This window comes from Lepisosteus oculatus, chromosome 9 (assembly GCF_040954835.1).
Source record: "Lepisosteus oculatus isolate fLepOcu1 chromosome 9, fLepOcu1.hap2, whole genome shotgun sequence".
In the NCBI taxonomy this organism is placed as follows: Eukaryota; Metazoa; Chordata; class Actinopteri; order Semionotiformes; family Lepisosteidae; genus Lepisosteus; species Lepisosteus oculatus.
The window spans coordinates 13,074,852-13,146,940 of NC_090704.1; the positions used below are offsets into that span (position 1 = coordinate 13,074,852).

The window sequence follows — 72,089 nt, forward strand, 5'->3', positions numbered from 1 at the left end:
TCGCAGCATTCACGCTCGCCACACATGAGGATTATTAGGAGGCCATGATTGGTAAGGGGAAATTTGGCCAGGAAGCCAGGGTTATACCCCTACCCTTTTCGAGAAACACCCTGGTATTTTTTAATGACCAAAGAGAGTCAGGACCTCGGTTTTACATCTCATCTGAAAGATGGCACCTGTTTACAGTATAGTGTCCCCATCACTATACCGGGGCATTAGGTCCGCAGGGTAAGCGCCCCCTGTTGGCCCCACTAAAAACTCTTAGCAGCAACCTTAGTTTTTCCCAGGAGGTCTCCCATCCAGGTACTGACCAGGGTCACACCTGCTTAGTTTCAGTGGGTTGCCAGTTCTGAGTTGCAGAGTGATATGGCTACTGACCATATGTTAAATTTGACATTCGTAACAACATGCAAATTAGGGGCAAATAAAGAATGTTATCCAGGTGTCTTAACTTAATCAACATATTTTTTTCGCTTTTTGTTTATTCAAGGAGAATTTGAATTTTCTGCCCTTGATTTCCCAAGCCCTATGACGTTAAGGCATGAAATGTTAAGCAAGTGAAACAGTGTGAACAATATGAAAAAGCAAGAAACTTTTAAATTAACACGTATGACAATTGAATGTAAAATGACAAATAAAACACAAAGTTGGAATACGTAAAAAAACAAAAACAATATAATATACCCAATCGTTATTATGTGGCATTTAGTGTGCACTAAAATTAAATGGTCATTTTTTTCTTTAAATGTTTAAACATTTTAAGTTATAAAAATAGTCCTCGGTCATCTTTCTTTTTTCAGCTATAGACCTGTTGACTAAAGGTTGTGTTGCAGCTTAATAAGAGATCATGAAAACACCAGACTGATTACATGTAAAAGTAAGCCATTTACTGTAGCTCACTTCACTCATTGTGTTATGAGTGGATCATTTATCATTTAATTTTTGAGATTTTTTATCATCCACACTTGAACCTGTATCATGAAAAATGTAAAACTCGGTCATATAATTAATTGTTTTTTATTTCTTTTATAAAAATATTTGATTTTGGTTGAACCAGGAACTTGGAAATGTTTCAAAAAGCTTATCTTAACAAATGTAATCATGCATTGAAAAGCCAATTTAAAGCTGCATGGCTTTTCTATTGGGTTCTTTATTTAAGCTGCATTTATAGAGGTTGCTTTGTATAACTATGGCTGAATGTCAGTATTCTCAGTATTTCAAGTAGATGTAAATTGTAAGCTCCAGATACTTGAGTCATAAATTACAAGAATCAGCGAGGGCCATAATGTGAACCCAGGACCTTTGATGCATAAGTGATTTCTGTACCATACTGTTGTTTCAAAATGCTGACTTTTTTCTGAAGAACAAAAAGCTCATTAAAATTGTATTTAGAGTACATGCCTTGTTACGCTGCAATTCCTTGGCATTTCAGAGTAAATAACAAAAGAAGGCTGGAATCCACTCTACACAGCAGTCCATGGCCTGTAGAAAATTGGTGTCAGTTCCTCAAATTAGGGAACATGCACTGAATTAAAATGAAATATTTTTTTCTTGATTATTTCTCCAGGGTGGCATGGTGGCTCAGTGGTTAACATTGCTGTCTTGCAACACTAGGGCCATGGGTTTCATTCTTGGGTCATGTGGAGTTTGTATATTATCCTTGTGCTCACATTGTTTTCCTCCACATGCCCTGGTTTCCTCCTACAGTCCAAAGACATATTGGTAGGTTACTTGGCTTCTGGGAAAATGTGGCCCTATTCCAGAACACAGTATACAACAGTTACATTTTTAGGAACATTTTAAAAGTACATTGCTTAAATCAAGGGTGTCCCTTAGGGTCTGAAGAGCCCCAATCTAGTTTCTATGTGTACATTTAAATAATGAATAACATTATTTTAAGAAGCAATTCCTTCTTCTGAGAAAATATTTGTTTTTGAGTACTGGAAAGCATTCTGTATTAAATAACTCAATTTAATGAATCACTAGCTTCATTGATCACAAATAATTCCAAGTCTTTAAAATGAATTATTTAACAGTTACTTACTAGATTTGCAGAATGGGCTACTCCAGGATTCAGGGTTGGATGCCTCTGGATTAAACTCTAAAAAGATCTTTTCCCTTTATGAATAGTAATTATAGGCAATTGCTATTCAGAAATTTACACTGACGTTATAATCAAACACACATACACATGTTCAATTACACCACAGAGGAACAAAACGAACATCTAGACATTTTCATTATCATACATATAGTATAGATAGATAATACTTTATTAATCCTGTAGGAAAATTGATGTGTTACAGCAGTCCAGCCCAAGACAAGCAAAACAGACATCAGAATAGTTATAAAACAAAAGACAACAAAATAAATAAATACATGTGTGCAAAATGTGCTGATCATAGTCACTGTAAAAACAATAAAATATGTGCAAAATGTGCATAGGTTTATACAGACTGATTGTCCAAAAAGTCCAAAAAGTACAATGGAGCAAACATGCTGTCCATAGACGAGCAAATGAAGGGCTAACAGTCCTAGCCTAGGGCAGCGTTATACACCCTGACAGCCGCCGGGAGGAAAGACATGCGGAAACGTTCCCATTAACACCGTAGCTGGAGCAGTCTGTTGCTAAAAGTGCTCCGCTGCCCAGTAACAGTCCCATGAAGTTGTTCATGATGGCTGTGAGCTTGGTCAGCATTCTCCTCTCAGCCACCACCTCCATGGGGTCAAGGCTCATCCCCAACACAGTGCCAGCCTTCTTGATAAGTTTATTGAGCCTATTTGCATCTTTTGTCATGATGCTGCTGCCCCAGCACACAACAGCGTAGAAGATGGCCGCCGCCATCACTGATTCATAAAAAATGTGTAGCAGTGTTCCACACACACCAAAGGATCTGAGTCTCCTAAGAAAATAGAGTTGGCTCTGACCCTTCTTGTACAGGGCATCAGTGTTACCAGACCACTCCAGCTTACCATCCAGGTGTACCCCTAAGTACTTGTAGGAATGTACGGCCTCTATGTCCTCACCCTGGATGGAAACAGGGTTCAGCGGAGACTTATTCCTTCGAATGTCGAAGATCATTTCTTTGGTCTTGCTGGTGTTAAGCTGGAGATGGTTAAGATGACACCACTCCACAAAATTGGTAATCAAGCTCCTGGTGCTGTACTCACCAGGGTTCTGAGGTGGTCCAGTACAAGCCTTTCCAGAGTTTTCATTAGGTGTGATGTAAGTGCCACTGGTCTGTAGTCATTCAAGACTTTAGGGTGCCCGTTTTTGGGTTGAAGATGTACTGTAGCACTGAACCCAGTTGGTCCGCACAGATCTTTAGCACCCTGGAGCTGACACCATCAGGACCCGCTGCCTTCCCTGCATGGAGTCTCCTCAACTCCCTTCTGACCTGGTCAGCTGTGTTGTATAGGCCGAGGAGGGCAGGGGAAATGGAGTAGGAGTAGGAGGGATCACATGATGGGGTGACTGAGGACATGAAGATGGTGTCTGGGGTGAAGGCCTGTGAGGTGAATGAACAGTGGACCCTGTATCGAATCTGTTAAAGAAAAGATTCAGCTCATTGGCCCTCTCCAGGCCTTCCCCACTCTGTTGGCCGCCGGACAACTTGTATCCGGAGATCTTCCTCATGCCATTCCACACTTCTCTCACATTGCTTTCCCTCAGCCTGTCCTCCATTTTCCTCCCATAAGCCACCTTGCTCTCCCTAACTCTCACCTTCAGCTCCTTGTCATCTGCCTGGAAAGCCCTCTTTTTCCTATTTAGAATGGCCTTCAGATCACTGGTAACCCAGGGTTTATTATTGGAGAAGCAGCGCACTTTCCCGGTTGGCACTGCACTGTCAACACAGAAGTTTATGTAGTCAGTGATGCAGTGGGTAAGACCATCAATGTCATCTCCATAAGGCTCACAGAGTACCTCCCAGTCCGTTGTTTCAAAACAGTCCATCAGCGCATCATTAGCTTCAGCTGACAATCTTCTCACTGTCCTGGTGGTTACTGGTTGCTGTAGTACAAGAGGCTTGTACAGAGATAAGAGGTGAACATGGTTGTGGTCAGATCTACCAAGGTGGGGGGTGTGATGTGGTGCTTTAAGGATTCTTGACATTAGCATACAGCAAGTCCAAAGTTGTTATCTCTAGTAGGGCATTTAACAAACTGACTAAAAGTAGGCAGTATATTATCCAATAAGATAAAACTGGCTTCTGTTTAGCCAGTTTCAGGCACTACCCAAAGCATTCAGGATCCCCTGGTTTCAATCACGCCAGGATCCCCTGTTTTTTCACCTATTTGACTCTATCATGGTTGAAAAAAAAGAGAAAGGTGGAATCATCATCCATCTAACTAACTGTGATTCCTGCCTTCATTGCTATAGGGGATATCATAGATCACATCCAAATTAGTATTGCAAAAGCCCAATTGCTTTTCTCTCTATACCACTGAGTCATTGATTACCAATGGGCATTTCCCTATCAATTCTATTTACACACCACCATTGTACATTCACTGATAACCACCTTGTCAGCTGTTGCTTTTGTGATACTGGGGTAAAGATCTTAGGCTATGATTTAAAACAAAAGGGGATCCATTGTTTTAATAAACTTTGAGATCTGTTTGGGTTTTACAGCATTTTCAGAGTGCTGCTGTAGATCACTGGATTGTGGTATAAATATCCTTTACCTTTTCCTGTTGCTGTCCTGTTTGTTTGGAATTTCCGCTGATCTTATCTCCCTCGTGAACTCCACACCTGTCCATTCAGACGACTGGGCACTCGCAAGTACTGTACAGCCGGAGATGTCAATCAGCTGCTAAACGTTGCAGAACAAATTGGAACAAGAAACACTTGATTTATAAGACAGTTCTTTATACCCCGTTTGAAACAGAACTTATAAAACTAAGCAGAACATTAGAACAAATAGATCAGATTAAAGAGACCTTGTACTGTATACATTTTAAAAGAAATAACATAATTTCCCAACTACAGAAGGCCTTCCTTTTATTGCATAGGAAAGCAATAAAAGGTAGGTCTTCTGTGGTCAGAAACACAAACAAAACACAAAACCCCACAAAAATAAGGAGCGATGCAGGACTACTTTCTGAATGAGATTCCAGTTCATTTCAGGCCACTCACATAGATACACTTAAGAAACACCAATTCTTTGAAAGTCATGTCTCCTGTTCATGGTTTTAAATGAACTTTCCTTTAGTTTCCATTCCTGTCCCCTGACTCAAGCTGACTTTGTCAATGCCTTTGAGGATATTGAATACATTAATCATGTCCCATTGTAGTCATCTCTGACACTACACTGTCAAGGGAAAAGGATATTAGCATCCCCTCCCTATGTAGACATGTTAATTGAATATAATTGGTCAAAAGTCAAGTAAGCAGAGAGAATCAGCTAACATCTGAACTTCTTCGTGTACCACAGAAAAAGAAAGTACTGTACTGTACTTCCCCATGTGATACCATATCTCTGTGTGTGATGCAGTAGGTGTTAATGTTCACACCTTATTTCCTGTCAAAGATTGGAAATAATTACACATTAAGCAGTCCTTTTTTAAGAAAATTGATTACCTGCGCTGCTTGCTATGAAACTGATGTCAGTTTCTGAAGCTTATTCTTCTTGCATTATTCACTTTTGAGCATATCTGTCCAAATACGCAGTTCAAAATATTTAACTACCATGGTTTCCCATCATACATGGATTCTTATCACTGCAAGGTCCAATGCATTAGTCCCAATTCAAATTGTCTTAAAAAATAACCAAGCATTTCACACATCTGTTTTCTGGTTTATGCTGCAAGTAGCTGTGGAAAAACACAAATTGCCCTGATGCTCCACATTCTGATTTTCATGGACACTTCTGAGCAATACATTTTTCTTTGATTGTGTCTCAGCTTTAAGATGCACAACTGTCAAGACAAAAAATTCATATAAATAAAATAATCCAATATAAATATAAATAACAAATATATGATTGGAAAATCCTCAATAAAGTTTATTAAATAAAACACAATTACTTTTATTGAATGGTTGCTGCATTCCTCTGGGAAATGAACCGTAAAGACAAATCTAAACATCAGTTGTTCTTTTACAATGAAAAAATAAATTATTTGAAATATGTGTGAATTTTATTGCCATTACGCTTAATCTAGATCATGTTCCAATGTCAAATACATTTAATAGAGCCAAAAAAATATAAAACTGGCACCTTGGCATCCTTTATCAAGAAGTGTAGACGTTACTTTTATTTTGGATGATGGCTTTAACACTTAAGAGTCAGCATGTCTCAATCTTTGAACAAATTTAGTTTTCTCTTATCTTATCTTAGTTTATCTTAATTTATCTTAGAACTTTGAGATTTCACTGCCTGCAGCAGATGTTAGTCACTTAACAAACTAAAAACATTAAAGCCCTATGCTATGTTAAATGAGACAGAATGATATTTTCAAAGACAGCATATGTAAATAAATGTGTCGAGATGATGATAAATACTGCATATACTGCAATGCACTTTCTGTTGTTTTATACTGTACCTAATATGTTACAGTATGTTTAGTTTATTTCTTTGTTCTTTTTCCATTAAATATGACATAAATATGAACTTTTAATAATAATATACTACTTAGATCTGATGTATTCCATTAGCAATATATGTGTTCCATTAGCAAATTAAATTCTTAAGTAACTTGAACAAAAAAGAGTTATAGAATAGAAAAAAAAGCAACCAAATCAAAATAAATAAACATTCCAAGGAAATATGCTTTATTATTATCAGTCTCAGGACTAGGAAAATCCCTTTATAATAATTCCAAACTCACAATTTAGTAAACAATGTTTGCCATGCCTACACACTAAAGTTCAGAATGCTAAATAGATTGCAGTTTTCTTGAATCTGAATACCTAAGCAATCAGAATATACATTACAATTGTAATCATCATAGTTCTTTGATGATATTATTTGCAGTAATTCCCCCTTCTTATAATGGCAACATACTGTACATTGCTTCCCCAATCAATAGGAGACTGGACATCTTATAAATTCTTCATAATAATCATATTTTCTCTTTAGCTTATTAACCAGAAGTTAGGTACAGAATTTTTAAAGAACAAAAACAAATGTCTTAACCCAGTGTTTGCCAGCATGCTCACTAAGATTCTCTTTGTGATCACTCTTTAGTTTTTATTAGTGCTGCCAAAGGTATTAGTTTTCCATCAGTACAATATGGCACTGCCCACTATAAAAGCCAATCAGCTATGTAAGTATGTAGTATGTACTATGTAGTATGTTGCAAGTTAAATATACAAATGAAATGATATTTTTGAAGTTTATTAATGGAAATATTTTACAAAATAGTAAAACTATACTAGTGAATAATGAATATACTTTATGTTGGATTTTGTGTTGTGTACTACCATGCCTTCATAAAAGGCCACAATAAGATGGATAATTCTTATTAAATGTCACAGGGTGATAAAAGTGGGAATAGGGCAGCAGCTTGAGAGCTATGTTTACTTGAGATGCAGATGCTGCCATTCAGAATACTTTCGCATCACTGCGCATGGTAATGCCGAACTGGTTTTTATTTTTTCATATAATCTAATGCAGGATTGCACTGTTGGAAAACCACCAGGTTTATTAAGGAATTAAGGAAATTAAGGAATGCTTAATTTAGCTTCTGTGCAACGTAAGTAAATCTTATTTTAATCTTACAATTTAATTTGTATTAACCCATTGGTGCTTTCAGAAAACGAGTCATATATACAGTAGTAATACTAACAGATTTTTTTCATTAAATACAGTATACAGAATTATTCATTTCTGAGGTATAATTAGTAATTAGAAAACATAATTTATTTTATGTTTTTAGGTAAAATGTATATAGTGTATTTATAAACATATTGCATTTAAAATCAATTATACAATCAGTGTGCTGCATTTATGTACAGACTCATACTGCAGTTAATTTATTTGTATAAATGCAAAATCCCAATTGTATTATATTTGTTTTTTTGTCTTTGTCCCCCTTGTGTCATTGTTAGGAGTCAAAATAAATAATAAGGCCTACACAGGACCTGTAGAACAACATTATTAGCATGTCTAGTTGAAACACTATGAAATATTTGTTGAAATTCAGAAAATAAATCCCCTTGTCCCTAGCTTCTAGGTAAAACCAAACAAGATATACTGTAACTGATTAGTGGTCGCAAAGCTCATGGAAACACTTTTGCACTATTGTCCATTACAATTTCTATTGGGGATCTACGCTATCAGATATCACAGAGAAGAATGTATTTTTTTATAAAGTGTGCTCATGAGACCCTGGTACGTTCTTCTAACGTTAGGAGCATAGGATGCTCCAACAAGTAGTAGACCAGAAGGACTGATAGGGACAAGCAAAAGGTTGTATTTTTGTTATAAGTACAACTAAGACCTAAATAATTCCAGGATGATATGTTCAAATAGTTTTTCCTAGTTAAGGTGTATATAAGTCAGATCTTAATTTAGCCCAGAGAGTATTTTTTTGAATGACAATGTGCACTTCTAGTTATGATACTGATAGGCAGAAAACTCAACCATATGGTGCAAATTCAACCCAGAAAGATAAGAGACCATATGGGCCTTTTCCATCTGATGTCATTTTTGTTTGTTGTAATGAACAGTTCTATCCGGACCCCATGCGGATGACACGATCCAGGGAAAAGTGAAGAAAACACGGGGGGAAAAGCCATGTAGGATACGGGGATGAAAACAGGGGGCATGTCCTTGGTGCGCTGGTGTTCAGGGGAGGTGTGGCCGACGCAAACAATCCAGGAAGAAGTCCAAAGGAGAATCCAAAAACAGACCAAAAGTCCATGGCCAGGTGATCCATCCAAAACAGGAGATTAAAAACAGGAACCAGGTCAGAACCGGCAGGGGAAACGGGAACAGAAAATGAAACCTTAACAGGACCAGGCGCTTCTAGGACCCGGACTCGCCTGGTGCGGAAACCAGAGCAGAGCCCGGATTAACATCAGCGCCTGGCTTTTAAGGGCGGCTGGAAGGAGGCTAGGACAAGGGGCAGGTGCACAAAATCAGGTCATAAGTGAAAGAGCCGGAGTGCCCTTAAGAGGGAGGGACTGCAATCGTGACATTTGTTTAATATTTTTAAAGAACATCAACAGTTGCTGAAATACAACAGCAGTCATAATGTGATTTTTCAAAAGTCATACTCATATTCATATTTTATTAAGGCCAAACAGAAAAGGCAAGAATTCTTATATTTATATTTCTTTTACATTAATTTAGAATAGTTCAAAATGAGTTCTAATGAGTCTCTTGACACCCAAATAAAACAAGCAATTATTCTTTTGAAAAAATGTAACAGCTTGAGTTGACTTATCACACAGATTATGATGAAGCAGTAAGGCCCCATAATGTCACGGAAAACACAAACGTTCTTTGCATTTTTGATGCAACTACACGGTAGCATAGAGCACAGTGGCTGATTAAGCTGAGTTCTGAACCAGGTAGCACGACGGTAGAACTGTTGGCATTACTGCTTTGTAGGATTGGGTGCTTGGGTTCTATTCCAGACCTTGGGTGATATCTGCATGGTGTTAGTATGTTCTCTCCACAGTTCTCCCCAGATTAATTGACTCCTGGAAAATGTATGTGTGGTCCCTGTGATGTATCCCGATTTATACCTGTTACTTGCAAAGATAGGCTCTGGTTCTCTCACAGCCCTATATTTGATAAAGTGGCTAAAATTTATTCTGGTTACAAAAAAGATCAGTTGAAAGATAGATACTGTATATACACTGTATATGTGTATATTTAATAATAAAGCTGCAATTCTTTATTTGCATCATTTAGAGACTAAGAACCAATGTACAGTATTTGGTGTTTTGCCATGGTATATTGGAAAAAAGGAGATAATTTGTAGTGCATGACAATGACAATTGACAGGGAGCCAATTTTTTAAAACTAGTATTACTAGATTTCTCTGTTAAAATACCCAATGGAGGGAAAGCTCTACCTGAAATCTTACTGCTCAGAATCAGTTAGTAAGAGGGTCAGGATCTACAGGTCTTGAATTAGTCCTACAATAGGACCTTCTGACCTTAGACTCAAATTACACTCCCCCATAGTTTAATTAGGACATCACTGATGGGTTAACCTGAGTTTCACTGGGAGAGGTCAAAAGGCTATACAGGTCTTTCTCATCAAATTTCCTGAGGGAAATGAAAGGAGGTTATTTTGATGAATGGGTAGGTTAGGAAGGCTATAGTGAACAGACCTTTTATTTTTATTGAGGTCAGACAATTAAATTGGGCTGCAATGTCTATGAAGACCTGACTTACAAACTGCGCTGTCAGTCGTATTCTGGAGACATGGGGTTTGTTTTCAGTTCATCAACAAGCAACAAATATCTCACATTCAGAAAGAAAGAGATAATCCATACCTCCAAATTGTTTCATACCCCTGATGAAATAGAAAAAAGAATTCTAAAATATTATAAAGTAATATCAAAAGCATTGTCATACAAGTATAAGTCCAGGAAATGTCACATTTACCCATACACTTGTAGTTTTGTAAATCCTCCTGTGAAAGATATTACACTGACAAGATGCCAGCTGTAGTGTTCTATGATGTTTTGGCACATTAGAAGAGAACTTTATGAAGATTCTTCTTTGTCATACTGGAGAATACCCATGCTTGGCCAATCTTGAGCTTCCTGAAAGAAAGAACCTGTTGTCTATCCAAAATGTCCTCATATACAGGTAGAGCTAGAGGAGTTTATTTGCTATGTGCAATGAGATTCTTGTTTGTGCCATTCTCTCAGGACATAAACAGTTTAACAGATAAGACCACAAAATGTAGACAGTACATTACACAATAAACAAACAGAACAATAAATATGTGGTAGCCAAGGCAAAAGTGAAGAGTGAAGAGTTGTGTTGAATTTTGAGGCATTGCATAGTTAGCTGTTAAGGAGCACATTGACATAAGGTAGAAGCTGTTCTTGATGGTGCAGTACCACCGGCAAGAGCGCAGGATACTGCGCCATTTTGAACAGTCTGTGATGGGATCAACCATGTCGACTATTTTGACTATTTTTGCCATCATTTTGTTTAGTTGATCTTTTATGATTGTGATACAAATGGGAGAGTTTTTTGCATAATATGATGCTCACTTCTGAGGTGAGCTGGGATTACATTGGACATCTAGGGCTCAAAGTATACCAGTGAATTGTCCAGATTCCATTAGAAGAATGGGACAGAATTCCACAAGAAGGCATTTTTGTACCCATGTATTTGTATCTGTATTGCAGATGTATTGTAGATGCTTGAATTGCTTCTAGTTGTAGCCACACACTACTAGTCCATGACTTTCAAAGATAAACCTCTGTTGATCAATGCTTTGATGATTAATACTTAATATAATGAATTAAATTATCCTTGTTATCCATGTCATATCTGTTCAATATGATGGAGTCTGTTAGCAGAATCTGTATGTTACTTTGTACCCATATACAGTTGTAGTAGGAGCTGTGAACTCCTGCTGAATTCACATGCTAAACTCTAACCTTCACAATTGCTTTAGCTCAGATGCTTCTCCCCCTCTGTACTAAACTCCCATCTTCTGTACCAAACTCCCTGATAAGGAAGGAATGTTTCTTGAGAAAGTACCTCAAAGACAGGAGAGGGGGGGTGTAGAGAAAAGTGTACATGAGCTGTGTAGAGCCATATCCCCTTTGAACAACTAAAACAATAATCCTTATTGCATTGTTCCTTGTATGCATACAATAAAGCTTGGTTTGACGAATGGACACCTCAGGCTTCAATCTCTTGGTTTCTACAAATAAAATGTCACCCAATAGAAAAGGAATAGGATAGAGATAGGAACTTCTTGTGGTTTGAAGTGATATATTTCTTTTGATGCACAGTGTATACAGCATCACAAATTTATGGTTTGGCTGATTGCAATTATAAATAAGGAACATAAAGAAATTAATATATATGCTTTTGGCAATGCAAGATGAATGTATTCAATTTTAGAAGATTTCGTTCCTCACATTGTAATTGAGGCCTAAGGCATTATCCTAATGACTCATTGTGTTTGAGTAATAACAGACCAGTTTTAATATCCCAGCACATTCAAATACTTAATAGCTATGCACATACTTGTTGTGGCATGTTGCCACTGGCTTAACATTTTCTTGTATTTATCATTAAGGTTAGAGATTATGTAAAATTATTACATGATTCTAATCATTTAATTATGTTTCATACTATTTTCCAAAGGGAACTGTCAAAAAGAGGTGTGTGCCATTAAACCAAATAATATAAGCTTTCTGATAGTAAAGCATAATCTTTTCTTTAGACATTGTTTTCAAAATAAAATCTATCATCATTTGTTCCCTGATATTGAAGCCTTCCTTGATTCCTTGATAGTCAGGACTGTGAAGTTCTAAAACAACAACAACAACAATAAAATGACAAAAAAATGCATTTTATGTGGTTAGAATGTAGTTCATTGGTTATATAGGTTGTTTTAAACATTTATAGAGCAAAATAATTAGTAATTAACATTTCAGACTTGGAAAAATCACAACAAGAGAACAGGATGAATATACAAATCTTTTCCAGATCTTTTCTTTTGTTTTTATTAAAGGATGAAAAACAATGTTTTCAGACAGCATGGACTTCAGACAGCATTTATTGACCCTGTATTGCCTGTCAACTTCCAAAGAATGTAAAAACAACATAAGTATCAGGAGCATATGCTAATTGGTCATCTCATAAATGTCAATAATAAAAAATAAATTCTGTATCCCTGTGGTACTATCTATGATGAGTGCTTTTCAATGGCGTGTGAGGTCTGCGAACAGTAAGTAAGTGGAATACATCATTTCCTTTTGTCATGCTTCTAGCTTAATTAAAATAGAAACTTCTGTTCTGTTCTGTTCCACACTGTTACACACCTAATTATCAGACAATGCTAGCTAGTGTTGTGGAGCAATTACACTGTACATTTTCCTGACTCCTTTCTGTCATAAAATAATAAGCTGCAGAATCTCACTAGTGTCTTGGAGTGTTGATAATGGTGGGATGTGAAGGTCAGGTTTAGCTCTATTTTTAGAGACTTACCAATATCCTTCAAAAGCAATCTTTCCGTTATGTATTGTAACTTTGGACCCGCTAGTATGTCTGCAATTTTGCAAGATAGTTAGTCATTTATTCCTGACTTAGGTGGCTTTAGATTAAACAACTTGAAGGATGAAATAAAATAAGATAACTCGAATTCCATTACCTTTGAATTCCATTACATTACATTTCACAATTGGAAAATGAGAGAGATCCCATTTCAGCTAACCCATTCACATTTTTAAAACCACTAAAAGCATTTTGATGTGACTGTCATTAGAATTTTGCATAAAATATTTTGAATCAACATTTCTCACACCAAAGAAAATAGAAAAATGTGTCAATATTCCTTAATTCTTTGTTAAAACATAATGACTGATGTTTGATACTGATAAAAAGAAAACTACAGGTATATGGCATTGTTAATAGAAAACTATTCTGCAGCTCATGAAATACAAAATTGGTTTCACATAATAGCATGTTTCATTAGAATCCCATTAAAATCCATATCAGAGCACTTTTCCAGAACTTTATTACTAATATTGCGTTTCCACTCAATGCTAATTCTTCTGCAAGGACCTGTGGGGCATGTAGGGGTTTTATGCATTTACTGGGACAATTATTAATTGTAGCCGCAAATCATAAAATAATTATTGATGGCTATTATAAAATCTACCTTGCGGAACAACTCAGCAATGCAAACATACGGATAGTAATACACAAGAATACATTTATTAACACATAAAATGTGCATATAAACATAACAGATCTTATAGTGAGTCTTAGCAGGAAACAAAAGGTATATATTCAATCACGAATAGTATACTTAATACCAAGAGATACATACATTCAGTATACCATTCATTTATACCATTTCCTTAATGAGCTTTTTGATTACAAATTCTACACTAGATACTCAAAAGTACATCACTCATATGAATGAAATTGACATCAACTGGGATTGAGGTAACAATTGAATTCTTGAGCTGCAATGTAGAATGTTGAATACTCATCCAATTTATGTGGATTCAGATCTCCTGCAGACACAAGGGAACAACAACAGGCTAGTGCTGCATCCAGTCATCATCCTCTGGCTCAGTGCCAGCCTGTCCTGGTGCGGCTGGAGGTGTGGGAGAAGGAGGGAGAGATTCCTGCTGCGGTCCACTGGCAGAGACACTCTGAAGACTGGCTGAACTAACAGAGTTTGTGCACAAGAAAAGTGACTGCGGGTCCGAGCAAGTCAAACTCTTTATACGGGAAGAAGACCGGTTCATTCCCGATGTAGCGCTAGTCCTGAATCCTGAGATTCAGCTGTCGACAGTTCCGACCATAGTTCAGTCATTGATCAGGCAAACACTCATGGTGGGTTACCGGTGGTTCACGAGGCTTGCTGCTGGGCTAACCTCAGGCGGATCCTTTGGTTACGCATGGGCGACCTCCGGTCTCGACTCTTAGAAGAAGGTCCTGGCACTCAGATCTACTGGCCGTCATGTGATTGTCCGAGCTGAGTCTGAGAACATCCTGGAGGGGCACCCTCTGGGCCTTGTGCTGCCTCTTTTATCTGGAGGAACTACGGTCATTCATTGGTTGAAAGTTTCACAGGCATTCGAGACCCACATGAGGTTACCCTGCTCTACCAGTTCCCGATTGGCTGATCAAGGTGGAGGATGAGTAACAATGCTCTCTGACCTTAGGGTTGTGAACAACTTGGGATGAGACTCTCCTTTGGAATCTCCCAGACAGAAAGGTGCCGGAGATGACCATTCATTAATGTGGCTGGGGAATCTCACCCCTGGGAGTTGTTCCTTATCAGAAAACTCTATCAAACAGAACAACACCTTAAATCTGAACCACATGGAATGGCCTCTCTGTGTTTAGCACTACAGACATTAGGGAGAAAGAGACTGTCGGGGGGACAGCAAACTTAATTCCTGTATTATTTATAAGAATGCCGCAGTGCTACAGGCATGTAGCAGGTCATAAGATAAAAGACTATGATGAGTGGCTGTGTTCAAAGGAGCCCGACCTCTTTGACTTGAGGCACAAGGGTTGTACCTATATGGCAAAACATAAAGAAACAGTTGTCAGTTCCAAATTGGGTAGGTAAAAAATAATATACAAGGAATTGTAAGGACAAATCTCACAATAGTGTGGCATTTAATCAAAGATTTTTCCCAGAATTAATGTGTCCTGCAGAATGTTGATACTGTATGGACTTCACCTCAAATTAAAGTTTTGTCACGCCTGTAAAACGTTTTTTCTTGATGTTTTCAATGTCTTATTCCTGTGCAGTGGCAGCCCATCTGGGGTACAGTCCTGTGCTGCCTCATCAGGGAAACCAGAATAGGTTTTTGCCAGATTAACCAATGTGCTTTGAATATGGAAATTACCTTTTATTATTTTTTTCATAAACTGCAAACCCAGAAAAGATGTACCTACTTGAATAAAATATGTGGAGGTAGCTCTGTTTCAGTTTGTGCTTGTATCTGTTAATTGAAACCTTATAATTCTTTCCCATGTTTTCAGAAAACCAATAAACATACAGTACAACATCTTTACAACAGAATTAATAGATTATAGAAAGCTGTGCAGCTGCTGCTGTTTAAAAATACATATTCTCTCCTTACCTGAATGGCCTTAATAACAGAATGCAATGGCAGATTGCTAAACAAAAAAGTATGGTACTTTCCCTGAGCTATATATATAGATGGTGGAGCACAATTTAAATAATCTATTTGCACATAATCCTGTGCTCTGCAGGCAGTTCTTGATGATGATGATGGTTTTATATGATCAAACTGTGAGTGTTCTCATTTATTTCTTCTTAACCATGACCTAACAAATTAAAATAGAACTAACACTGTATAGTTACAGTAAGTTAAGTTACATGAAGCATACTTGATAAAGTTCTTGCAAGATTAAGCACAAAGCAGTACTCAAGACCCCTATTCTGATATGAAAACAAATTCTTTCCAGAAAGGTAATGCTGATTTATTAATTTATTTAACCTGGCATCATAGGTATTTTCTGAATGGTTTATCGAATGATAGTTTGTATGCATGTAAATTAACACATGGAATAATTTTCTAATTTGTCAATTTATGAATAGATGAAGTATGTTGGACAAAACCAAAAATAAATACAAAGTATTAAATGAACATTTGCTTCTATTAAGAAATGACTGAATTAAATAACATAATGAAAAAATGAACAAGTGTGATTGAGGGTTTTTAAGAATACATTTTCTTATAGTTTTAGTCAATAGTGTAATTTAGTTTTATTTCTTTATCAAGGTTTTTTCTTTAGTTCCTTGCAATCTCGTTTTCTGAAAGGCAATTTATGAAAAGAAAATTTGATGTGTAATAAGATTGCACAACATGTCTAAACTATCAAGACTGATTTTTGGAAAACATTAATTTAATGCTCAAACACAATTACCACTGACACTGATTTTATTGATGTTGAAAACCAAGGGTCATTCAGTGCCTTAGTCAATAACAGTTCTGTGTTGTGTAATTAGTCCGATAAACAGACTGTAGCCAAAATTTGCATATTTTGCATATCCTGCGGTAATGTTTAAAAGACAGTGGTGTAGTTCAAAAGGCCTACCTACAAATATTTCCTTTTATTAGTATGATTTTACTTCACTTTTCTTCTTAATAATCACATCATTGTGGAAAACAAAGTTTCAAACAAAAGTGTAACATTATAACAATACATGAACTATCTATGAATTAAACATGACATTACACACAAGATGGTTCCTGTTGGAAGACATTGGAAAAGATTAGAAATAATACAGTTTGATCTTCAGTAAAAACCTTAGTACAAATTGATATTTCAGTAAAAATGTAATACTGTACATAAGTTTACATTATGTATAGCAAATTTAACAGCTGCAGAGGAAAGATGGGACAAATAAAATGAAGAAGCATAAAATTGCATGCAGGATTCTGCCATATGCTACAATGGGCATTCGACAAAACAGAGATTATGCAACATAAGAATTATCAGATATTTTTTTTCATTTGGTATATTATTTGTATTTAAGTTTGATTTTGTTTTCAGTAGGGGTAGTGTATAATACACACATTTGTTGTGTGCCAACAGCTCCACCTTGTGAAAGCAACAGTCTCTGCTGAAAATAGTTTGGAGGTACAGTACATACTTCACTAACAAGCACTTGATATTTACTCTGCAAGGTAACAATATTTGTGCATATACACTTCTTGCTCCAGGCATTGGTGCTATGGCAAGTATTCTAGAAACAGACATAAGCTGTATGTTGTGATGCAGTGTAGTCTAAGACTGAATAATATAAATATTGTTGTAACTGCCTCAAAATGCCTATGTATTCAAGTGACCTTTGTTTCTCCTTTAAAATACCTATAGTAGAATATTATCTGTAAATACATTTTGGTCTGCGGAGTTGATATGAAATAAAGTAAGATTCTATGGTCTTCAGATTTACAATTGTAAAGTAAAACAGATAACAATTCTTTATTATAGTTGCTCACGATAATTTCTTGAGTCTAAGCAGTGCTTTGAGCCACAATACCATCAATACAAGCCTTATAACTCCTCATCACTGGAGAAAAATGTTAAGAACTGCCTTACTTTAGGTTTGTTATGTTGAAGTAGGTGTAGAAATATTGACATTATCTTTATAAGCATGTGACAGTTTTTCCTTGTACATTATCAACAATTAAAAAGTATTCTCAGTAGCAAATCAGGTATTTTCTCAACAAACTTATCTTCATTTGCCAAACACTATAATCACACTTCCTTTGTGTTTTATTAACTTTCTAAAATACCACTCAATTCTATAAGTAAATAACATTCTCAATGATGTGGTACAGTATATAACAGCTTGAACAAAAATCTTCAAAGGGATCTTGAAAAAGTAAAACTGATGGAACACCTTTCATATGCACTCTTTTTATATTTATGATTTATTTTTAGTTGTGAGACTGTCAGCCCCTTTCGTTACATCACACAATATTCTTGTGTTTTGTCATGTTTTTCACATTATGTGAAGCATGTTTTAACTATATAAATGCATGCTGGTACCCATATTATATTCAAACTATACTAAGGTAAGGCACTGACATTTATACATTATGTACAGTTTAATAAAATATCTTTTTTTCTACTGCATAATACTATTTCTAAAAAAAATGCATTAGAGTATGCAGTACGTAGAATATGTAATCGTCTCAAAAAGTGGAAGTGAAGGACGGTCAACTTGAAAGACACTCATTAAAATCATTATTGAAAATCACTTTTTCCAATTCATATAATTTATTCTTAAGCCTATGTAATAAAAGGTGTAATTGGTGTTTGACTTTTGTGCTGCTGTACTGCCTGTTTTAGATTCCTATTATTTTCTCAATTTTGATTACTGTAGCCAAGCTATGATTTTTCATAACATACAATTGCTATACCAAATTAAATGCTTCTGGAGGGGGAAAAAAGACAAATTACCACATTGCAGCTATCAATAAGGGAGCTGGAAATTTGTAACTGCTATTTACCCTAATGAAAGAATTCCTGTAATGAGCTTATAAATATTGCTAAAAAATGTCAAGCTTGAAAAAAACAGTGACCATTATACCATAAATAAGCTATATCATTTTAAATGTTATTTAGCATACAAATACAACTTTCTAAATCTGAAAAGTACCCTAATATGACACTCAGAAGCACAGTAATTAAACACTGGAAAACACATAATTCTTTACTACCGATTAAGTATAGGAAAAATAAATCAAATAGTATGGATTTACTAAAAACAAACATTGTGTTTGAATCAACCTTTGATTGATCTTCTTCACCAGTTACAGTACCTAAAACACAAACCTGGAATTAATTCATAAGTACTACCAGGATATTTGACTATTTGGATAATGCATTAGTTACACAGTTTTTAAAGTCACTTGTGACAAAGCGATAGCATTAGCTATAATATCACAAGGCAATATCACTCCTATTTTTTGTAGAAGAGTTAGCTTAATCATTGGTTTGGTGTTCTGACAAACTGTATCTTTTGGAAAAGTTCCCTGCTATTACAACAATGCTATACTGTAATTCAGTTTTTTTTAATGTCACTCTTGTGCCATTGCTTAAGCTTGTTTTTTTTTCCATAAACCATAAGATAATTGTTATGTGCAGTTACCTGCTTAGATCAGATGACATGTGACATATTTTAAAATGCCAGTAAAATACTAAAAAAAAACATTTTGTGAATGGAGTATAGTAAAACAGAGTACCTTCAAAATATAATGTACTGATCATGTGTTGAGCTCTGGCCAAGTCTATTAATTATCAAAATTAAAACTGCACAGTGTTCAGGCAATTCTAAGGTCACAGAACACTATTCACATTATAGCATAATTCATACAGCTTTATTCTTCAAACCATATAACCCAACGTACTTTGCAATATAAACTAAAAGAGTTACTGGCAACTCATCACAGCATAGAATGCACCAACTGAAAATAAATGTTTTCAATTTTGATTGAAAACATTACATTGTGTCAGCATTCTTTGTGTAATTTTGAGTTAAGAGGACAGAGATATTATATAATTAATACACCAACAACTACTTTGATTTTAGGTGCTCAACAAACTAGCTCCCCAAAACAAAATCAAAACATAGGAAATTATGAGAGTTTCAGAAATTACAAAGGCCCAGAATTTTGAAGGACCTGATGTACACTCATTCATGGATTAATTAAATTACATATTTAGGGTACTTTAGATGCTCTATTGGGGTTTTTTCAAAATCCCAAATTCCTTGAACAGCTTGAATGAAATACTGATATTGCCAATAAATGCTTCTATAGTGTATTTATATACAGTCTTTGAAATTTTAAGGGAGAGAGGCAGTTGAAGAGTTTACTAACGAGTCCCTAATTTTGTAATACAAGTTCAAGGAAAATACTTTATTGCCATAACAACCCATTGCATGGAATTTGGTTTGGTGAGCTCATACAATTAATGACATACAGCACAATAAAAATATACAACACATACACTTTTTTTTTAATCCAATAGTTTTATATTCTTACAGTATGTTCATTACATTTTATTCTGCCCCAAAGCATTTTTTTTAAACATTACACAAATAGCACTATCATGAAGGTCATATAATCGACGGCAGGCGGAGCGACGTGCTGGTCGGAGTATTCTCCGTCGCATTTAATGGCAACGTCAGCTCAAAGATTTGCTTCAAACCACCAAATGGAGACGGGCGTGCCGACAAGCGGACCCTGCTGATGCGGGATTAATGCTAGGATGAGAGAGAGAGATGAAGGTCATGTCATATTCCATCTCCATGTGGAATGTCATAGATAGTTACAGCACAACAATTCGTATTGTTTGCCATAGTATTTTAAATCAAATCACAGTACTGTACATTATTATGTGTAATGTCAGATGTGAATGATAAATGCACACATATGTACTCTCAAAAACTATAATTATAAATCATAAACATGTTTTTTCTTACACCTACCATGAGTAAAAAAGGGAACAAGGTAGACTCAGCGACAGCCATTTGCCCAGTGCACCCTTATCTTGAGATTATAATGTGATAGTGTCACTCAGAACACTCAGTATTGGCAAAAAAACAAAACAAACATTTGTCCTCCGGGCTATTCACTGCTTTTACAACTTTTAGTAATTTGTTTCCTGACCAGAAGAAGTCAGATCCAAACTATGAAATAGTTCAAATTGATTTACAAGTAATTACATTTTTTTATCATCTTTAAGTTGACTTTGAAAGGCAATATTATACGTTCTTAATGAAGGATAATCTAATGTCATAAGATAATTCTAACATACTGTAGTTGCATTATAAATCTGAAAGATTAAAGACTTGCACTTAGGAATTCCAAAACATAAAAGAAATCTGCATTTTCTAATAAATATTTTGTACCTAACAAATGTATTCCTGTGTATCTAAATCAAATGAAATAAAGGGGCTTTTATCCATGCATTTGATGGAAAAACAGGTAGATAGACTATCATTATATTTATGAACTAAAGACCTTAAATTCCTCCTTGAACTTATCTCCACTTTCCAAACATAATCAGAGGCTATTATAACGTGACCACTTGAAAGAAAAAGCTCTGTTATAGAGTGGATGGAATAGCATTGCCATGAAAATATTTTCTCCAAACATCTAAATCATCCCAGAGGCTTCAGAAAAAATGAATTGCTGGAATAATTTACAAATAAGTGGGTGGGCTTACCCCACTTTGGTCCTCTGTGTATATGGATTTTTTACTATGATGAGACCAGGAGAACCCTTCCTTACACCATATCTAATTGGACCATCGAAAAACCTGACAATTCAACAGGTATGTTCATATAAGTTCATAAGTGCTACTAGAAAATCTGAAAACTTCCTTTTATAAGAAAGTGCTTCATTTCGAATAATTAAATAATTAAACTTGCTTTCTTAATTTCATTTAGTTTTTATAATGTCAGTATAGTGTTGCTTGCAGAGTTTACCTATTTACAGAATTGACTTTAGCAAAAGTAATACAAAATTTGTAAATGTCAAAGGAGTGTTTAGGCTGTTATTGTGTAACAACATTTTCCAGTTTTGCATTGTGCATTATTGGTTCTAGGGTTCTAATAAAATGTTCTCACAAGAGAAACACAGACTGAAATAAAAACATAGAAAAGACTGAAACAAGGGGAGTTCATTTATTTAGCCCTTTTTGTAGTTAATGCAGCAATTTTTTCAAATCAAATGTTTGAATTTTTTATGATCCCTTGGTGTTGTAATGATTTCAATGTTTTGTTTTATTTCTTCTGTTTTGTAAAATGTTTCATTACATTAAATCAGCATATATTATTAATGCCCACCCATCTCCCTTTCCTTCAGGATCTGGTATTGCCCCACACAGTACAGTAAGATGTTAAAAATTGAAAATAAACATTACAAAACTAATTAAAAAAAACAGTCTCATCTGGTTTCTCTGAAATTATTGATCCACAATGCTAAAATGCTAGGTTTTCTATTGATACAGTATAAATATATATTCATGATATCACAAACATGCACAGATGTTGGTTTTCAAAACCCAGCCATCTGTTTTTTAACAATTGTACTGTACTACAAACATTAGATGTTGCTATGCTTTTTATCTCAAAGGGATGTTGTTCCGTTCATCTGACTACCATTTTTCCCGCAGATTCTAATTCATATGTTCTCCAATAAGCGTAGCTTTTGTTGTTTTTAAAAGTAATGTAGCATATCCAGGAGCAGTAAGGATACTGTAAGTTGCCAATCTTAAAAAAAATCATCTGTCTAGAGGAGTAGGACTTATTTATATATTTATAAAGCCATCTGGAGGCTCCTGGTTTGTTTACTTATATTCAAATATGTTCTGTATAAATATTAAAATGTATATATTCTATGCAGTTATATATTATATTATTATATATTATATTTTGTTTTACTTCTTTTGAAAATATTCAACACAAAATTGAAAATAAGATGTACACCTACATACATTAAGCTTCGTTTTTTCAAAACTTTCTCAATTTTTTTTCTCGCAAAAACTGATTTTGCAGATGTTCATTATTTTATTGCTAAACATTAAATTTATTTAATTTCATCTCTAGGTTTCCAGACAAGTATACCCAGTATGGACCTACACCAACTTCCTGCTGTTGATCCCCATTTTCTTGATGACAGACTACCTAAGATACAAGCCTGTTATTGTTTTACAAGGACTGGGGTATGTGGTGTGCTGGCTTTTGCTTTTATTTGGACCAGGAGTTGAAGCCGCCCAGTTTGCAGTGTTCAGCTATGGCATTGCAACAGCATCGGAAGTGGGATATTTCTCCTACATATACAGTGTTGTCAGCTTGGAGCATTACCAGAAAGTAACCAGTTACTGCAGAAGCACAACACTAGTGGGTTATGCTGTGGGATCAGTTTTAGGTCAGCTGCTCGTTTCCTTAGGAAATGTGTCCTTCTATTGTCTGAACGTCATCACTGTAATTTCACTTGCTATAGCATTCTTTATCTCTTTTCTGCTGCCTATGCCTCAGCGAAGTTTACTTTTTCATGAAAACCATCTTGCAACCAACCACAGCATCGATATTGTGCCAGCTGTCCCCTTAGACTCTGGGAATGTTTCATCCAGCTGTATAATCTCTGATGAAAGGAAGAGAGATAGAAGCAGCTTTTTGAATGGAATTTATCAGCTATGGGTGGATTGTAAAGAATGCTATTCATCAACAAAGCTCATTCCCTTCTCCTTATGGTGGGCTATGGGAACATGTGGTTATTTTCAAGTTATAAGTTATGTGCAAGTTCTCTGGTCCCTCAAACAGCCATCAAAGAATTTTACCATTTACAATGGTGGTGTTGATGCATTTGCTACATTTTCAGGTAAGTAATTGCTTTTTGCTAAGAGAACAAAATCAATTTTATTTTATTACAAAAGAGCTGCATACAGAATATGTGAAAACATACAGAAATATACAGAAACTGTGAAAACGTAAACAATTTCCAAGGTATCTGAATTGTTACTAGTCTATGAGATCCTTAAACAAATAGTCTAGTTGAACATAAAATAGCCTTTTGATTTGTTTCCTGAAATGTAATAAATGTAATTTAAATATAAAGAAATATGAGGGCAGAAAGATCTTTCAAAGTTTCTTAATAAAAAAAATATTTGTATTTGTATTTTAATAAATTTAAATATTAAAAAAATTAAAAAGGCAGCAAGGTGGGCCCCTGAGTTCATTTCTAGGGTGCTATCTGCATGGAGTTTATATTGTATGTTCTCCCCATGTTAATGTAGGTTTCCTCCCACAGCCCACAAACATACTAGAGAGTTAATTGACTTGTTAGAAAACTGACCCTGGTGTGATTGTGTGCATGTCTGTTTATGTCTGTCTGCCCTGTGATGGACAGAAGTCCCGCCAGTGTATACCCTGCCTTGTGCCTTAACCCTCCCCTGCAGCCCTAATATGGATTACACGGCTACAAAATGAATGGATAAAGTTTTAAAATAATAAAAAAGTATATGTTTTTAGTGATGTAGTTCTAATAAAAATTAAAGCAATATATTAAGACATCATTGGTGCCCCTAAATTTTAAATCTAAAAATCCATATAGTATGTTAAAGTTCTTAGATCTTGATAATACTGTACTTTATTTTGTACTTTGAATAATCTCATTGTAATCATTCTATTAATTTATTCTCAACTGAACTAGGACAATATATTGAATGCTGTATGTCCATAACATATTTTGTGATATGTAATATTTTTTGATTTATGTAGGCAATAAAAACTGGCTATGCATTAAATGATCAAAGAAGCATTTCTGCTTTGCATTAGACTGAAAAGACCCTAGGGAGTCACATGGCAGTTTTTTTGTTAGAAAGTGAAGTCCTATCCATTTATTTAGAGATCTGTGGATACGTACTACTGTACAACTGATTTCTAAAAGCAGGCTGAGTGTGGGGTTCATATTCATATTTTTTATTTTACTGAAAATAAGTTTGCTGTTTTCTTTCAACTCACAGGTGCTGCAGCCTCCCTTGCAGTTGGTCATATAAGTTTTAGTTGGTCCATTTGGGGAGAGCTCATGTTGGGCTTATTTTCAGCTGTGAGTGCCGGTGCGGTTTACCTGATGGATCTTACTGCAGACATCTGGGTTTGCTATACTTGTTATGTGGTGTTTAAATCATCATACATGCAGCTAATAACAATTTGCACGTAAGATAACATTATGAATTAATAGTGTTATGTACCTCACTAAGGGATTGTTTATATTTTCCAAGTTAACATGTCTTGTGAACGGTGCCTTTTTGCTTCCAAGACCTTTAAGAAATAGTTAATGTGCAAAATTCGGACATTATCTGCCTTAGTGTGTACTAAGTAATATTATCAGTGGCTTATAAATAATGAAAACATACTGTATAAATTGCAATACAACTATCAGAATGGTGATCTGTGTCAATGTGAACAGAGAAGAATTCTGTTTTAAAATGTTTTTGTTAAAAGTAGTTAATGATTTTTAAATAAACTTTTAGCTACAAGTCTTTAAAATGAGATCCAGCTCCAAAACATACGAGGCATAAAAGATTTTAATCTTCACTTTATTACTTAGTAAATTACAGAACAGTATTTAGTTGCATGTTTCAGATTCATGTAAAAAGACTTTTGACTTTTAATACTAAATAATATGATTTTAATATATGTACAATAGCTTCATTTTCAATTAGACAAACAAAGAATTTAATAAAATATTTCATATGAAACTCATTATACAGTAGGATACCTCAAATTCATTTTAAAACCCCCTGGAGACACATCCTGTTCATACTGTGGTATGCCCATTGCATTTTGAGACATCCCAAAATAACTAATAGATTTTGTTTTAGATAAAGATATTTCATTAATATTAATTCAAAACAGATAACGTTTTATTTTAAAGTTTGAAATGTTCAAATATCATTAACTTGATAATGTCAAATTATTCTTATTAATTTTAAAGTTGACATTAATATCTAAAATTATTCAGAGATAGCTCTAAATAGATTAAATGTACTGAAAATTCACATTTTAGTTTTCAGATTGCAAAGACTCTCAGTAAGGAACGTTATGCCTTAATGTTTGGGATCAACACCTTTGTAGCAGTGACCCTCCAATCCATACTCACTGCAATTGTGATCAATACAAAAAGCCTCCATTTAACCATCACTTCTCAGGTAAGTCAATTAAATTAAGTAAACATAACAATATAATATTTTAGATATTATGGAAACTCACATTAAATTAATTAAGGCAAACATGCATTAACTCTCTTGTTATATGACAGCACTTCTTTGTGTAATTAAAAGGCATGATTAAAGCATAATCATTAAAGTAAAATAAACGTAATTTATTTTAGTTAACCAAAATAAGATACAATTTTAAATCTATACAGATATTTGTGTTTTGATTATTCCAATTCAATGTGTTTAATTAGAGATTTTGGTTTGGTTTTCACAGTAATATTTCTTCAATCTGATTTTCATAACTAATTAATGTTCCATTTTATATCTGCATGATGTACAGTAATAATAAAAAATTACTTTTCAAGATTATTTTTATAATCTAATACATAACAGACTTGTTTTTACCTTTGTTTATTTATTTTTCAGTATTTCGTCTATGGCACATATTTTGCAGCTGTTGCTTTGGTTTTCCTTACCAGAGGAATCTACTCTGTGTTTTATGTGAAATGCAGGATGGCAGAAGAAAATATCACTGGTGATACAATTAGTCAAAGAAATACCACTATACCTGGATAGTGGATATGTATTACCTGGATATGTATTAAATGTGAAAGTACAGAGTTTCTTTTAATCAGAAAATAGTCTTTTCGTGATTACAGTTATTCAATGACATTTGGTTTCACAGTTTTATCAGTATATTTTCCTCAAGTATATTATTTTTAACCAAAGAATGCTAACCTCATTTGTTTCTCAGACTAGAACTAATATTTGATTTTGCAGTTCATTTTGTGATTGAAAACATTGTGATCACAGAGAACTGTAATTTCTTCAAATGGTCACCAGAGGCTGCTCAAACTTTTTTTTTTCCCACACACTTTATCATTAATAATTATATTAACATATGGAAACCTTTTTATTTTATCATCTTCTTTTTTCATTACATTATAACAAAATAAGTGTTGGAACATTTTTTCCCCAAATCAGCCTGGCAAAGGTTTACAAAGCCAGTAACTTGTAATTATATCAAATACAATTGTATGCATGTTATTGATTTAAAAGGATAATATTACTGTTGTTACTTTTATAATATTTAAGATACAGTACTTACTCTAATACATGACAATTTTTTTCCCTAATGCCTGGATTAATTGTTCCTATGAAATAAATAAATCTTATAGACTATATGGTATTTTCATGAAAGCATACTGTATCTGATAATATACCCATTGTAAGGAGCATAAATTATTGACTTTAACTACATTGGCGGCATAGTGGTTAGCATTGCTGCTTCACAGCACTGGGGTTCTGGGTTCAAACCCTGGAGTGCCTTCCATGTGGAGTTTGTATATTCTTTCCATGTTTGCATGGGTTTCCTCCAGGTGCTCCACTTAAGACGGCTTCACACTACACGACTTTTCCTAGGATTTTCAGTCGTAGCCTTCATTTACATAATCAGGGCAGTTGTATAGTGTGACACCCTCAGCGATTTAGTCATAGCACTCTTAACAGCCACTACGACTCTCTGCGACTCGCTATGATAAAATCAAACTGGTCGTAGGGGTGGGCTCTTGTGTCTGCGACAGTCAACAGCCAGTGAGCACTTAACTGGAAGTACAATGCATACAATGCGGCTGCAAGGCAAGGGAAGAAGGAAAGCAAGTGTTTTGGACTGTGCAAATGGAAGATAGGCTCATAGACCTTTGGAGCCAACATAGATGTCTGTTCGATGTTTCGTGTTTGTCGTTTCGTGCTTGTTGTGTGTTTACTTCCGAGCGGTGCTTCTCCTCTTATTCCTGTGTGCTCGAAATTGTTTGGCTGCCAAAATGAGGTGACCTTGCAGTACTTTCGAGGCGCAATATGAGATTTCAAACCGTGATGAAAAGTCATGAGAGAATCGTGTAATTAGTCACCCCCTGCAATTCCAAGTCATATAATTTGACACCCTCTAGGACAGAAAAGGCAGCGAGATTCAGCAATTGCAGTAGTTAAATTTGACATGCTCTCCGAGTCGTGTCATGTCGAGTTCTGTAGTGTGACAAAGGCTTTAGCTGGTAGGTTAATTGGTTTCTGGGGAAAGCATACGATATACACTGTGAGTGTTTATGTCTGTGTGCACTTCAGTGTACAGGCCTCCCATCCAGGGTGTAACCTGCCTTGTACCCATTGCATGCCGGGATAGGCTTCAGCTTTTCCACAACCCTGTTTTTGATAAAGCATTCAGAAAAATCAATGGATGGATAGATAGACTGGGATACATGAAACGTCATCTACTGTATGTTTGTAGTAAAAATATTTCATGAATTTCATGTCCTGATACTTCCATATGAGGCAAAACAATAAAATGTAATTCATATGATTTAGGATTTTCCATCTTTCTTTCTGTGTCACTTCTGCTTGTAAAAGAAATAAATAAAAAACAAACATCATTTCAGTGGAAATAATTCCTTATTGCTTTAAAAACATGAGTAATAAAGACAAACTGCTGTGCTTCTTGGAACTTGACATTAAAATAGCTTGTACACCAGGAAAGCTTTTTATATCGTTCTCACAGTACGTTCTCACAGAACAGTAGGGAATGATGCTGTAAATTAGTATCCTCAGTAGCACAAATGGTTTGCAGTGATTGAAAGCTTTAAATATCAAAACATTTAAGCTCTGTACTGGATTTGTTTTTTCCATGAACACATCTGGCTTTTTAGATCAGTAAGTTTGCAGGGCCTGTTCATTTCACAGAAAATGTATGACAAAACCAAACTATTTTTGGAAATATCATAGAGACCATTAAGTGATTCAAGTGTCTTCGAGTAAGCAGATTTTTTTACTCATTATTTGTCACCATATAGCAAGGTAGTTAAAAATGTTTTTTTGTACTTAAAACAGACTTTTTCATGAGAAAATAAAAATAAATATTCCAGCATATTATATTTTCTCGATATAGGCTAAGAGCCAATAATAACTAAAGAAATAATAATGAAAATGGGATGATATAGATATATATATATTGATGGTATCTGTCTGTTCTCATTATATTTGTGTCTATTTGTGCCTTGAGCTGCAGTTTCTTGCTACCTCCCAAAAAGGCTGTCTTGGTTTGGTTGTTTATCCAATTATTTGGCAGCCCTGTGATTACATTTATAAAGATTTAATAGCATGAATAATAGTACTTTATTTGTCAGTATAACAGCCTTCAGTAGTTCAGGTGGGTAGCTGCATCAGCATGCGTGGGCTGCAAATGAACTATAGGTTGAGAATCCCTTATAATTCCTGGGACCGAAAGTGTTGTGGATTTAGGATTTTTATATTTGCATCTATAAAATGGGACAGCTGGGATGGGACGCAAGTCTAAACATGATATCCATTTACATTTCGTAATATAGCTTATACATATACCCTGAATGAAGTTTTATATACATTTTAAATATTTTTTAAACATAATACCATCAGAAAGGTAGGATATCAGTCTCCACCTACAATGTCATGTTTTGATTTAAAGGTTACAGTACATGTATGCCATTTGTATTTTATTTTTTACTATACAGGTATTAAGTTTTATGTAAGATATAAAAACAATGCATTGAATATGATTACAGGTAAATAAAATGAAAGCTGAAAAAAGTCAGCATTTTATTTTTAAAGTAATGTACAAGTAATGATGCTAGTTACACTCATACATGGAGGTGAAATTCAGATCTCACGTAAAAATAACGTTTTGTACTTACTGTGCAAAAAAACAAAATAAAACACAATGATCACTGCTGACAAACTTGAAGATAAATGCAGCCCCAGACATTACAACTACATCAGGTCCGAGAAACTTGAGGGAGAGGGTACATCATCGATGACATCACTGTGAGCTGGAAAGTTCGTTATCAGTATCAACCTATGAGATCTTCATTTTTCACTCTATGTAAAGTTTTTCTCTTTTTCATTAACTTTTGTTCATCACTTTCAGCATAGAACTTTAACAGTTTGTTCTTTTGTTTCTTCAGGTCATAGATAGCAGTTGTTCCAACACCAAACTCCTAAGTCAGACGCTTCACACTTACACCACTGTCAGGTTTTTTCAACAACAACAGCATTAAAAAAAACTTTCAGATTTTAGAGGTTTTCAGATTTGGGAATTTCGGATAAAGGATTTTCAACCTGTAGTAATAGGTTTTTTCCATGATGAAAAGAGAAGAAACAAAACACAACATTTCGGCTGTGGAGCCTTCTTCAGGTGTGAGCCTTTATTCAAGGTGGCTGCTGAGGTACAGTATTGTGGCAAAAGGAATATCTTCTTTCTTGCATTTCCCAATCACTACACAAATTCATAAGAACATGGCCTCGGTATTTTTCCCAATTTTAGTGCCAAATCTGATTTTTCCATAACTTTAGGAATCTTTCCTAGAAGACAGTCATTGTAGGGTTAGGGTTAGTTAACTTTAACCATTTTAATCACATTTCTCCATGTAAACATTGTTATGTACTGTATGTATATCCTTTTTAAGCGTGATTCAATAATTCTATTTAAAATATATTGTGAATAAGGTTTAATCCTTTGTTTTTTTTGTCATTTTACACTTTTACTGTAAGTTTTAGTAATACCTAAGAACAGGAGAAGTTCCAGCAAATGTCTAACACATTCTTTATTAATAATATACAAAGTTTATTACTGTAAGGCTGTTACTATGTTACTATAGTATGTACTATATATTAATAATGAACTAAGAACAATAGATTTTATTACTGACAAAATGTAACAACTAATTAGTCATCCGAGGCTGTCAAACAAGTTAAGGCCATTATGTTATTAATACATAACTAATGCTATTCTGTGTTCTATGTTCTATGTTAGTGTCTCCTATTCTGAAATACTGTATTAAAAACATCAGTTTAAACAAACTGTTTTTAAATTTAATATTTTTATTTGTTGTGAATTAAAAAAATGTGTTTATTGCCAAATATGCAATATTCATACCTGTATTGGTACTACAGGTATGGTAATATTCAAGTAGTTGCCAGGATACAGTTCTTATTCTATGAAGTTCAATGAAAAATGTGCCACCTCTGATACAGTATACAGTATGAGACATAAAAGAGTAACACTGTTCAAGCCAAGAGATAAGAATGAGGTTCCAATAACGACAGGTACTTCTGGGGTCAAAACAAATTATATGGAATGCATAGTTTTTAGCTTGGAAAGACAAATTGAGGTTCATTTGGAAACCTATGTAATACCTTCTTTTGATTGATAGGTAGCCTTTATAAAAATAAACACAGTACATAACTTAGTTTTTAGAAAAAGCTTTTTTTTACTGTTGCGGTTAGTTTTGAAAGTAGCAGCAGATTACTAGTTGTGATGTTTATCCTGTTTTAGCACTGTTTCAACAGAATACTACAAAATTTACCATAAAAACTCAATTTCAGTGTTAACTACAATAGGCACACCAGCCTATTCTAATACTTAGTATCTATACAGTAGCTAATATAGTATGTATAAGCATACATATTCTACCAAGCATCCTTAATTAAATTATTGACTTGTTCTTTTAATAATGCATTATCTTAATAATGATTATAACAGTGAGGAAAAATATGACCTATTGTATGTCATTCTGTCCCCAACTCATCTTAAATTAGAATTCTAATTTGTCAAAACATGATCATTTCAGATGAAAGATTCAAGATGAAGGTTCATTCTCAACTGATATCTAAAACTAGTTATGCATATATCAACTCACCATAATTATTGAAAGAATGAGTTATGATGATAAGAATGGAACTTGTGACATTTCAGACATGAAATATGTATGAACATTTCAATGGAAAATGATAAGATTTGGCATACAGTAAGTAATAACGTATATGGCACAAATATTCCATCTCTTGTATAAATTTTGTTATAGAAGTGCTGTGTAGACACTCAAATGGATAGTCTAATAATTCCGTTAGAAATAAATTAATTGAAGAACTACTGTATATGTTAATAATTTCATTCGGTTCTATCTTTAAAAACAAAAAAAATCACAGCAGTCAAAAAGAGAAATATTGTGAATGGTATTAAAACAATTTTCTGTTTTAAATGTATTGCATTTTGCAGTACTTTATAGATAGCAATATACATTATTTTCAAATTAATTCAATGTCATTAATCAGTTGTTTTTTTTAACAAACTGTGCTGTGTTACACCACACCCCTGGAGGAATCGGCATTCCACCTTACATTCCAGCACAGTTCCCAATTAGCCCTTTTCCCCAGCCTATTTAATGCTGCCTCACACTCTTCCCTGTGCTCAGTATTAGGGTTTTCCTGGCTAGAGCTCCTCCCATTCTTATTGATATTTATTACTTGGTTTTTGGCTTCCTGACCATGGTTTGTTCTTCGTCTATGTCTCCTGGTTTTGGTTTTGGTACTTTTGCTCTCGTTCTGGTTTTGACTCTCGGCTTCCACACGGTTTACAGCTCCGCTTCTGGTTATTTGTACTTTTGCACCAGCTAGTTTACCTTTGGCTTTCGGACCTTAGATTGTTCTTTTGACTATGCCTTTTGGAGTTTCCCATAGTTTTCTGCATAGGGTCCTCACTACTAATTCCTAACATGCTGTCAGCATTAATCTGTTTATTGAATTGGAAAGTTATTTGTTTTTAACCACCACTTGAGTCTGTGGGCATTGCTATATGAAAACAGGATACCATAACTACAATAATTTAAGGTGAAGAATGATGAGCTTGAACCTTGCCTGAGCAGCTCAAATTCAATTTTTTCAAAACAATGTGAGTTCAAAATAGAGGTTTGATAGCTTGTTCCACTCCTCTCGGTATGTCTGCTTAGATATCTACAGAATTCAATGTCAAAGTCATACAGTAAGTTGTTTAGCACAGAATCACATGGCCCTGAGATGTGATTCTGAGATGAACAGATTTGTAAAGCCTGTTAAATTTGTTTTTGAGAATGTGTGGCATTTCATGTACGACTGAGCTCCTAGCACAGAAAGACCCAAAATACAAACAGCAGCACATGACAGTGCTTTTGCCATTGCCTACAGGAAATTATGTCTGAATGAAACTGTGATTAATATTTTCCATAGGTCTTTTAATAAAATTTAGAGAATTGTCAAAACTGTACTTCATTTAAAATAAATACGCTACAGACATGTAACTTGGTCCACAGTCTTAACTCATAATAATAATAATATAACAATTCCTTACACTTATATAGCACTTTTCTGAACACTCGACTCAAAGCGCTTTACAGGTAATGGGGACTCCCCTCCACCACCACCAATGTGCAGCATCCACCTGGATGATGCGACGGCAGCCATAGTGCACCAGATCGCTCACCACACATCAGCTATCAGTGGGGAGGAGAGCAGAGTAATAGAGGAGGATTATTAGGAGGCCATTTTCCAATGGGAAATTTGACCAGGACACCAGGGTTAGACCCCTACTCTTTTCGAGAAACACCCTGGGATTTTTTTAATGACCACAGAGAGTCAGGACCTCGGACCTCTCATCCGAAGGACGGCGCCTGTTGACAGTATAGTGTCCCCGTCACTACACTGGGGCATTAGGACCCACATGGGCTGCAGGGTGAGTGCCCTCTGTTGGCCCCACTAACACCTCTTACAGCAGCAACCTTAGTTTTTCCCAGGAGGTCTCCAATCCAGGTACTGACCAGGCTCACACCTGCTTAGCTTCAGTGGGTTGCCAGTTGTGAGTTGCAGGTTGATATGGCTGCTGGCATTGTATAATGAGGTCATGTGAATGACTTGTTAAGGGTCAGCATATTGGGTATGCCTCTGAAGCTCTGTCACCATTTCTAATAATATAAATATATTCAAATTAATTTAAAACAAAACATGGCTTCCAACCACCAGTAAAAACTGGTAATCATTGTATGTACTGTATGAATACCTATATGCATTTCACAAGCACAAACTCTGTGGTTGGTATTGTTGTAAAAACAATGCTATTACAACATAGCAAAATAGGATTCCTTCATATATCATATTTTATCATACTTTTTGCTTATACATCTCTTACATGTCAAACTGTTTCTGTGCAAAAACACCAATTAACTCCACTTTTGGTGGACAATATTTTTGTAATTATACAATATAAATGTTGCAATATGGGAGTGAATTGTAAATCAAGACTGCCTGAATTACCATTTATTTCTGTAAAGTAAAAAAATGTTACGCCCAGGCATACCAGAGATCACAGCCATTGATCTCCATGTCAGCTGGACACATTCGTTTGGACTCTGTCCATGCCACCTGCCCCCCATTAACAGGTAATAATTACCTCATCAGCTCCAAGATACTTAAGCGCCGCCCTTTCCACAGTCAGACGCTCTGTCATTGAGTTTCCTACTTGTTTATGGAAATGCTCTTTGCACTTACTGTTAAAACTAAACACCACCAGAATCAGTCTAACTCCCTGACCCCAATTTCAAGACAGAACCTAACAACCAATCAGATCTCTATCTATCTCATAGTTACTACAGTATACTGTATGTCTTGGCAACCAACCAGACCTGGCGGACAATGTACAGTAGCTTTTCTGTGCTGTTCCTTCCCAATTCTGTTCTGTCTCACTGCACAGTGCATTCCCTGTTCCATCTGCCTTCTGTCAGCCTGCCAGCTCATCACCTGCTCTGCTACTCTTCCCAGTGCCTCCCAGCTCTCATCGCCCAGCTCATCTTCACCGGGACCTAGCAAATGGATTCCTCAGTCTGTCACACACAATTTCAGGGGTCACAGCACTCTCCACATCAGCCATACATTGTAACACCTATATTTACAAACCAGTGAGCCAGGTTGATTGAAATGTTTGCATTTCACAGGTTGCAGTGATACCTGTTTATGCCGTTATCAGGTCATCACATAATTTTCTAGTTTCAATAACTATTATCTGAAAGACAGTTTCAGAATTCAAAGACTACACCTGAGCAGCAAGAAAGTTCTATAAAAATACTGTGCTGGACAGACAGAGCAAGGCTGGAACAATATGACATAACTACCAAAGAACTTCATCAGCTAGTAAAAAAGTTCTCTCTGAGTCATCTGTAGATAACACATAAAAGACTTGACATAAACCTCAGATTTACATCAATATCAATTCTTGTATTTTAGCCTTTTCCTAACATTCCATATTACTTTTGAAATTAAATGTGAAGTAGCAATTAATATCTGTTATATACACAACCTTTTCAACATATTTAAAGGATATACAATATAAAAATTGATAGTATTATATAGAAGCAATACAGTACATAATTAATATGGAAAACTGGAAAGGTCATGACTGCATTAGAATTTAAACTCTTTGCTGTAGCAAACCAGTTAGCCAGCAGCCATACCAGCCTGCAGCTCATAACTGACAACCCACTGAAGCTAAGCAGAGCCTGGTCACTACCTGGATGAGAGAAAAACTAAGGTTGCTGCTTGAAGCGGTGTTAGTGGGGCCAGTAGAGGGCACTTACCCACTTTCACTGTGTGGGTCCTAATGCTCCAGTATAGTGATGGGGACACTATACTGTAAAATAGGCTCTTTCCTTCTGATGAGACGTAAAACCAAGGTCCTGATTCTCTGTGTTCATTAAAAGATCCCAGAGCATTTCTCAAAAAGAGTAAGGATGTTACCCTGGCATTCTAGCCAAATGTCCCATTGGCCTTTACCAATAATGGCCTCCTTATATTCCCCATCTATGAATTGGCTTCATCACTCTGTTTTCCTCCCCATGGATAGTTGATGTGTGATGAACATACTGTGCAAACTTTGGCTGCTGTCGCATCATCCTGGTGGATGCTGCACATTGGTGGTGGTGGAGGGGAGTCCTCATTACCTGTAAGGCGCTTTGAGTGGAGTGTCCCAAAAAAACATTTGTATAACTAAAAAAATTCTTATAATTAATTTAATTGTTCAAAATCACCTTAACATCACACACCAAGTGGCCTCTGTAATAGTTATGCCCATGATTTCAAAATAAATACATCTACTGTATCTCTGTAGAGTTGATCAGTGAGTTAGTGATTTTCAAGAACAGATTCAACTATGAAGATCAAGGAACTTTCAAAAGAACTCAGGGATAATGTTATATCAAGGCAGAGACCAGGAAAAGGGTATAAAATATTTCAAGGACCTTTAATATAACTTTGAGTATAGTGAAAGTGTCACTATCTACTTAATCATTGAGGAAGGCACCTAGTCACTGCCACGATTAAGCTGTCCCTCCAGATTAAGATGCTGGGCAGTAGGAAACTAGTTAGGAATGAGGCCAATGGTGATGTCACAATTGTAATCCCTCCTCTTAAGGGCACTCCGGCTCTTTCACATTTTAGGTGATCATGTGCACCTGCCTCCAATCCTGCTCCTCCTTTTTTAAGGTGGGCGCTCTTGTTACTCCTGGATCTGCATTGGAAGGCAGATGCCCAGAGGCCTGCCTACCATCAAGTTTCCCTACATCCACGGCTTGAGGGCATAGGCCTCCTATTGGTGTCCTGACCCTGCTGAGTCCGGGGCTCAGAGCACCTGACCTCGGGATCCTGTTTTTATTCCCTGTCCCTGTACCAGGTCCCGTTCAAGTTTTTAACTGTGTCTTGTTTGCATTATGGATGGATCTAACAGATTTGGACCCTGGACTTTGCCCCGGATGTCCCCCTGGACTCCCTTGGACTTGTTTCCATGGCCTTGCCCCCCGAGCACCAGTTCACTGTTGTCACACCCCCTGTCAGGCAACCTGCCCTGATCCTTTTTTCCTCCTCCCCGTTGTCCTACTCTACTCACTTCTGTATTATACCATCTGCATAGGGTCCTGACCAACACATCATGTTGGTGGTGGTGGAGGGGAGTCCCCATTTCCTGTAAAGCGCTTTGAGTGGAGTGTCCAGAAAAGCGCTATATAAGTGTAAGCAATTATTATTATTATCATAACAGGTGACTTGGAAAGAGCTATAGAGTTCAATGTCTGAGATGGGAGAAAATGTTCATGGGTAACAAATCCCTGGTCAGAGAGTTTTTATGTATGAAACTGAAAATTAAAATATCTAAAATCCCACATTGAATTTGCAACAAAGTACTTACTGTAAGAGATACTTCAAGCATGTGGCAAAGGTTTGTGTGGACAGACAAGATAGTTACTTCTGAGACAAACTCAATATAATGCACAATTCAGTCAACACCATCCCTAATGTCAAGCATGCTGGTGTCAGAATTATGTTTTCATCAGCAGGAACTGGGAAGCTTGTCAGTACTGATGGGAACACAAATGGATAAAAATGTTGGCAAATCCTAAAAGGAAAGAGGAAATCCTGCTATATATATATAGTCAATATTGTTTCATCCTATTGTGCGTGCCATAATAGGATCTTTAAAATAGGTGTGTCCAGGTTAAAAAACACACAACTGTGAGATCTGAAAAACACACTAGTGCCTTTATTTACAGTTCAGTGCAATCTCTATGCTTAACCTTGGTAATTAAAGCAGTGTGTCATCGCTTCTTGTGGAAGCTTCTTTCAAGGATTTTTTCAAATCTTTGCTTATGCCATAGCTTAGACATGTGCATTACTACATTCAATGAACTATATAGGGAGTAAGCCTCCTCATTCAGAGGAATAATTAGGATTCATTTATTTTTCATTATGCAAGATTACTGTACTTTCATTAGGAATGTAAGAGGTAAAGAATGTAATATCTCACCCGAGCAATGTTTCTTTTCGTATGCTGTAATTATTAATTCATTTTTTTTATTTGTTAATGTTATTTACCAGAAATAAATGTACCCACTCACTCTGGTACTTTGTAGATTTTAAAGTACAAATTAATCTAATGAACATTATGGTTTTTTAAATAACAATATTTGAAACAGCTAAAAAGTGGTTATTAAACGAAAAAGTGTAAGTTGTGAAGTGAAATGTCCCGATGCTAATGACGTTTAAAATTATATTAATCACCAGCTTAAGTGTTGGGCTGTAGGTCTAAAAAGGCTCCTAATGCATTCATTAAGACTTTCAAATACCAATACTGACAAAGGTGATTGTCCTTGGTAAACTGTGTAGGTGGATTTTTTACATCATCTCTTTTGTGAGATCCCCTTCCTAAAAGCATGTAATTTGATTTGTATATAGCGTATGCTCTTACAAAAACCATTTATCATCAGACAAAAGCCAATGTCCATGCTTTTAATCCTATAAGCATTGCAGTATTATTGACTCATTGTATTCCTTCTTAAATTGATTAATACATATAATGGACACTTTATTAGCAAGCGATATTTATTGTTGAGCGCCATGTGATTAAGAAACAGATGCTGGACTGATATTTGCTGTTATAAATGAACAATTCAAGCCTGTTTTGCAAAAATGTTCTACTTCAGTTTAAGAACATTACATTGAACTCCTTGTCACAGTATCTGGATACCAAAGGGGTAAGAACAGTAATATGAAAAGGTATATCTAGGCATTTAAGTTCCAAATATTCAAGCTGTTTTTCTGTTTTACCACAGTCACTAAAGCATACCTGCATATGATCAAAGATGATAGAAATATGATCATATAATTTCATTTATAAATGTGAAATAATGCTCAGTAAGTCTAAGACAATATTGTGTTCCACTAGAATCCCTGAATTAAATAATTACAGTAAATGAAATTTAAATTCTGTAAACAGTTCATGTATTGTATTTCTATTTGTCCATTGCATGAATTATTTGTTTGGTAGGCAATATTATTTTTGCTTTAGTGTCATTTTTTACATCTAATTTGAATAAAAAAGTACTTTTTTGTGTATATCTTCATGAACCTGTGCAGTGCCAAGCTGACATGGTGGTTAACAGTGCTGCTTCATAGCTCCAAGGTCCTAGGTTTGATTCTGGCATCTGTGTGTTTGAAAAGATGAAATTCTATTTTAGTGGAAAGTTGTTTATTGACACCCTTTCTTTATTTCATGATACTAGTTAAGGGTATTGTACCCCTTTTTCATGTGATTTAAACATACCAAAAATCAAAGTATACAAAAATCTCTTATAGTTTGTGCGTTGTTTTATCAGGTTTACTGCCTATGTAAAATGTAATATTGGTAGTATTTCTTTTTCTTTGCAGAGTTGAGTTTCAATTCTTTCAGATCTTCAAAGGAGCATTTGAAGATGTTAATAGTATATCTCTATTGCATCTTACAAAGCAATTCACATTCATGCAGGTTCTGGTCTCACTGAAAATCATATTATGTGCCACATCAGGCTTCTTCTACTATGTTGAAATACCTGAAGGTATTTGGTAAGCCCAAAAGAATGCGAACAGAATTCAAATGAAAAGAATGACTTAAAGCATTGCCAACATGATCCTTCCTTTCATCTACTGATATGAAATGTTCAAAACCATCTCTGAATGTAGGTATATAATGGGCATTCCTTTTCTCTCTGCAGAAGGCATGCACAACATGCATCACTTGGCATAATGCATTTTTTTACAGGTTAATTCCAAGCTGAACAGTAGATAAAGAGAAGAACATAGCTGAAGCAAAACCACACGCTTTTTACTTTCAGCAAGGAATTGACCTTTGCTTGTTACTTTGAAAACTGAATGTTGATACAGCCTCCATTCTAGCCTCTTCATAATGAGTTAAAATTATTTATTTTTTCTAAGTATCAGCAAGAGCAAAACAATATAGTAGTAATGCTTTTAAAAGCTCTCACAATTCAGTATAGAGATGGTGCATAGCGTGCCCCTAGAGATTCCTAGGATCTGACTCTCTCTCTAAGCATTTAGCACTGGTAAATGCATATAGCTGTTGCTTTTCATAGAGAACAGAAGAAATTGAGACGAGGCAAGCTGTAAGTTGTAAATCATAGTCAAAATATTGAATAGCACATGTGAATATTTATATTATTATTAACAATAAAAACATTACTTCACATTTGAATTTCTGCTTCAGTTTTTACTATGTTTTAGAAGGAAAACATTATACCAAATAAATCCGAAGACAGGTGTTTGTGCATTTAGCATTTTATGACACATTTAAACTTGGTCAAAATGGATTAATTTAACCCATTTCCTATTATTCACATCTTCCAGATACTGTATTGTATGTGTGTTTCTGACAGTTATCCACTTGGTGTCACTAAAGATATCTCTTATATGAGCATAAAGTTGAAATTGCTCATGGCTGTTACAGTCATCATTTTCAATGATTAAATATAAATCCCACATCTTTCTGACCAAGATTTACTTCTGTATACTGTTTTCAAAGTATCTGTCTAAAGTAAATTGTATTGTAAAGATTGTTCAAGAATAAATATTTATTATTTTCTTAGTAGAAGTAATGGTAATGTCAAATATAATAATAATAACTGCTTACACTTATTGTGTATACTTACATATAGCACTTTTCTGGACACTCCACTCAAAGCGCTTTACAGGTAATGGGGACCCTCCACCACCACCAATGTGCAGCATCCACCAGGATGATGCGACAGCAACCATAGTGTGCCAGAACGCTCACCACACATCAGCTATCAGTGGGGAGGAGAACAGAGTAATGAAGCCAACTCATAGATGGGGATTATTAGGAGGCCATGATTGGTAAAGGCCATGGGGAATTTTGGCCAGGACACCAGGGTTACACCCCCTACTCTCTTCGAGAAACGCCTTGGGATTTTTGATGACCACAGAGAGTCAGGACCTCAGTTTTACGTCTCATCCAAAGGACGGCGCCTGTTTACAGTATAGTGTACAGTATCTCTTCCAGCAGCAACCTTAGTTTTTCCCAGGAGGTCTCCCATCCAGGTACTGACCAGGCTCACACCTGCTTAGCTTTAGTGGGTTGCCAGTTGTGAGTTGCAGAGTGAACTGGATGTAATGGATTAAATATAAGATCATATAAGTTATCAAGTTATACTGTATTTACTTTTGTCTCTATTTGAAATAAAAAACAATGTAGACACATTTTGTAGACAAGTTTTGAAAAATTACTTTTTGCATGTACCCAACATAAAAAGTTAATTAAAGGTAATATACATATATGTGACCTAAAAGAACAATAATGTCATCATTGTTGAAGCACAATGATGGTTAGTGCTTCAACACTGGTGAACATTGGTGCTTCACCTTGTAGCACGGAAGTGACCCAAAACATACAGCTCACTTGAAATTGTTAAGTTGAACACAAAGAACCATGAATGTGATGTTTACCAAAGAATATTAGTCATATCACAGAATAAAAACCTTGTAGTGAATCACAAATAGGTCTAAAGAACAAAATACTATATGTTGAGTGGGACACAGACATGACATAAAAATTTCATGCAGTAGACTGTAGATTGCATTTATTTCAATGGCAACATTTCCACAATATACATCTTAAATATATTTTGCAAGGCTGAAATGAGAAAAAAAAATGAAAGGTAAATTGTAAAGCGTAAAGACCAATACTCATATAACAAATATATGTTGATAGCTAAATATACTGTAAAAAGAGGGTTACTACTCCTCTGTTGCCTATAGTAACCACAGCATACCACTTGAGAACTGTTTACCACTTTCTGTATTTGACCCAGTAACATTGTGTACTTTTCTATCCCTAAAAATTGTACATATTAACAGAATTTGTTGGTAATCATCTAAGATAAAAAGACTTAAATGTATTTTTTGCAAACTGAAGAAACATTTTGTTTAATGTCATCAATTAAGGACAGATTTAAAAACAAACCACTGAGCGTGTGTTTTTGTGCTTTATTTTACTTAATGTACTTTTATAAAGCAATATCAACCACAGCTTAGGCTGAGCATGCACAAAAGTGTCCTCGCTTTGATGCTGGCAATAAATCATTCTTTAGAAAGTTTGCGTTTGCTCTATTAAGAGGCACAGAAAAAGCAATTGAAAGTCAAATTGTTCACACAAACACTCCAAATTGTTTACACAGAAAGGTTAGGTAGTCAGTATCTATTTAAAATAGGAGGGAATATCAAAAAAATATATATTCATATATCTTTTTCTCCCTCATAGATCAAGATCCCTCATAATCCTGCAAGAACATTATCTGGATGCAGAGCGTGTCTGCCTGAAGCAGTGGTAGAAGCTGCAGAAAGTAAGTAGGTAAGTTAGGTGATAGTGGCAAAACTGACATTAAAGTTAAAGTGTAATATAAATTATTTAAAAAACACTTTGAAATCCACATATAGTAACTAAAATGTAGTGAAACTGCAGTGTATTGTAGTAAGGATATGTAGTTGTAATGGTTAAGGAAAACTCCTGTAGTTTCATAAAGAACACTATTTACAGTACTGTGTGTTGTCTGACAGCTTATCAGATGATTTTCAATATAAGTAATCCATTTATCGAAGATTGTATAGTCGAAACATGCAATGATTTACTTCATTGGAGTTACTACTATTAATAATATGTCAGCATGCTTAATTCTTGATCCCATCACTTATGCTACTACATGATTCCTGTATCCTTTTATTCTTCTTTTATTATAAAGGGTATTGCTTTTATGATGTCAATATGCCATGTGGATTTCAAAAATGAAAAAGCTATGCTCCAATAAGCAAACACAATATCGCCTATAGGTTCGTTTCCAAACTTGGTTGATGTTGATGATTCCAGGCACTTTGAATTTGGTTGGAACCGATGGTTATATAAATATAGCACTGTGGAGCCAGAGGCTTTTGTATCAGACAGACTAATAATCTATTTAAACCAAAAACATTTTCAGTACAAAAGTCATTTTTCTTCTCACTGTATTCCAAAATAGAAGTCTAGCTTTTTGTGTCTTACAAAATATAATATTTAGTATAGTATAATACATCATCAGTTAGTATAATACATTGTTTGATAATTATAATGCAAAGTATTAGAAGTTCAACCAATATACTGTATGCGGTACATGCTTAATTGTTGTCCAGTCATCACTAGTTAAAGCCTGGGGTTTTAAAGTAGTATAAGGAAATGAGCCACAATATATTTGCATAATGCAGCTGTTGCACTTGCAATAAATAATGACTTTGTTGGATCCTGGGATTACCCGGGCAGAAGTGCTCAAGGAACCAAGGTTGGTTCAGCTTCATTTGTTCAGGATTTCCTTGCAGAAATGCAACTCCTAGTACCTGCCACATGCCTCCAAGCTTGCAGTGAGAGATGCACTGTTCTTGCAATTGGTGTTACTGTAGTTGTCAGTTACAATCAGGTCCTGTGGTGTTGACCAATTTTTTTTGCCCATAAAATATTAAGAGCTTTAAAGGTGTGAAAATATCTGATTACCATAAATGGCCTTTGCTATTCATTAGCTGAGATACAAAGCCTGATTGACAAGGTAGTACAGTGGTTAGCATTTGTGCCTGAATTTATTCCTGGTCCTTGGGTGCTATTAGCATGGAGTTTGTGTGTTCTCCCTGTATTCACAATTATTTGTTCAGTCACAATTATACATTTTTGCTGGCTGCTCTGGTTTCCTCCCACAGTCCAAATACACTCTGGTAGCCTAGTTGGCCCTGGTCTGAGTGTGGTTGTGTGCCCTGGGATGGACTGGCATTCCATCCAGGGTGTATTCTCCCCTGAGGCTGTTGCTTGCCAAGATAGGCTCTGACTCCCCCGTGACCCTGAACTGGATGAAGCAGTGAGAAAACGGATGGACGTAAATACAAAGCAGTGAACATGATATACAGTAATGAATCACAATGTACTGTATTTGCATAATGCAGGGTTTGGTTAAGTGTCTTAAAATTCAGTTGCCTTTGAAGTCACTTCGATACTTAATAACAATACTGTGAGAAAACCATTTAGAATCTGACAATTGAAAAAATAATCTTTATATTCCAGACCGTAAAACACCCTAATTTCAATAAATCATGATAAACAGTGTGGCTACATTAAAACTAATGATACAGCTACGTACGTATCTCAATATATAGAAGTTGATTGAATGAGTAAGCTAAATGAGTTGGTGGCATTCCAAGTAGGAGGATGATGTACATTTATAATTTTATGTACACACAACTTTTGTCTATTTTAGAGCCAAAACCATGAAAACAAGACTGGGCTGCCTATCCAATAAATCTGATTCTTACAGCGATTTTACTGCCTTTCTTTCCCCAAAGACCAAATGCATGAAGTAAGTATGCTGCTTACATATTCGTGTTAGAATGAGGCACTGAAAATATATTTTCAGTTTGTATTGATATTGTAAAGTGAGCGACTGAGGCTGACACTTTGAAGTACAAAGAAAGAACTTTTAATGCCTTTTTCATGTACAGAAAGGGCTGTTCCCAAACTGAACTTTAACTCAAAAATAAAAGAAAGGAGTGCAGGACAGACTTCTTACTCGCAGGTCAGCTCTGTTTCCTTCAGCGTCCCTTTGTTTCCTTGGCAACCACACGATTCCCCCTCCCCCGCCTGCCTCTACTGAAGATATAACATCCCCAGGATGTCTTCTCGCCTGACATTTGGCTACCACTATAATATATTGCATATGATTCAAAGATCGGGTTCTGGACATTTATATCTTAGAATGGGAAAAGTAGGAAAAGTCAGCCATTCTTATGCAGCAGTCTGCCAAGTTACCAGACAAAGATAACTATTTAATCTGATTATCCTTAACTTATCCCTAAAGTCAATTAATGTTACTCCTCTTAAATGAACCTTATCTCAGTAACTGAACCTTATCTCAGTTAGACACTTCTCAGGCTCTACTGTACAATTTGCAGTCTTTAAGGGGTTTAGATCTCTAAAAAGACTCTGATTTCACTCTTGAGCCATGTGCAGGATAACTGTTTTACACTTGGTATTAAAGGTGATACTACTGTAGGTTCGGTTTTATCCTATTCTACAGTATACTGTATACTGCATAACTCACATACTGTAAAGACATTCTGTAATGTAATGAATACACTGTATTCTGCAAGGAAATGAAAAAAATAGCTCATGGATTAGACATAGCCATAGTTACTGTATATACTGTAAATATCTATAATAATAGGCGAAGCTCAATTTGTTAAATTAATCTACAGTGATTTTACCCAAATTTGCATAAGTCAAGAGAGTTCTAGGGAATCAAGTTATACTGTATAACCTACAGTGTACCTCTGTGATACTTCTTTCTTGTCTGTTTAGTTATTGCAATTGTTTAATTTCTCATTATAAGTACTGTGTAACATCTTTTCAGTTTTGCCTGTATTGTTTCTACTTGTCAGATTTTCAACAGAAGAAGTCATAAGATGGGCTGAATCATTCAATACACTTCTTTCCCATAAATGTACTGTAAGTGGGCTATTCGGTAAGAATGAAAAAGAAATATTTCTCAAAATAAATTTGAAATATATATGCACGTACATGTTTATAGCTGTTTTTGCTCCGTTCTTGTGATCATTGTTCAAATTATTTTTAACAAGCTATAGCTTTTTTTAAAGACATATAAAGGTATATTACAGACACAAAATCAGTCAGACCCACTGCCGGTCATTTGTGATATGATTTAAATTTAAAACATATAAACACTATACTGTACAAAGTATTTTATACTGTGGAGAAAGATACTTTATTTCTTAATTTCAGTAGAACTTGAAAGTGCATATTCTTTTAAAAATCTCTGTAATGTTTTATTTAGTATTAAGAGTAATAAATAAAATAACTGTAGGCCACTTCTAATTGGTGGAAGAGTTGATTGTGGTTTCAATCTTAAGAAAACAAAATGGATGAAAAAAAAACAGTTGTCTTCTAGAAAAGAATATTGTGCCTGTGCAGAAAGCTTTGTTTTCTTCTTTGACCAAAAGAACACTAAATGTGTATACCATACACAGTACCACACATTAGAACACATGAATGGTATATATCAAATTTGTACTGTTCGTTCCCAAAGGAGAACAAACACAATGACTATACTTTCAGCTATCCCAATTTTTCTTGTATTGACCTGCAAAAAAGAACTCTATTATCTTACAGTAACTTTAAATTACATGAATTTGCTTTACTCTCTCGTCTCTGTAAAATAGCCTAGGCTCCTTTTCTAAGAGAATCATTAAATTCTTTGCAAATAACAAATTGTGACTATACAAAAGCATTGACTGAACTTGTCTTTTTCATATACTGTATTGTTAGTTAATGGTTGGTGAATTTATTTTAAATAGACAAACTTGCGTGACAGTTTTATGGGTACTACAGATGGATTTTGAATTTTAAAAAAAGGAATATTTTCACAGAAAACAACTGAATCTATTTTTGTGGTGCCCTCCTGTACATCACCATAAAAAATGAAATATATTATTTCAGGTTTAACAATAAAATTTTCTATATTTTACATAGACTTGCAGTAACAATGCAAATTGTGTTCCTTGTTATTGGTATTATAATTTATATTTTTTCGCTTATAAAAGATTTATTTTCAGAAAAAATATATTTTTCTCAATGGAACCATAGTTTTGAGTTGATTGATACTGTTGTCTTAATTAAAAATGCCACAGAAAAAGATTACTTGAAAATGTAGTCTTGCCAAATTAATAGAAGGGGTCAGAGACTTGTCCTTCCTCTGGAACATTTATTTTAAATGTGTTTTCCAGTCTCACAAAACATTCCGTCAAATTGTGTTCCTGAAAAACAGCAGCTGCATAACATAAGCAAAGACAAAATGACAGTCAAGAAGTCCTCTGAGGGATGAGAGGAAACAAGGGACAGTCCCATGATGTATTTCAGTCTGTTACCAAAAAAAGATCTGCAATTGGTCTGGAAATCTGAAAATTTCGAAATGTGGACCTTTTGATGTTATACTTGCACAAATCATAATCATTTGTTGTAATGCTAGGGTAAGATTTCATTCTTTAGGAGTTGGATAATTGTCCATGTTAAATTCAAGAAGGTTCAGAGTGTGTTGAGAATAAAGTGTTTTTTATAAATTGAACTTTAATCTTTTGTGCCCGTTTCTGAGCTATGTTTAAACTTAAAAGGTTTGACGGCAGTTACCTATTACAACACATTACTAATTACGTTTCTGTTAACTTTCTAGATGGCTTGGCTGCATTCAGAGCATTCCTCAAAACTGAGTTCAGTGAGGAAAATATTGAGTTCTGCATGGCCTGTGAGGACTACAAACAAACCAAGTCTGCCACAAAACTGATCAACAAAGCCCCAAAAATCTATGAGGAGTTTATAGATTTTCAAGCACCTAGAGAGGTAATTTTACCAGTCAACAGCATTTTAAAAACTAGAATCTCAATTTTGGGGATATATCTGTGCAATTTTGGCATCATCACTTGTGTTTTTTTACAAATCCCATGAATCAAACAGGAGGGAATAAGTATACTTCTGGGTATAATTAACACATTACAGGCAACACAGCCCTGTACTGGAGATTTGGTGCCAACAGCATTTCATACCTGCAAGCATTCAGGAGACTGCAGGGGTCACTCTCTGTAATACAGAACTAAAATAGCCCTGGTTGACTAATTCCAACACTATACTTAGCAGCACTCAGCCAATTGTGCGCTGCTGCATTGGGAATCTTGGTCACAGTCAACTCAGTGACATGACACGAGTTCAAACACAAGTTGCCTGGATCATAGAGCTCAGCCTGTACAGCCAGGCAAATGCTGGTTTAATGGTTGAGTCACTTGGGAGGCCCCCTAATTATCATTCTTTTTGATAAGAGTTTAATTAAACTTTAAAAAAATACAACCAGCTCTCAAATACTCATGGCCTTTGACTGTACCGGATGGAGGGACAATTGTGCAGTATGCAACTACAGTACAGATCTCCTGAGACAACATGTAATGTGCTTAGCCAGCCAGACACTGTTCACATTCTGTATTGGCCTTATTAGTCATATTTATGCACATGGAAGTCAATCATTCTTGACCACAGGTAACTAACAGACGTCATTTAGTTAAACATTAAACGTTTCAAAAAATAAAACATGAAAACTGAAATAGTTGAAAAGTGGTGGTTTTCTATTTTACATTTGAACTGGTTATCTTAATTGCTTTACTATATTTTAATGTGTTATTAATCTATATATTATATTGTTAAAATAAATATTAATATTTTAAGATATTTGTGAACAGGTCCTAAATATATGAGAATGTGAACTGTCGAAACTGTTAATCTTTTTTATATGGGATATTTGATACAGTATATTCTGTTTTCAGTGGAACACAGGCGTTAAACCAGAAAAGATTGAAATACTGTATGCTGAAATGTATGCTGAAAATCACATGTTTATCTGTGACTTTTATTCAGAAAACAACTGGGGTCAGGTAACAGTATGTTAAGAGGAAATGGACCATTTTGTACAATCTATTGAGGGGATTTCTCACCGTGTAAATTCTCGCTGATACTATCTAATACGATTTTGATGTTCTATATCTTAGTGCATCTTGACCCTATGATTGATACTTACATCAAATTTCTGGAGAGAACTAATCTCAGATATTTAAAAGTAGGCAGTCAATGATTAGCACAAGAGGCAGCAGTAGTTATGAATCCAACAGTAGTTACATGAGTCAATATCTTATGCAATCTTCTTGTGAAACTGGTGTACATAATTACTTTCAAATAAATACATTTGTAATTAAAATAAATTGTGAATTTCTTCATATGTTGAACAGTGATATGATGTTGAACATAATGATGTTTGCAGATGATGAAATTAGGTCATCACTTCTTCCACAGGTGAACATTGACTATCAAACTAGAGAGATAACTAGGAAAAACCTTCTGGAACCAACCTACTCATGTGATCAGTATGGCCCACGCAAGAGTATACAGCCTGATGGAAAAGGATTCCTATCCACGTTTTCTGAGATCAAACATCTACATATATTTACTGAACCAGATGCATTCTCAAAGAAGATGTAATTAGAAGGTAGTCCAATAAATACACAATATATTTTTCAGTATATGTTTGTCCTTGTGTAACCTAAAGATGAAAAATTGAATAAAAGCATTGTTGCTTTCCCATACTGGGTGTGTATAGTCTGGTAATCAAGCACAACCTACAGTATATGTTTTAGTTATTACAAATGTTTCTCAGTTGTATATTTGTGTGTTTCATAAAGAAATATTACAAATACTGTTCTTATTACATCTGTTAATTTATTTTCCAATACATTTCATTAGAATGAAGTATGTCTATATAGACATGTTAATAGAAAAGTTTAAAAAGTAAGAAAAAGTAGCAATATCATTTCTGGTACAGAATATTACACTATGACCTGTAATTGTGCACAGCCACCGTCACAAGGACAAGGCAAGATCTAAATGCAGGACCCAGGTTGAATCGAGAAACTTCTGAAATCTGAAGGGTGAGAAAAGCAGAGCCAGTTGATGCTGGCAGACAGACAGAAAATCCTGGCACAGAGAGGCAGACAGGAAAGCCTGGTTAGTTGAGACTTACTGGGAAAACCCAGCATGGTGAGGCTGACAGGAAAGCCTGGAGAGTTAAGCCTGACCGAGAAGCCTGGGGAATTTAGGCTGATAGGGAAAATTGGCGTAAAAGGGCTGACCGGGAAAGAAAGCTAAGGCTCATAGGAAAGCCTAGCACAGTGAGGCAGACAGGATAGACATGCTTCTGGAATCAATGTTGACTGTTGGTGAAAGTCAGGATGTCAAAGAAGACGGAGTTTCTAGGATTCATAATCTTGCAAAGCCAGGTTTCTTAAGCAGGCAGGAAATTGCACTCATTATAAGAGCATATTGTAACTCAATGTCAGAGAACTGATTCAGTGGAGATTTGGAACTTGTCTAAATGGAGGGTTGATTGGAAGATTAGGTCCCTGCATAAAAGGGAGACAGATGCACAGACAGGCAGCCCGTGTTACGATCCCTGCCTCCCGGCAACGGAAGAGGCAGAAGTAGGCGTAACCCCAATCCATCAGTTCACCTATCAGTTTTCCTATTCACCACCACACCCCCGTCTCATCCTACTTAAACACCTGTCTTTCCCTACCTCTTTGCTCAGTATTGGTTTTCCTTTCGAGCTTCCTGGTTGCGCTACTCCTACTTCTACCCTGTGTTTGTCTTGGCTTTCGGTTTACGGTTTTTTCCCTTTTGACTACGGCTTTTCGGATCACGTCTTGGCTTCGTTACTTACGCTCTGTTTTGGATCACTGGCTACCCCTGGACTATCAGATTGCTCTACTGTCTACGATTTCGGATTACGCTTCGGCTTCGGTAACTCGTTCCCTTTGAATCTCTGGCTTCCCCTGGACTCTCGGCTCACTCCTTCGACTACGGCTTTCTTTGGATCATGGCTAGGCTTTGTCAGCTCCCGCAAGTGGGTTCACTCACTGGTTTTGGTCCCTCTTACCGAATCCATAACAGCCCGACCTGGTCATTACAGGCTCTGGTGGAACGTGGGCTCTCATGGGAAGGCTGAGGTCACCCAGGACAACCACAGACACCCAGCCCAGGCATGACACAGAAACCTTAAGACTCATGTACAGTTTCATACGAGCCTTATATTGAGACTTAAAAGGAGTCAAAAAGCAAATAGTAATGCAATTTTACATCACCAAAACTGTTACTTTTTAACTTTTTAGATGAAGGTGACATTGGGAGAACAAGATGAAAAATACCAAAGTTCTTTGTGAGGAAAAACTGCTAATAGCTGATAATGTTTTATTTTTTTTATTTTTTACTTTTGTACAGTTTAATGATGCCACTGAAATTGAGATTGCTTTGTTATGAATAATCTAATCACAACTACAACCATGCCTCTAACAACACGTGCCAACCTTCATATCATACACGACTTACAAACACAATTAGCTTTGTTATCCCTTACTTTTTTTACTTAGGACTTTTGAATTTAATTTTAGAAAAACGTTGCTCATTCATAATCAAATTAATGTCATTCCTTAAGCCAAAAGATGCTTTGCAATGCTTTAGAGGAAATAAAAATATTTTCATGCATTACTTAATGAACTACGCAAAGTTTTAGTCAAGAAAGATCTAATCATGTTATTACAATCTAGAAGGAAAGAGAATAATGTCAATTAGTTAATGTAACTCTGGTAGTCAAGGGAAATTCCCAAGTTCACAGTTTGGGTAGACCATAAAATCTCCCATTTCCCAAACAGAACAAAAGATACTAGGTTACAGTGTGATAAAATAATTAATTATCTCAAAGATGAATTGCTCTTTTCACAGAAATTATTCATATTATAAATACATTTTCAATCAAGTAGTGATAAGGCTGTAACACTAGGCATTTGACTTGTCACTGTGTTTACAGAGACACACACAAGCGGTGTAATTCCTACAACATTGTGTATCTATGCTTACACAGTCTGCTATTTTTGTACGTTTATGTAAAAATGAGTTCCAAAGTCCACCCGCCTGTTTGTGAAATGAGTAATGTAGGGTCAATATTAACCGATGAAGTGCTTCAGTTATGCTTCATTAGGATCCCAGTATCCTGCAGACTTACAAAACAGGACTGTAGCAATCTAGTCTTCAATCAGACTGAATGAGATAAACCACCAATAATTTCTCATCTGCTATTTTGGTTGATTAAGGCTGCAGCACAATGAGATCTCCAATTTTCTTGGTCTCCATTCCAATGATTCAAGGTCACATGTGGAATCTTGTGTGCAAAGGTTTATTCACAATAAAAGATGTCAAACACAGGCATCTTCTCCTGTATATCCAGCATTCTGAAGGTCCTTTTGATGATGTGCTAATGGTGACCTGAGCAGGATGGTAATGTCTGGATGCTCCTAGTTATGATCTGCTATGGAAGCAGCTATTATAAGATTGTCATTAAACAAATGAGAAACCAATGCATTTGAACAGCTCTAACTGACTGAGCATCCATTTTAGATTTGACTTTTTTCACCCATTTTGGGGAGTAAGGGAGAAAAGTAGCCATAAACATAGTCTGCCTCATCATTTCACTGGATAACTACCTCCAGAGACATCACCTTTCTGTGGTTGAAAAATAAAGAAAGAGAGTATTACAATTAAGAGTCTGGAACATCAGGACCGCTATGTACTGTCCATACAATGACCAAACAAAAACACACTGCATTTTTGCCCATGAATTCTGGAGAATTCCAGAGATATGACATCGTCTCCTCTTCACTGAGGTGAAACCCAACAAGCCAGAGAAGGGAAACTCAAGGAATATTGAATTGGCAATACTTTTCTTCTGGAAAGGAAAATCAGAGCAAAAGTCTTTGTCATCAAGAAAGAAATTAAGTACCTTAATGAATTCACTATAAGATTTAAAAAGTGTCCCATGATGATTCACCCCAAATTAACAGCGAATCAATGTGCCTCCATGATTTTTGCATATGTCCCTATTTTAGATTAAGATGATGAAACCACGGTAAAGTTCCATACCAAAGGTCAACCAAATTCTCAGGTTACTGATCAGTAGCACAGTATTTTCTGTGCATGGAACAGCAATCCAAATTCTACATAGAAGAAAGGTAGAGGTTCTGTTACATTCCACATCCCTCCTCTAGGGGGCGCTCCTATCCCTTTCTGTTAAGATTAGTTTTCCCCCGTGCACCAGATCACTATAGTCACCGCCCCCCTGTCTGTCAACTCGTCTTAACCCTTCTGTACCTTCCTCAGTTGTCCTTCTCCAGTCATTTATAGATTATACCGTCTGCATAAGGTCTTTAATAACACACTTCACTGGAGTCAAAACCGGCTTTGGTGACAAAATATTAAGCCTTCAATAAGAAACTCGGAACCCCATCTACTCTCTCTGTCTCATCCCCGAAGGTACCCTTTTGGGATTCCCAAAGAACTGTGCCTTTTTTCTATATGGTAGGTAACCTTCTGTTCATCGTTCTTTCTTTGACAGTTTTTTTGGGGAGGTTTTCCCTCCTCATTTTAGGACCTCAGGAGCTGCCCTCAAAAAGGGGGGGGGTACTGTTATGTTCCACATCCCTCCTCTAGAGGGCGCTCCTACCCCTTTCTGTTATGATTCGTTTTTATTATTTCCTGGTGCATCTCGTTTGAAATCTGGTTAAAAGCCGAGCGTCTCTGCAGTTCCTGGCTCAGTATTAGAAGATGGACGCCACAAGGCTTGCCTTTTCCCCGAGCTCGCGGGTAGCCCGTTATTCCCCGGCATCCTGACTGTCTGTGTGCGGGGCTCAGAGCGCCTGGTCCCGTTATGCTTTTAGTTCTGTTCCTGTTCCGGTTCCAACCTGCTTACAGTTTTTAACTGTTTTGTCTTGAATGGATCTCCCAGCCTTTGGACTATGGACTGCGCCCCAACTTCCCATTTTGGACTTACCTGGACTCGGTTGCTTCAGGATTTCCACCCATGCACCAGATCACTACAGTCACTGCCCCCAATCTGTCAACCTGTCCTAACCCTGCTCCACCTTCCTCAGTTGTCCTTCTCCAGTCATTTCTGGATTATACAGTACCATCTGCATAGGGTCTTTAATAATACACTTCACGGGAGCCAGAACCGGCTTGATAAACTGACATGATAAACTGGTACAGCATTGAACACAGATAACAAAGGAAATTTTGGTTCCAATAAACAAAACGATATCCATGTGTCTCGATTGTAGTCCCTCCTCCTTAAGGGTACTCCGGCTCCTCCTTGTTTGCCTCATTCCCTGCACCTGTTCCCAGTCCACCTTAAAAGCCAGGTGCTGACGTTAATCCGGGCTCTGCACCTGATCTCTGTATCGTGCGAGTCCGGGACCTGGAAGTGCCTGGTCCCGTTAAGGTTTTATTCTCTGTTCCCGCACCCGTTCTGCCGGTTCCAACCCGTTTCTAGTTTTTATCTTGTCTGTTTTTGGATGGACCCCCTGGCTTTGGACTTTGCTTGTGTTTGGATTCCCCCTTTGGATTTCTACTGGATTGTTTGCCCCGGACTCACTCCCCTGAACATCAGCGCACCAAGGACACGCCCCCCCTGTTTTGATCCCCGTTTCCTGCATGGCTTTTTCCCCAGTGTTTCCTCACTATTCCGGATTGTGTCGTCCGCATAGGGTCCGAAAAGAACTGATCGTTACACCATGGTGCCTTCATCGCCACAAGAACTGTTTATGGCCCAAACAATCACTGACCAATACTGTATCTTTGAAACCTGAGGAAGAGGGAGATCTGATCAAGGAAAGGGAGGCGGTCAAGACCTATGGATAGGAAACATTGTTTTCAAATATCTATTCAAGTTAGAATCCTCAGTCAATAATATACTATACAGTTCCATTATTGGTAACAGCTCAAGCACCCCAATAGTTTTTGTCAAATGACAAAGTGATAAAGTTTTTTAGCTGTTCTGTCTTGTCCCATACTCCACAGTAAACTTATTTAACTGGTAGTTAAGTACAGGTATGACTCAATTGATTAATCTTTTCACAATTGAGACAATCATAAGAAATTTACATTTGGTTTAAAAAGGTGTCTGCTCAGGGTGACCACTTCCAAAGATGAACGTAACAGGAGCTATATATTTCAGAAATAGAAAATTGTGCTAATTCAGAAAGCTAGCCCTACAAAATAAACAACCCATGAACCCCAGTAAGTGCACTTATTTCGACTACTGATTATATCAGTTTTTGATCTTTCAATGAGCTTAATGGTGCAGAGGAAGGGAACTGCTTTTTGCAAAAATTAAGATGAAAAAGTAGGGTTTCAATGAAATTTTCTACAAAGGTGAAATCTGCATTTATCAAGATTTTTATAATCGAATGTTAAGCTATTGGAAGTATGTAGTTTCTAGAAAAATAGTGTGTGTAATAACATGTAAAACATGCAATGATAAGTTCTGTTTATAAAAACGAAATATACTTCAGTACCTCATATTCACAAAGATTCTATTATACTTGACATTGAAGCCACTACTTACATTAGAAATACATAAAATATCAAGGACAATGAATGAGTTCTGACACTTATTTACCCTACTTGTATAAATATATTACTATTTAATAATCAAAGTATACATACACTTACATAGAAGCAGCTGCAGTGGTTAAGAAGAGTGAACGTTTTATACTCACAATGGTTTTACCAAAGAATCAGGGCATAGTTGCTCCTTTATTCATAAAAAAGAAGGATGTAGTAACTGTCAAAAACAAAAAAAAGTCCAAAACTCCATTGTTTTGAGAGACTCACAGACTGCCTGATATGAACTAAAACAAATAAAAAGTCATGGTTCGTTCAGGACGATATGGAATTTGCAAATCACAAGAATCACAAGTTGATGGAAAATGCAAGAAAAGAGGACTAAAAATGCAAAACCACAGCTCTACCACGTGGTACTCACTGAAGGCAAGATCCACACTCATAAATGTGTGGTTAAAGTTTCTGACAGGCTCTGTCATTTCATCATTTTCAAATTTTAGTAGTAATACCTTTAAAGAATAAAGAACAAGTAATAGGTTTATTCCATGCTGAAAAGAGAAGAAAGAAAACACAACATTTCGGCTGTGGAGCCTTCTTCGGGTTATTACTTGTTCCTTTGCAGTCTATTCATGCTGACACAGCTACCCACCTGAACTTCTTTAAAGAATATTGTAGCGTTTGCAGGTTCTTTTCAGAACAAAGGACGAGTGGAGATGCGATTAACAAACAAGCATTAGCTTTATTCGTTAACAACCACACAAAACCAAACACAGGATATACACGCACATGAGGAGACTGACAGAACACGTACAGTACACATCGTTAGGGTGGTAATTAACTAACAACACACTATACTTTTACAAGACTACACAGGGCACTCGAACTACTAGGACAAGGAAGCTGGTGATAGTGGAAGGCCAATAGTGTGACCAAAACCGTGGGATAATGGGGCTCATCCTTTTTCTGAACCTCATAACTCCAAGTAATCACTTCAGGGATTGATCACTACAGGGATTCAGGATATGCACCTGGTTGCCCAGACCCTTATCTTGAATGAGCAGCTTTCTGATTGTAGCTGGATGGATAATCGCTTGTTAACTATAGAGTAGTTACATTTACTGAAACATATTCCAAACATGACCATTTCTAATTGTTGTCTTTTTATTGTTTAAAGTACTGTCCCCTGTCAATGTTTAAATAGACTGATTATAAATGTACAGTATATAATATCTTAAGTTACAACTCCAGACCAAATGTGTGCAATATAACACTTTCTGAGAAATATACAATCTATGAATATGAATTCAGCTTCAGTAATGTTTGAACCTTGAACTTGTTTACAATGGGGAAACATAATGTTGCAATTTACTTGTACTGTTATTGTCTAATGAGGTGGAGATTTTTAAAAATAAGTTAACGATGTTTAACTTGCAAGGTGATACACTTTTTGCTAAGTGTATGAGGCCATCTTAGACTGGTGATGTGGTATTTTTTGTGTTGCAGGGAAGATGATTTTATCATCTCTCAAGTGGTGTTTCCCTAAAAAACCTTTCAAAAGCTTTGAATACAGGAACTTTCATTTTCATTTATTTCTGGATAGCATGAATTACCTACAACACAGAAAGCTGTCAGGTTCATTGACATATAATATTTCAGCCAATGACCACATTTTTACTAAGTATGTTATATATATATCTGTCATTTTGATGTGTTATTTATCATATAAAAAGGTTTTCTGTCCTCTATGTTTTTATATGAGAGCATAGCTTTGTTCTGTACTTTCATTTTTTTAAATATATTACACATATACAATAATTGTTTCTTTCCTCAATTTTATTTCCCATACCCATATGTATCCAGATGTTATTTTTAAATTTTTAACTAAAATGTATCATTTGCTTTGAATAGCACCCCAAGTTTCTCTATAGACAATAGCAAAAGAAATGCTACTCTCAAATGAGGTTTTCAGTCCGAGTTCTGGTCTCTAATAACAGACAGAAGAAGACCTAAGACAAGTTACAGAACTGTAGTGACACTAAAATGGCATTAAAACTGAACCAAATAAAATACTGTACTACTTGGAAGTATTTTTTTTTAAAGGTTTTAGGCTGAGACATACTGTACATCCCTGGAGGTTTCTTTTAATATCTTAGTGAGCTTTGGTGAAATCACTGCTAATAGTTCCAGATATTGAAGAGTCTACTGAAAAGCATCTTGTATAATTGGACAGTTCAATAATACTATGGAATCTATTATGGATTTATTATAGAATACACAAGGGACTGTTTCACCTTTCAAAGTTCATTTTTTTCTTACTGTTTTCAAAAACAGGCTAAAAATCATAAATGGCCAACTCAATACTCTTCTACGTAATTGCTAGCATGTACAATGAAAGTGGTCTTTTCTTATTATTTTTATATTATTAATTTTATGTTGATCAACATTGAGCTAAAATAAAGCAGTATAATGTTTAATGTTTACATTTAATAAATATTTTCATTTGGTTGCTTTCTCATTGCAATTTGAAAGAGATTTAATTTGCCAATTCTCTTATCATATATTGAAAGAGACATGAAAATAAACCCCTTATCTTACACCTGTGAAAATAATTCACCAAATAGTGCTGCCTTTGGTGATCCATGTGACAATTTACCCACTAGAACAGGCTGCTTTATTGTATGCCTTTGATAAATTTCAACTCTGATGCCCAGTAATAAATTATAGTGTTTCAAAAGCATCATATCTGACACTGACTTTGAATGCAAGCTGTGCAGCCTACTACATCCCACTAGGGTTGCTAGGGAACTCTGTGCCATTAACAGAATGACTGGTAGATCAAAGACTGGCAGCACAATTGGGCATACAGTATAAGACATGTCAAATGTGTTTGGACTGGTGTTTTATCAACTGCCTTACTTGCAAAATGTGTCAAATTTATTTTTGCTAAATACCATTTTTGCTAATAATATTGTAAATAGAAACTGCAACTAGATTGTACTATATTATTAGAGCTTAAATAGTAAAATTAATATTTAGATGGAGGGACTGGGGAGGTATAGTAAATTGAAATATTCTCCAAATATCCTAGCACATACTGTAGATTAAGTCAAAATGATCACCCACCAAAGTAAAGTATAATACCAGATTGCCAAATCAATGAGGTTTCACATTGATTTGGCAGTCTAGGCAGAGTAGGCCTCTCCTTTTCAGGTGCTGAAGGGGCAAAGCATCTGCAGGGTTTCTAAGTATTTTTACAACAGAGACTTTTGAAGATCCGAGTTAAATTGGCAATCTGGTAAATTGGTCTATTTTAGCACAGTGAGAGCTGAGTTAGATTGAAAACTTGGATCTACACCAGCCTAATACAGTATGCTATTGACTTTGTTTAAATTTACTGTGTTGTAAACCTGTTTCTATCCGTGTACACTTAAAGTTACACACAATATATTTCTTCTTTGTGGTGAAAGAAATATGTCATTACCAGTCAGCAAGATATGATTCTCAATAAACTAACTGACAGTTGTTTCTAGAAAGGCAACATAAAGAAAGCAGTTCAAGTAGGTAGCTGCGTCAGCATGCATAGGCTGCAAAGGAACAAGTAAAAAAAGTTTATGCCATGCTGAAAAGAGAAGAAAGGAAACACAACATTTTGGGCTATGGAGCCTTCTTCGGGTGTGAGCGAAAAGAAAACATAGTGAAATCAAACATACTGTAGCATGGCATGACTATAGCTTGGAGCTGACAGAAAGCCATACTTCAGTAGCATTGTAATTTTGGAACAGGCAAAGGTTTATTCCATGCTGAAAGTAAAAGAACAGAGACACAATGTTTCGGATGTGGAGCCTTCTCCAGATGGTATTGTAATTTTTACTACAAGCATACACAGTGCACCAATGAACAATGAGAGTACTCACAGCAGGATATTTAACAGCTCAAGAAAATCAAAAGATAAAAGGACGTTTTTTTATTACCGTGAATTATTAAAAAAAGAAGAAGGTTCATGGTATACACAAACACAAATAAATCCAAATTTTGCTTTCTTAAAGCAAATCTGTATTAACACTTCCAGCAAAAGTGCAGTAATTTTTGTCTTCCAGTGGACCAGTCTAAAAACCTGGTCAACGTTACTGTATCTTCTTTTTGTTTTGCTCACTCACCCTGTCTGCAGACATTCCTTATTTCCCTCTTGATTTGACTGGCTTCAGTTAGAGAATAGAAAATTGCAATTAAGCAAACTAAGTGACAAATCAAATAATAACAAAATAACTAATAATTAAATCAGTAACTCTGTTACAGTATCTTACAATCTCCTGCTTGTTAGAAATAGATAGATAAATAGATAATACCCATTTACTGTAAAATGAGACCTCTAAAAGAAAACTAATGTATGGTATATGACTGCATTATGTTTACCACAGAAGGAAGCATTACTTCTAAAATTTGTAGTTCTTAAAGGTAAAGTTCAAATAATATATATATAGTTATACAGCATTTGGTATACAGCATATGCTTTAGAATAAATATGTTTTGATCTGTATGAAATATAGAAATAAAATTGGCTTTGTAGGGTTAATATATTTATTGAATATTGTTTATGTAGAGTTATTTTTTTTGTTCAACTTAGGTATTCATTGATATTGTCTTATATATTCTCTTTGTCACATTTTTCAGGGAAGTTGTCATATTTTTTATTCCTCTTTCTTTTTTTTTAATAATACCTTAAAAATTAATGATAATATAGAGAGGAATGAGTAAATTGTATTTTTAACAAATAACATTAAATATTACATATATTTTCTTATCTTATCTAAGGAATATCAAGTTGTTAACAAATTCAGTGCATCTCATAGAACTAGAATATAAACTAATTATTAAATTAAAAAATCTCCTAAACTAAGCAGGTACGTACCTTAGAAGTGAATTAAAATACAGGCAGGATCTGTAACTGTTCACACTTAGAAAAACGACAACATGCAAAATGCTTTTCTAGTAGAGTACATGTTGCTGTGGAAGCATCCCAAACCATCAGCATTCTTGCTTAAGCAGAATCATCTCTCCCATGCTGGTGATTAACTGTATAAAACGTCACAAGAAAAAGTACAGCATTCAGAAAAAAAGCATAAAAATAACAACCTATTTTCTACCAAAGTACAAAACATGTTTTCCAAACATTCATGCTGGCCATACCAATGAATATCACAACAAATTAATTCCCAAAGGGGGAATTTAATTTGAACCTTTTAGGGAGGGTATTATACTTATAGGGTGTTTTCAAATTTACTTGAATGATTTACTTAATTGTGACTACTCTCTCTCTCTCTCTCTCTCTTTAAATACAGCTTGGTGAAGATAATCTGTTTAATTATATGTGCAGAACAAGCATACGCAAGCAAAGACAATACAGTTCATAGACTAGAAGGTGTCCAATCTTAAAAATATGCAGGAAATAAAGTAAGTTTTAATAGATATGATATATAACTTTTAACATTAACATTATATATAAAAATTACATTTTATCTGATTGATATACAGTACAATGTTAGTCTGGGTTGGATGATGGTATAGAGCTGGGGCTCTATTTGGACTTGGGGTGCTATCAGCGCGGAGTTTGCACTCCCCGATTTAGCATGGATTTCCTTGCTTCGATTTCCTCTCACAGTCCAAATACATACTGGTAGGCTAATTTGCTTCTGGGAAAATTGGCCTTGGTGTGAGTATGTGTGTGTTTGTGTACACCCTGCAATGGACTGGCATCCAGTGCAGGATGTACCCTGCCTTGCACCTTGCTGAGACTGCCCTGCAACACTGACTTGGATAAAGAGGTCAGAAAATGAATGGATAGGTTCAATGTTATTATCTATAGTATATTATATACATTTTTTACAAACATGAAATGTCTTGCCTGCTTGCTTTCTGATATATATTTTATACACATCCATAGAATTGTATTTACTGTTCTGATCCTTCTGCCAAAATTCCTTTCTTAAGGGATAATATTAATGACAGTGTGTAATTATTTCAACTGACACAACTGTCCTGTACTGTAAATTAAAAGATATACTTGTATAAATGTAGAAACTTTGTGGTTTCATAGATACAGTGTCTTTGATTGATGAAATAGATGTCAAAATGAATTGAATGCCCAGTTAAACTGGTAGAACATTTACTGCCTTCAGCAGTGTACACAGACTCATACTTCTTTCTCCTTTCCCTGAACTCATTGTTCTGTGAAACAGGACACAAGCTAGCTAGTGCATGTTAATTTCTGGGAATATGGTATAGGTTCCAATTCATGCTGACTGATATGCGTCATGATAACCCTGTAACGATTACTTCCGTAATAAATAAAATGTACTAACACATTTCTCTGTAAAAAGGTTTGTGAAACAATTTGAAAAATGCATGTTCCCACTCCACTGTTCTTTCAAAATGAATTGTTCTCTACAGAAAGAGTGACAGTAAGAGGCTTACATCATCGGTAAGATTTAGGTACCCAAGGACAGCTTTCCTAACCTTTGTTTGAGATTTCATAAGGAAACCCTCACTTTTCAGACAATTAATATAAAAAAACATCTGGATGACAGGTGACTACCGTTTTAAAAGGTTTGACATCATTGCGTTGGCGTGCTGGTGGGCACTCACAAACGTAGTTCCTCATTTTGCTTTATTACATTAAATGTTATTCCAATGTCCTTGAAAATAGACGATCTGAACAAAGTAGGTCAGGTTCTTTGTGGTCTATTTTTTAGTCTCTGATATGTAACCAGAAATTACAGGATACTGTTTTATTATTATACTTCAGCCCTCTAAGGAAAAAGAAATCACAGAAAAGTAAGGATTGTTCTTTTCAATTCTTTAGTTTAGAGGGACACTTTTATTAATAATTCCCAAGCCATAATCCTAATGGCATTTTGATGCTTCTATAATAAAGCCCAAACTTAATATAACACGTATTCCTAAAAAAGAGCTTGTTATCAATTTATATTTCTGCTGGCCAGGTTTGAATTTCAGAGAAGTACCTTGTAACAACACTGAAAAAGACATTCACCCTCCTTCAGATGGTCAAAAAGTTAGCTGCTATAGTATATTATATTTAGCTACTGTATGTATTTAAATATTGATTTTATATTTCCTGCATTTATCTTAAATGTTAAAATATTGCAAAGGACAAACATATTAAAAAGTGATTTAACTGGGAAAATCACAGCGATATGACTTGGGAAATCACTGAGAATAACAGCTATTCATACAGTCACTGAGCAATTGACAGCTGTTGGTAAATGCTTCACTTGCTCACTCCCCCAGAGTCTTGCTGATTGGTTGGATGCAGTGCTGATGTCAATCTTGTTTCCCTATAAGAGCATGTTCCCAGCTTTGAGAAACACAGCTGAGGAAATACAGTAACATCTGTTCATCTGTGAAGGATTAAAAGCTGTTTCACCTTGAATTCAAAATGTGCAGAGGGCTTGCATCACTACCAACAACATGCCTGGAGAGGTAAGCTTTCTTTTAAATTTATTTTTTATGCATAATGGCAAGTAACCAGCTTTGAATTGCATGGGAGAACAGTAATTATAGCACTAATGTTGTAAAAATAGTGATAAGAAATGTTTAAAAAATGATCCAGGTATTACTTAAAAATATTTTCTTGAAATTCTTTAAATGATGAAGCTTGTAAAATGCAGTAGTAACGTTATAATGTAATACTTATTCCATTATCAATATGTATTTTTTGTTGTTAAGGAAATCTGTATTTTAATGTAAGTGTATGTATATAGATGCATTCATGCATATGTATTTATATATAAAAGATATACAGTCATTCATACCGTAGGTAGATGATTGGGCATATTGTGGTCTATTATTATAACTACATTTTAATAATTATTCAATTAAAGTTTGTTAAAGACCATAAGAAAATGTTGATACTTTCATTGGGTACAGTGAATTTCTGAACTACATAGAGTATAATATATAATAGCTTGTTATTGTTGTGCATGAGCAAGACCATAAAATTATATACCTTTGTCTTTGATTCTGTTCTTCAGGGCCAAGGAATTAAGGGCACGTTTGGGCATTTTTTGTCAAAAGGCAGACTCCAGCCATTCTGAATATTCAAACAAAGCAGATCAAGTTAGGTAAGATGTCAAGCAATATCTGATTTAAAATATGTATCAGAATCATTTTAATTGTAATGACATTCATACAGTAATAGCACATTACATATTACACATCTCAATGCTACAGTACATCTCTTTAGTTCAAACTCTTAATCTGTAAATGTCTTAATTTTAAAATGCCAATAATACTTAAGGTCATTATTCAAGATACCAAGTATTTCAAAAGAAAATTAACATTGCTAAATATGGAGTGACTGTAGTGTCTTAATTATTGAATCAAATCTTACCTTTGAAATTAAGATTTATTTGTATAACCTGTATAAGCAAGTATACAGCTAATTCAGAGAAATGTAACTAATATTTTATTTATCCTTAGGCCTACTCCTGACGAAGCTTTAAAATGGAAAGAGTCTTTTGAAACACTCTTGAAAAACAAACGTAAGTATTACATTTCTTTCTATAACATTTATTTTGCCTTCTACATTATTGAAAATTCACATTCTTCAGTTCTCTGATTTTGCCGATGGTTCTTTGCCTCAGCATTTTTAAATTATTAGTAAAACTATCATATTTTATGTATAATATACTGTATATTGTATAACAATATGAAAAACATTCATAATTACCATCTTATATGAATATATGAAAATCGTCATAGTAAGAGATACTTCAGCTCATCTAAAAAAATTCTGAAAGGGAACATCAGAAGAAAAAGAGGGCCTAAGGTCACAACTCTGAACTCCAGATTCAGTTCAAGAATTTGTGGCCAAGCAGTCTGGCGAAATATATTATTTTGCTGTAAAGTTAATTAGAAGTGGCATGGATAAAAAATGAATAGGCTTTACTTATTGCATTTGTTCTACATTCGTTGCTGATATGTTGTTAAACAATAAAAAATGTTCAAATGTTAGATTTTAAAAAAATAAACAATTGTTCTTTTGTCTCTTGAATAGATGGTTTAGCAACCTTCAGAAAATTCTTGATATTGGAGTTCAGTGAAGAAAACATTGCTTTCTATTTAGCCTGTGAAGACTACAAGATTCCAAAATCAACATCAAAGCTGGATGCAATGGCAAAGAAAATTTATGAGGAATTTATTGAAAGTGATGCACCAAGAGAGGTAGGTTTTCCCATTATTATATAGCATATATATATTAAATAGCATTAATTCTAATAAGCATCATTTACATTGCACACATATTCTAAGAAAACATTTTCTCATGATTTTTTCTTGTGTCCTTTCCATAGGTCAATATCGATCATGAAACAAGAAATATCACAAAGTTCAACCTTGTGAAACCCTCCATTTCGTGTTTTGACTTGGCACAGAATAAAATCTATACTTTAATGGAGAAAGACTCTTACCCCCGTTTTCTAAGATCAGCGCTCTACCAAGACTTGATCAAAAAGGCCACATACAAAAGTGCCAAGCAGCAAATTTCCAGCAAGAAATCTCACACATGAAAACACAGTGTGATCTTCCGTTGACAAACGATGGGATTTACTCTGAAGGAATGTCCGGTGAATAATGCTAGGAGTGTAGACCCGAGGCCTGCAAAGTCAACTACAGAACAAGGCATAGCAGACTCCGAGTTACATAACTGGGTATCTGCCAAAAGCTTGTCTGGCTCAGTGGCCAGATTGTAATGAATATATTTCCAAGAAGAAGCTGATGGAGATACGGAAGCGAAGAAGAGAAAGTGTTAGATTAAAGCACATCTATGTAACACATTATGCAACTGGAGATGCACTGCTTTTTGATAATAATATTAAACTTTTAACATGGAACTACTGTTATTATATTATATTTATTGATTGATTTATTTATTTTAATGTAACTGGTTGATAAAAGATTGAAATGATTGTTGTGCCTATGTGGATTTTTGCACTTAATTTGTATTTTTAGTGAAATGTTATTTAAATAAATGTTTTTCATTGCTTGAAAATTTCTGGTTCCCGTTTCATTCAATGGGTTACATGCTAATGCATACCAAATACAGTATAAGGCTTTATTATTGGGAAAAAAATATATTTTGCTGACCAGTGTCCTTCAGAATAAAACAATCCCTCACACACTGGGTTTGCATTTTCTGTTAAGATACTTAAAATGACAATATATCCCAAACAAAACAAACACTTTTTCATTCACAGTATGCTATCCTTCCATTCAAATTAACCATTTTGGTTTTAAAATTGCCTTTTCTATTGCCACTAATTTATGTACATTCTGTAGTATTCATGTTTAATAATTTAGTGCATTTGTCTTGATGCACTAAGGCAGTTTTTCATATACAGTACACATTTATTTTCCTGAAGGACTTAGTGAAGAATGCTCACATATTTCTCAAGTAAATATAAAAGTATTCTTATGTATATATTTTAATCAAATTTTAGCTTAATGGAAAAAATCTTGGATATTGTGTTTTTGTGTGTGAAACATGTTTTCTGCAAAGGGGGTTGGCAAACGTAATTAAAACATGAAAATGTGTGTGGAGGGAAAAGTCAGTTTATGACTAGATAAGCATTGTACTGAAGATAAGAGAGTAGGTCATTAAGTCTTATTTAAACATTAGACCATAAACTGACAATGAAGGAGCAGAGGCTGGCCAGCAGTATTTCAAGTTCAATGTAAGTCAGTAGTTAATGAGTAAGAACAGGTGTCAAAGGCTTTTCAAATGTGCAATTTATTGTTTTATGTCAAGTTAAACTGCTAGTGTTTTTTTTTTAAACTTTAAAATGATTATACAGGTAAATTTGGTCATGTTGTTTATTTTATTTTTTCCATCCCTGAGATGAAGTTTGTAATTTTTTATACAGTAATTTGTATTTGTAATGCAGTGGTAATGTGCAATAATCCAGATGATGGGTATTATTGGCAGAAGTCACAAACAGCAATTAAAAAGAAAGGATTTTATGTCATTTTTGTCAACCATTACATTAATGACAGACTACAGCTGGAAAAAGACATTTTAGAATAATAAGAAAAACCAAAGGATTTTTTTAAAGGGACAACAAAGAATAAACTGATTACCATGGTAACCATGATTAGCTACCAATCCCTGAGCCTTTCTCTTCTGAACAGCATATGTTCTCTGCCTACAGTATAAATCAGATGAGTCATAATGTACAGCTCATCTTAGACTATGCAGCCAAACCCACACAACACTGTAATAAAATGGCATCATTTTATTACCTTTAGGGGAGTGGAGGAGGACAGTTGTTATATAAACTGTGCAATTTAAAAGAGTGAATGCTGTGCATCTGCATAGGTATGTGACAAATCTTGACTTTTTATAGAATATTTGAGTAGTGTGGCATACTCTGAAGTCATGCTGCATACCGACTTTTATTTCACATAGACAGATTTGTAGGCATATACAGTACAGTATATACATAATGTATATACAATAAAGCACATTCAAGCAAATGAGTCTATGTGTATTTCATTTTTATGTCCTTGAAACTGTCAAAATGGAGTTCTCAAATTTTCCCCTCATTTGTAACATTGTTATGATTTAAAAGAAGCTTCAGCTTTTCCACGTTCACGTGCATGTCTTTTGTTGTGCGATTTTTGTGAGGCTGGTTGATACTGTAGTTACAGTGCTAGCATAATTATATGTGACTAGGTGAATGAAATGTCCCTTTGAAGACATACTGCATAACAGAAATCTGGAACACTATAAACTATGAGTTATCACATTTTTGCTATTACATCTTTGCATCTTTTTCTAAAATAATAATTTTCCAGATGTATTGTATAGGGGATATTTTGTATATATCATTCTGGTTTTGTAATTTGAAGAATGAATAATAATCAGTCACATACCTATGTCATAAGCTGTATGACACCTAATTGTTTAAGTGGGTTTAATAATGTTATTCATGTCACTTAAACATTGTTAAATAGGATTGAAACAAATATTCATTTATATAGTACATATTACATATTTTTTAAGTCAGTTGCCCAGTGATATTACCTGATATGCAAACACATCATGTAATTTTACACTAGACTACACTAAAAAGTAAATGGCATGTATTTTGCAAAAGGCAAATGCTTACTTGTGCATATTCCGATTCTTTAGAAAAGGCTTTTAATTGAAAATCTTCAGTATGTAAAAGGAAATACAAGAAAGGTTAAAAAGGAGAGGAGGCAATTCAGCTAATTGTGGTACCTTTAGTATAAAAGGCCTTACTGTATCTTAAAACACTATTATTGTACCTATAGTGTACCTACTGTATAGTACCTATAGTCTGTGCATAGGTGCATTGATACAGTATTTAAGCAGTCAAACAATTGATGAATGTATCAGGTGTCATATACAGTATATAAAGTATTCAGAATTTCAAATAACAGTGGATAAATAAGATAAAAAGAAATGCAGAGTATTAAAACCTGGCTGTTTCAGTATTCTGTATTCTACAAGAAGATTTCCCTGTTTTTCTTAAATCTAGAAAGCTTTGTGTTTAAAAAGCACATTAAGACAAACAGAAAATATATCTGTTTAATTTTCATTATATATATTTCATAAATATTTCACATTTTCATTTCATATATATATATATTATTTTCATATATATATTTAATTAACTTAAATGAACTTCATTATTATTAAGAGCATTTTTATCTTGAGCATTTCCCATCTACAACTCTTCCTTCTGAATTATTGGAATCAATATGTTGAAATTACATCCTGCATAAAGGGAAACAGTCCTAAAGGCTTATCTTTAAGTGTAAACAATTTAATACTACAATAATCATAATGAAATTCTTTTGGCTTATGCACAGATGTGCAACAGGGTATTTCGTGACCATATCAGTCTCAATTACTAAGCAAGCAATATTAATCCTGTTAGAACTTTGGCCTGGAAAGATGTAAAGGGTGTGAATGAATATGTACAACTAAACATCCATATCGTGTTGAAAAACAATCTTTATATTTTTTATTATATACAATTATATAATAAAATTATATTCTATTATAAATTCTTATTACACATTAAATTGTAGTACAAATGCCAAGATTACATAATCAAAACAAAGATTTACAAGTTCCTGAAATTCGAGAAGATGCCTTTCCTTTATCACAGAACTGATAAAACACAATCTTTTCAAAAAGTGTACACATTTTTTAAACTAATTCTAAATAATTTTTAGCTTTAAAATAAATATTGACTAGAACAGGAGCTCCCAATCTGCTGGTCTTAATACCAGCTGATCTTAATTACTTAATCAAATTCTCAATTAAACTAAGAAGTTGCTTCACAGGAATATTTGGTGCCTTTTTATATGAAAAAGTTTGGGGTTTTATTTTATTTATTAAATGTGATAATAAAAATGCCACCTCCAATGTGTTTAAGAGGTGAAAATAGTCAAACAGTTCAAACTAATTTTTTTTTTGTGTCTTGCTAGACCAAAACTCAGCAAAAGTGTTGTCCTCCAGGACCAGGATTAAGACTAAACACTCATGAAAGAGAACAGTACCATCTGGTGGAGACATTTCTACCACAAATTTTCACCTGGCAGTGTATGCACACAGGCAATATTTCTAAAGCAAAGGAATACCAGCATTTTACTTGCAGGAAAATTTATAACATCAGAAAGATAGTGTACAGACTACCGACATGACTGTTAAATATCACACATTTTCTAACAAGAAAGAAAATGTGCTAGTAATTGTCTTTCTATCTAAAAATATAATGCCTTATCTATTTATGAGTTGTATACAGCAGCAACTTCTGTGTGATTTAAAATTCATTTTTAATGTATACAATTTGTTACATTATTTTATCTCTATATATGCAAAAAAAGAAAAGACATTTTTTTCCTTCATTTTTCTTTTGCAAGTTGTGGGGTCTAGGTGACAGGAGAAACTAAATTGGAAATTCTCAATTAGGTTCTAGGAACCAAACAAATCAGAAAGACCAAATTGGATTCTGTCAGCTACAACTTTATGATCACATACAGTATAATATGAAATATAATATTGAACACCAGGTGGCAAACTATTCTTTACTTTGTATCAGGAGAAACAAAACAGGGCTCAGGGTTTCTAAAGTATTTAGTATTATGCACATACAGTACAGGTTTGTTAGTGTATTATTCTGTTTTGGTTTGTTATTTGTTGATGTGTGTCTCTCCAAAGCTCAAGCTCAAGCAATCCAAACACAAATACCACTATCGAGTTATACAACAAATGTTTTCAAATTAAAACTAAAAAATGTTATTTAATTTAAATGTTTGTGTTAATTGAAAATCAATGGTTAAGTCAAAACAAGCTTTTCCTTTTCATTCTCCAAAAAAGTTTTAAGGATAGTATTTAGATGCCATACATTTAGAACACAGAACAGGAGTGTGAATGTTTGTTCATTAATGGAATCCTTCCAAAAAATCTAAATGTAATGGGGTTTTTTCTTCAGAGACAAGAGGCTGTGGAATAATTTTCTGAGAACAAACTGTTTGTGATGCTAGATTCCCTTGATGACAATTAGCTAAATACTCAAGGACAGTATTTCAGGGTGACACAACGATGACCCATTCAGATGATATTTCATACTAGGGCTTCACGTTCAGCAACCTATCCCCATTTGACTTTTTAAAATAATGGACATTTAAACAAACTCTATTAACTGTTATCTCAACAGCTTTGCTAAAGTCCCAAGTGATCCTCATGTATTCTAACAATTGTTTAAAGTTAAAATTAAACTGATTCCATTCATCCAAGAAACGGGAGTATGAGCTTTGCATAATCTTCAAACCGTGGGAAATTTCTCATTGCCTGTCCCTTGTGAAAAACGAAAACTGCTTTATCCAGTGATCTAACTCCGGTTCTCCATGTACTTGGATATCAGACTTCTTGGACATAAGCCGTTAGGTTTTTAATCATCTAAAAGTAAAAATTGGAGTTTTCTAGAGACACTGTAATAATAATATTCTGTGTTGTATATGGATAGAGTGGCCAAAATTCTAGCACCTCATAAAAACTGTCTATTGTGTTACTTGACTGAAATAGAATGTGCAATAAAGGATTTAATGTGTGAATTTTAGCTGCTGCTAAAACAAAAAAGTTTGCAGTTATTTTAGAAGTTCCAGAAACTTCATGGAAGAACATGGAATTAAAGTAAAAATGGGTTTGTTATAACCCGTTTAAAAGGTTGTGATTTCTATTAAAAATATGCATTAAGAACTGAAATATTTTCTCCCCCTATGCTGTATGTGTATAAATTACTTCTATTTCATACTGTACTTCTTCCACTGGTGTATAACAGATCAGATTCTTTCCATGTTGAATAACCTGTTCACTTTCTTCCAGTTTGGATCTCTGTTCATTTCTCTAGCCTTTTGCCCGTAGAATTGACTAGTGACTGTACCAGACATGCATACAGTATATACTGTACAGTACCTTTATCTGAGATAGGCATAATAAAGGGTAAATCATCTGGTTTCAGTAGCAAATAGGTACAGTAGATTACAAAATTACAAAATAATAGATTTCAAAATATCTAATTAAGAATTAGGATGTTGCACAGTGCTTGACTCACTAGAAGAAGTATCTAAGAGCATAGTAAGCTGAGGTCAGTCTCAGGCCTCTGGTGTTAGGTACGTTGTAAAGAGAAGTTTCTTCTAGTAGATGGTGTTACGTCCCAGTGTGTGTTCCGTGTGTGTTTTTTCTGTTATGTCCACACTGCTGAACCTTGATTGTTCTCCCTTCCCCATTGGCCAACCATCACACCACTGTTTCAATATGATGTCATCATCAATCAGCCCTCAGCCAATCAGAACACATCTTATTCAGCATATAACATGGAGGTTCAGCAAGCAGAGGCCTTTCGTTTGACTTCGGTCCCGTTTGGTTTTGGTTATCGCTTTGCTTTGATTCTGGTTATTGCTTCGGCTTCGTTTGTTGGTTTGTTTTGCTTTGTGTGTGTGTATTTTCGTATAGCTTCGGCTTTGTTGTTTTGTTGGTTTTACGTTAGTTTCTTTGTACTTTCGTTTGTTCGTGTGTTCATCCTTGTTTTGCCATTACCTTGCCCCAGTGTTACATGTTCAACATTTGTGTTCTTTTGTAACCTGCTCCTGTTTATTACTCTTGTTTTCCTTTAGTTGTCTTCCTGGTTCACTTGTGTTTTAGTGTGAACTTTTGTATATAAGGTTAGTTTAGGTTGTTGGGTTCACTTACACACTTAGTTGATTTTGTATTAGTACACTAGTTTAGTACGGGTGAGTGTCGTTTGTCTTGTATGGTTTTGGGTAGTCAGTGCAGGTTAGCTAGGGTGTTGAAGACGCCGAAGACCGTGTGTTTCGGGTTTTCTTTTGTAGTCAGATTAGCTTTCCCTCACTGTCCTAGCCAGCTCCATTTTTGTTTGTTATTTTCTTTCCTTTGGCACCACTCTAGTTCCTTACTCTTGTTATCACGCTTCCTAGTCCCTCACCAAAACCCCCCCTGCTTCCAAAAGAATTATCCTAAATGTTACACCCCTTTTCCCCTAGACACTTGGGGTCGTAACAGATGGCAATATGGTGAGTCTGTGGTTCTGACTTACACAAGTAAATCATACCACTTTTGGGGGGGCAGGATAGGAAACAGTCAGGCCCCTCAGCATTGGCATTGCCTGTTGGCCTGAAGAACTGGATCTCTGAGCCCTAGTTGAAGATCTCTGTCAGTGGTCTAGAAGTATGCTGAGGAAGTCCCCTTAGCCATGTAGACTAACACCAAGCTTTTGAATTAGCTGCATGCCATGGTTGGAAGTGAATGTAGAGTGACATGGAGAGGGAAACATGAGTGTCTTTCAAAAGGTTCAAGTCTAGGCGGGTTGCAGCAATCTGTTTGAGCTGGAATGGTCTCATGGTACGTGCAGGGAGTCCTGCTAGAAGAGAGTTGCAGTGAGATGACTATTGCCTGGATGAGGAGATGAGTTGAGTAAGTGTTTAGAAATGAGTGGATCTTCCAGATGTTGTATAGGACAAATCTGCAGGAGAGACTCACATATTAGATGTAGAGTGTGAATGTGAGGTTGCCATCAATGATAATACCAAAGTTTTTGGTAGTCTTGGTGGAGTTTCATTTTGCTGTTCCCATGATAATAAGGAGTTCACATTTAAGTGATTTCTTTATCATTATCTATGTCATCCACAGCTCCCTCATTCTACTTCAGAATGACAGAGGGACCTCAGAGGTCTTTCCCTGATTAAATTGTATCTCTAATCAAGATATAATGGTATCCAACCCGAAACCCATTTACTAAAAACATGATGTTATCTAAATGAACTGAAAGCAACCAGCATTGTTGT

At 35.2% G+C, this 72,089-nt stretch overlaps 3 protein-coding genes across 4 annotated transcripts; all 3 read left to right on the top strand.

Annotated features, from left to right (window-relative positions):
* The first annotated feature begins 21,352 nt into the window (after positions 1–21,352).
* LOC102697952 (thiamine transporter 2-like) lies at positions 21,353–26,470 on the top strand. The gene is made up of 5 exons (XM_015355465.2): positions 21,353–21,502; positions 22,779–23,553; positions 24,698–24,890; positions 25,744–25,885; positions 26,321–26,470. Exons 1-5 carry the CDS (start codon positions 21,353–21,355, stop codon positions 26,468–26,470), a joined length of 1,410 nt encoding a protein of 469 aa, XP_015210951.1.
* A 17,424-nt stretch (positions 26,471–43,894) lies between these two features.
* Positions 43,895–48,717, top strand: rgs8 (regulator of G protein signaling 8). Its single transcript, XM_006634937.3, is given in 5 exon segments — positions 43,895–43,983; positions 45,062–45,123; positions 46,867–47,033; positions 48,528–48,593; positions 48,595–48,717. Coding segments are annotated over 5 exon segments (507 nt in total).
* Positions 48,718–62,074: 13,357 nt separating this feature from the next.
* On the top strand, positions 62,075–64,706 carry LOC102697560 (regulator of G-protein signaling 5-like). Of its 2 annotated transcripts, none has more exons than XM_015355445.2 (5): positions 62,075–62,174; positions 62,726–62,815; positions 63,174–63,235; positions 63,820–63,917; positions 64,046–64,706. In XM_015355445.2, exons 1-5 carry the CDS (start codon positions 62,131–62,133, stop codon positions 64,259–64,261), a joined length of 510 nt encoding a protein of 169 aa, XP_015210931.2. In that variant the 5' UTR covers positions 62,075–62,130; the 3' UTR covers positions 64,262–64,706. The 2 variants fall into 2 exon arrangements, with proteins under 2 accessions (XP_015210931.2, XP_006634999.2); XM_006634936.3 differs by having other exon boundaries at positions 63,751–63,917; positions 64,046–64,704.
* The last annotated feature ends 7,383 nt before the right edge of the window (positions 64,707–72,089 follow it).

What these genes read in the sequence shown, in the direction of transcription:
- LOC102697952 (XM_015355465.2), top strand. Translation starts at nt 21,353, where the DNA reads ATGAATTGCTGGAATAATTTACAAATAAGTGGGTGGGCTTACCCCACT. An exon ending in CAGCTAATAACAATTTGCAC is followed by an intron (nt 24,891 to 25,743) that starts GTAAGATAACAT and finishes TTCACATTTTAG; the next exon opens with TTTTCAGATTGCAAAGACTC. An exon ending in ATTTAACCATCACTTCTCAG is followed by an intron (nt 25,886 to 26,320) that starts GTAAGTCAATTA and finishes TTTATTTTTCAG; the next exon opens with TATTTCGTCTATGGCACATA.
- LOC102697560 (XM_006634936.3), top strand. Translation starts at nt 62,131, where the DNA reads ATGTGCAGAGGGCTTGCATCACTACCAACAACATGCCTGGAGAG. An exon ending in CCAACAACATGCCTGGAGAG is followed by an intron (nt 62,175 to 62,725) that starts GTAAGCTTTCTT and finishes TCTGTTCTTCAG; the next exon opens with GGCCAAGGAATTAAGGGCAC. An exon ending in AACAAAGCAGATCAAGTTAG is followed by an intron (nt 62,816 to 63,173) that starts GTAAGATGTCAA and finishes ATTTATCCTTAG; the next exon opens with GCCTACTCCTGACGAAGCTT.